This window comes from Triticum dicoccoides, chromosome 1A (assembly GCF_002162155.2).
Source record: "Triticum dicoccoides isolate Atlit2015 ecotype Zavitan chromosome 1A, WEW_v2.0, whole genome shotgun sequence".
Taxonomy (NCBI): domain Eukaryota; kingdom Viridiplantae; phylum Streptophyta; class Magnoliopsida; order Poales; family Poaceae; genus Triticum; species Triticum dicoccoides.
The window spans coordinates 533,808,190-533,880,278 of NC_041380.1; positions in this window are offsets into that span (position 1 = coordinate 533,808,190).

Here is a 72,089-nt window from a genome sequence, read left to right on the forward strand (position 1 = left end):
TGTCCCCTTCCCATACCACGGATGGTTTAAACAGTTTTTCCAGGAAGATGTTTGGTGGGACAGGGTCGCGTTTAGCCCAATACGGGCGAGGATGTCCGCCGCCTGGTTATTTTCCCGAGCCACATGGTGGAATTCAAGCCCCGCGAACCGAGCTGACATTTTGTGGACGGCGTTGCGATATGCCACCATTTTCGGATCCTTGGCATCGAAGTCTCCATTTATTTGGGATATTGCGAGGTTCGAGTCCCCACGCACCTCCAGGCGTTGAATGCCCATGGAGACTGCCATCTAGAGAACGTGTAATAGGGCCTCATATTCGGCTGCGTTATTGGAGTCTGTATATAGTATTTGGAGTATGTATTGCACTATATCTCCGGCGGGGGACGTCACGACGACGCCAGCCTCTAGACCCGCCAGCATTTTTGAGCCGTCGAAGTGCATGATCCAATTGGAGTATGCGCCGTACTCTTTAGGGAGTTCAACCTCTGTCCATTCGGCTACGAAATCAGCCAGTACTTGCGACTTAATGGCTCGTCGTGGTTTGTATGTTATGTCGAACGGGAGGAGCTCGATAGCCCATTTGGCAATCCGTCCCGTGGCATCACGATTGTTTATTATGTCATCGAGTGGTACTTCGGAGGCCACCATTATTGAACACTCTTGAAAGTAGTGTCGTAATTTCCGAGATGCCATGAATACCGCGTATGCTATCTTTTGATAATGTGGGTACCGTGATTTGCATGGAGTGAGGACGATGGATACATAATATACCAACTTTTGAAGTGGGAATTTATGTCCGTCCATCTCTCGTTCGACGATGAGCACTACGCTCACAACTTGATGAGTTGCCGCTATATATAATAGCATTAGTTCGCCAACAGTTGGCGCGGCCAAGATTGGGTTGGTGGCCAGGATGGCTTTTATTTCTTTCAGTCCGGTCATGGCTACGTCCGTCCACTCGAAGTGTTCGGTGCACCGAAGAAGTCGATAAAGGGGGAGTGCCTTTTATCCTAATCGGGAGATAAAGCGGCTTAAAGCTGCCACACATCCAGTTAATTTCTGGATTTTCTTGAGGTCAGTTGGGATAGCCAACTGCGACAGAGCTCGGATTTTAGCCGGATTTGCTTCAATTCCTCTACTGGAGACGATGAAGCCCAGGAGCTTTCCAGCGGGGACACCGAAAACGCATTTTTCCAGATTGAGCTTAATGTCGTAAGTTCGGAGGTTGGCGAACGTGAGCCTCAAGTCGTCTATTAAGGAGTCGATGTGTCTAGTTTTAATGAACACATCGTCTACATATGCCTCCACGGTCTTGCCGATCTGCTTTTCCAGACATGTCTGGATCATGCGCTGATATGTTGCGCCAACATTTTTGAGCCCAATGGGCATTGTGTTAAAACATAAAGGGCCGTATGGCGTGATAAATGCCGTTGCGGCTTGATCAGACTCCGCCATCTTAATCTGATGGTAACCGGAGTATGCATCGAGGAAGCACAATGATTCGTGTCCTGCGGTAGCGTCGATGATTTGATCGATGCGAGGGAGTGGGAAGGGATCCTTTGGGCAAGCCTTATTAAGGTCTTTGAAGTCGACGCATAGGCGCCAGGATTTGTCCTTCTTTGGTACCATCACCAGGTTTGCTAGCCAGTCTGGATGTTTTATTTCTCTAATAAATCCGGCTTCCGTTAACTTGGCTAGCTCCTCTCCCATGGCTTGTCGCTTAGGTTCGGAGAAACGCCGAAGGGTCTGCTTGACCGGCTTGAATCCTTTTAAAATATTAAGGCTATGCTGGGCCAATCTGCATGGGATTCCTGGCATGTCTAAAGGATGCCAGGCGAATATGTCCCAATTCTCGCGCAGAAACTCCCGTAGTGCGGCGTCTACAACGGGGTTTAACTGTGCCCCGATGGATGCTATTTTTCCGGGGTTCGTTGGATGGACCTGGAATTTGACTATTTCATCCGCTGGTTTAAAGGAGGTGGACTTGGATCTTTTGTCTAGTATCACGTCGTCCCTGTCTACCGTGGAGTGCAGCGCGGTTAACTCCTCCGCCACAAGGGCTTCGGATAATGCCTCGATGGCCAGTGCAGCTGTTTTGTTCTCGGCGCGGAGTGCTATGTCCGGATCACTAACTAGAGTGATGATTCCATTGGGTCTGAGCATTTTGAGCTTCATGTACCCGTAATGGGGTATGGCTTGGAATATCGTGAATGCCTCCCACCCTAGAAGGGCGTGGTATCCGCTACTGAACGGGGCCACTTGGAATGTAATTTCTTCGGACCTGTAATTCTCCGGAGTGCCGAATACCACATCAAGTGTGATTTTCCTAGCGCAACGTGCCTCCCGACTAGGGATGATTCCTCGGAAGGTCGTACTGCTTTGCTCAATGCGGTTGCTCTCTACTTCTATTTTTTGAAGAGTCTCCTCATAAATGAGGTTTAATCCGCTATCGCCGTCCATGAGCACTTTAGTGAGCCGAAAGCCGTCTACAATTGGACTAAGGACCAAAGCGGCTGGTGCTCGGGCTGTTCGGAATTTAGGTTCGTCATTGGCATTGAAGGTAATAGCCGTGTCGCTCCAAGGATTTATTGCTGCCACGTGGCAGACTTCGGCAAGGCTGCGGAGTGCTCGCTTACGCCTATTATTTGAGGAGAAGGTTTCAAAGACCGTCAATACTGTATTGTTATCCATGGGAAGGTGCTTTGAGGTATTTTGGATGAGGAGATCCTCACCGCTCTTGGCCACCTGCTGGAGTACCCAACATGCTCTAAGGCTGTGTGTTGATATGGTATCCGTTGTACTGTGGATTTTGCAGGGCCCGTTAAGCCATCCCTCCAATACGGTTCCATGCCCTGTAGTGGGCTTTTGCTTCTTTATAATTGAGTCGGGCGACTTGTGAGAGTACACCCTGTTAGTTCGGACTGGGGGTTTTGTCAGGGCTGGATTATCCCAGAATTGCATTTGGGTTTTCCAGGCGCTTTCCATCGCATAGTATTTCCATACTATGGCCTCCAAGTCAGCGAAGTGTGCTATGTCACGGAGACTTATGGCGTTGAGGATTCCCTTGTCCGTGCAATTGTTGCAAAAGAACGAAATTGTGTCTTCCTCGCGACAGTCCTTGACCTTGTTCATTACAAGGAGGAATCTGGCCCAATAGTGATGTACTGTCTCTTGGGGCTCTTGCCTAATGTGGGAAAGATCGTTTGTATCTGGGTGGGTGGGTGGATTTAAGTCCAGACCTTGTCCCAATCTATGATCCCGGGGCAGGGAGTTTCCGATCTTGAGAGTTCGGGCTCCGAGGTGTTGCCCCGCGGGCTCGGTATGTGACCTGATTCTGGGTTTAGGGCTAGGGCGGTGTCCTCCCGTGAGCGAGTATCCGGCTCGGAGAGCTCGGGAATCCGAACATAGTTCGTCCTCAGGATAGAGGGAGAATCGCCGCATTGCTCCTCCACCACCGCTATATGATGGGTGACCGACGGAGAATTAATCTTCCTTTGGTCGGGTTTAAGCCCGATCCGATCGTAGTCCGTAGTGACTCCCAGAGCGGCGATGCGATCCAAGAGCTCGTTCAAAGAGGAGAGCTCCATCGGGTCCATCTGTTCGGCAAATTCTGAGCCGATGTGGAGGCTATTTTCGATGACCCGAGAAGTCATCGTCGGCGCAGCGGCCGAGCGGGCAGTCATGACAAAGCCGCCTAGTCGGAGAGTTTGGCCTACAGCCAGGGCTCCCCCAGAGGTGATGTTGTCCTTGACAACAAGACGAGCCATCTTCCTTATGATGATGACATAGTGGAACTCTCAATGAAAGCACCAATGTCGGTGTCAAAACCGGCGGATCTCGGGTAGAGGGTCCCAAACTATGCGTCTAAGGCGGATGGTAACAGGAGGCAGGGGACACGATGTTTACCCAGGTTCGGGCCCTCTTGATGGAGGTAATACCCTACGTCCTGCTTGATTGTTCTTGATGATATGAGTATTATAAGAGTTGATCTACCACGAGATCAGAGATGCTAAACCCTAGAAGCTAGCCTATGGTATGATTGTATGTTGTCCTAGGGACTAAAACCCTCCGGTTTATATAGACACCGGAGGGGGCTAGGGTTACACAAGGTCGGTTACAAGGGAGGAGATCTACACATCCGTATTGCCTAGCTTGCCTTCCACGCCAAGTAGAGTCCCATCCGGACACGAGACGAAGTCTTCAATCTTGTATCTTCATAGTCCAACAGTCCGGCCAAAGGATATAGTCCGGCTGTCCGGAGACCCCCTAATCTAGAACTCCCTCACAACTCCTAAACCAACTCCGAAGAAAAGGGGTATTCTATTTCTCAGTCCTGAAGATATGCAAGAGGCAAAGAAATCTATGAGAGAAAAGGGTATTAAAGCTGAAGATGTTAAGAATTTACCACCTATTGAAGAAATATATGGTCTTGATAACCCGACACAGGTAGTAAATAGAAAGAAAATGATGAAAAGATTGTTGAGGGGCTCTTCGAGCCGAAGCTCGAAGGATAAGCAAAGTGAAGAGAATAAGAAGCCCAAATATAATCTCCCTCGCACTGTGGAGGTTCGGCCGTGCGAATGGCCTTGTGATGAGTTCTTGAGAGTAGCCGAGATTTATGAGGACTTTTATTATTTGGCTGAGAATGCAGTCCTCATCGACTTCCTGCACGACCAGCATGAACAGTATCTCCTCGTCACTAATATTTTCGTGCAAATTTTTTACTGTCATGCTAAGAAATCACCACCTTCAGTGGAATTTTACTTATATGATGAGGTTAAGGAGGTGTCACTATATGATTTTGTAGGGTCTGTAAGATACCCTTTGCGGGCAACATAGAGGAACCACATCGTAATGATGTGGAGGGGTTTATCGATACAATTGCTGTAGGGGAAACGAGGAAAGTTTCCGATGCAAGAATTACTAGCATACATTTTCTTGTTCTACGTTACTTTGCAATATTTGCTAGTAGATGCTTAATTGGTCGTGGGAACAGTGGAAATCTTAGTGCCCATGATATTGTTATTTTGCGCCATGCTTTGTTTCGTGATACAACTTTCAGTTTAGGCGCCATTGTTGCTAAACGATTAAATCTGAACCGTACAAAGGGCCCCATCTTCGGAGGCATCTTTGCTTCGCGCCTTGCTGCACACTTTGGGATACCTATTAGGCATTATGAGAAAGAGGAAAAGTTGCTGCCCCCTATTTTTCTAGATTATAAGAGTATGGTAGCACATGATTTTACTGTTAAAGATAAGAAGAAGATGCTTAAGTATAAATTGATATTTGATAAAAATTACTGTGAGATTATTACCTTGACTGCACCCTCTCTTTTTAACATACTTTCAGGCACGTACCTCATCCTACCTGAAGCCATTTATGCATACTGGAGCCTGACACAAGTTCCAGAGCCTGAGCCGGAGCCACCACTTGACCCTTATAGACAGTTTGTTTATCAGTGGGATCCGGAGGAGACCGCCAACCCGTGGCACCCAGAGGACACTCCTCCGTACGCCGGAGAGGGTAGCTTTGAGCCGTGGCCATAGACCAACTTAGGCCAAAAGCCTAAGCTTGGGGGAGTATGTATTCCTCACCGACATTACATTCATGTTCACACACTCATTCCAGTTGTCGGTGCTCATACTTTTTCATTGTACTATCCATGCTAGTTTATTTTCTTTTTCTAAGTCTTTTTCTTGTGTGTTTGAAAAACCTTAAGAAAAACCAAAAAAAATTTGTTGTACTATCCATGCCTGTAGTAGTAATTAAAAGAAAACTCAAAAAGATTTCTAGTTCTTCTTTTGCTTGTTGGGAGCTTTCCCGTGTAAATAGTTTTGTTTCTGTTCTTTTCTTTGGGGGTTGAGAGGAGAAGACCATGATGAAAATGTTGAGTGGCTCTCATATGCATTATTGTTGATCTAACAAATAGCCCATATTACCTTGTCTTCCCCCTTGTATTGAATGCTTGCAGATTCCAACTTAGTCCAATGCACGTGCACTTATTATTATCCACATCGTTCAGCCGTGCAAGTGAAAGGCAATGACGATATATGATGGACTGATTGAGATAAGAGAAGCTGGTATAAACTCAACCTATCTTGTTTTTGTAAATATGATTAGTTCATTGTTCCTGATTCAGCCTACTATGAATGAAACATGTTTGCAATGACAAGTAGAGATTATAGTTGCTCATGCCATGCTTAATTATCTAGGAGTTTATAATGGTTTACCTTGCGTGCCAACATGCTATTAAAATGGTTGTGATGTGGTATGATAGGATGTCATCCTCCTTTGAACGATTTGAGTGGCTTGACTTGACACAAGTTCACGCATGTAGTTGAAACAAAATCAACATAGCCTCCATGATATTTATGTTCATGGTGAATTATATCCTACTCATGCTTGCACTCTGTGTTGATTAATTATAATGCATGTTCATGACTGTTGTCGCTCTCTAGCTGGTCGCTTCCCAGTCTCTTTCTAGCCTTCACTTGTACTAAGCGGGAATACTGCTTGTGCATCCACTTTCGTAAACCCCAAAAGTTATTCCATATGAGTCCACCATACCTTCCTATATGCGGTATCTACTTGTCATTCCAAGTAAATTTGTATGTGCCAAACTCTAAACCTTCAAATGAAATTCCGCTTTGTATGCTCGAATAGCTCATGTATCAACTAGGGCCATCTATATCTTCCATGCTAGGTGGGTTATTCTCACGAGGAGTGGACTCCGCTCCTCATTCACGAGAAAATGGCTGGTAACCGGGATGCCCAGTCCCATGCTTAAATTAAAATAATTGCAAACAAAACTCCCCCAGGATTGTTGTTAGTTGGAGGTACCTGTTGTTTCCGACAAGCCATGGATTGATGTTTGTTGGTTGTGATAAGCCTGGCTTATTAGGGATGGTAGACTACTCATATCAATAAGGAATTCCTTCTTTTCCGGGAGCCCATTCGGAAAGAACTCCAAAGTTAAGCGTGCTCAGCTTGGAGTAGTTTCAGGATGGGTGACCGACCGGGAAGTTGCTCCTGGGTGCGCATGAGTGAGGACAAAGTGCGCAGAAAAGACTAGTATTGATCTATGGGGCCAGTCTAGATCCCGCCAGGAGTAACGACCACCGGCGCGTGTGTCCGGGGCGTTACAAGTTGGTATCAGAGCCGACCCTCGCGGTTACATGGATGTTTGCGGACAGGTGCGTGGTCATGTTGTACATGACGTTTGTGATCCATCGTGGCACATGGCATGGCACATGTGCCAGACTGGAAGCACAAACATTTGTGCCAAGAGGGAACGTTCTTGTGGCCCGACGAGGACGTCGGTTCCTCTGAGTGGGGGTGTATGTGATAAGCCTGTATTAGGGATGGTAGACTACTCATATCAATAAGGAATTCCTTCTTTTCCGGGAGCCCATTCAAAAAGAACTCCAAAGTTAAGCATGCTCAGCTTGGAGTAGTTTCAGGATGGGTGACCGACCGGAAAGTTGCTCTCGGGTGCGCACGAGTGAGGACAAAGTGCGCAGAAAAGACTAGTATTGATCTATGGGGCCAGTTTAGATCCCGCCAGGAGTAACGACCACCGGCGGGTGTGTCCGGGGCGTTACATTGGTGGTGGGGGAGTATAAACTTTACCATTCTGTTTGGGAACCACCTATAATGTTTGCAGCATGGAAGATATCGAGATCTCTCGGTTGTTATGTTGACAATGAAAGTATGCCACTCAAAATATTATTTATCTCTATTTCAAAAATCGAGCTCTGGCACCTCTACAAATCCCTACTTCCCTCCGCGAAGGGCCTATCTATTTACTTTTATGTTGAGTCATCATCCTCTTATTAAAAAGCACTAGTTGGAGAGCACCGCTGTCATGTGCATGCATTACTATTAGTTTACATTGAGTATGACTGTGACTGAATCTCTTTTACCATGAATTACAATGTTTAGTCAGTCCTTGAGCTTCAGAGGTGCTCTGCATTTATGTTTTACGGTCTCAGAAAGGGCTAGCGAGATACCATCTTGTTATATCATATTATGATTATTTTGAGAAAGTGTTGTCATCCGAGATTTACTATTATTGCTCGCTAGTTGATTATGCCATTGATATGAGTAAACATGAGACCTAAATGTTATTGTGAATATGGTTAGTTCATAATCTTTGCTGAAAACTTGAATGATGGCTTTACATATTTACAACAACAAGATCAAACAGAGTGTGTAAAAGTTTTTCTTTATCACTTTCAGTTTGTCAACTGAATTGCTTGAGGACAAGCAAAGGTTTAAGCTTGGGGGAGTTGATACGTCTCCATCGTATCTACTTTTCCAAACACTTTTGACCTTGTTTTGCACTCTAACTTGCATGATTTTAATGGAACTAACCCAAACTGACGCTGTTTTCAGCAGAATTGCCATTGTGTTATTTTTATGCAGAAATAAAAGTTCTCGGAATGACCTGGAACTTCATAGAGAATATTTTTGGAATTTGTAAAAAAATACTGCCGAAAGAATCAACACCAGGGGCCCCACACCCTGTCCACAAGGGTGGGGGCACGCCCCCTATCTCGTGCCCCCCTGAGGCTCCACCGACCTCAACTCCAACTCTATATATTCACGTTCAGGGAGAAAAATCAGAGAGAAGCATTCATTGCGTTTTACGATACGGAGCCGCCGCCAAGCCCTAATCTCTCGGGAGGGCTGATCTGGGGTCCGTTCGGGGCTCCGGAGAGGGGAATCCATCGCCATTGTCATCATCAACCTTCCTCTATCACCAATTTCATGATGCTCACCGCCGTGCGTGAGTAATCCCATCGTAGGCTTGCTGGACGGTGATGGGTTGGATGAGATTTATCATGTAATCAAGTTAGTTTTGTTAGGGTTTGATCCCTAGTATCCATTATGTTCTGAGATTGATGTTGCTATGACTTTGCTATGCTTAATGCTTGTCACTAGGGCCCGAGTGCCATGATTTCAGATCTGAACCTATTATGTTTTCATGAATATATGTGAGTTCTTGATCCTATCTTGCAAGTCAATAGTCACCTACTATGTGTTATGATCCGGTAACCCCGAAGTGACAATAATCGGGAGCACTCCCAGTGATGACCGTAGTTTGAGGAGTTCATGTATTCACTAAGTGTTAATGCTTTGGTCCGGTACTCTATTAAAAGGAGGCCTTAATATCCCTTAGTTTCCAATAGGACCCCGCTGCCACGGGAGGGTAGTACAAAAGATGTCATGCAAGTTCTTTTCCATAAGCACGTATGACTATATTCGGAATACATGCCTACATTACATTGATGAACTGGAGCTAGTTCTGTGTCACCCTATGTTATAACTGTTGCATGAGGAATCACATCCGACATAATTATCCATCACTGATCCATTACCTACGAGCTTTTCACATATTGATCTTTGCTTAGTTATTTTCCGTTGCCACTTTTACAATCACTACAAAAACTGCTACTGTTACTTTTGCCACCGTTATCGCTACTTCCATATTACTTTGCTACTAAAAACTTTGTTGTAGATATTAAGTCTTTCAGGTGCGGTTGAATTGACAACTCAACTGTTAATACTTGAGAATATTCTTTGGCTCCCCTTGTGTCGAATCAATAAATTTGGGTTGAATACTCTACCCTCGAAAACTATTGCGATCCCTTATACTTGTGGGTTATCAACGCCCTACCCCAATCCACCAAAGTCTGAGCATCAACACCACCGCGCACCGGGTCATGCCCACGAGGCTGGTTACGGCGTTGTTCACTGCTTGAAACTGCGGGCGACTCAATATGCCTGCTATAATTCCGGCTTGGACAAGGGGTTGAATGAATCTGTTCATGGCTATAAGAATAAGCCCCCCTGTTGAGCCACAACCGTCTGAAGAAGTTCTCTAGCCCTCCGCATTTCTATCGCAGCTGGAGACTCGCCTTCAACTGGAAGAGCCGCCAATCGTGACGCCGCAGCGATCATATTATCCAAAGGGTTAGAATAATGACCCGGTGGTGTCAGCACATGCTGAGGCGTCATATCCAAATGAGGCGGATCCATAGTGCACAACTAAACCGACGCTCCAATCACGGGCGCCGCAACCGCCCAGTTCACCATGGGCGGGTTACTGGTCCCTGCCCCTAGTGTGTTGAAAAGGTTTCTTGCATGGTACTCCATAGGTAAGCGACTTTGGTGTCTCCTTCTCATGACTTCGTTTGAAGCATTTTGATCCAAGGTGAGCCGGAAAGAATCTGCCTGAATCTGTTGTGCCTAGACATCCAAAGCAGCTTGCTCCGTGGCCATCCTAGCGTTCTCAGCCGCCAGCTGTTCCTTGGCTTGAGTTATCTCATGGCATAACTTCGCAACCTCCACCTTATGATGTTCCTGAGTCTCCGGGGTCACTTCTACCCCCATTGAAGTCGCCAAAGCCTCCAATAACTCTGTCAGAACCTGAGCCGGCGAGGTGCAGAGTCGCCAGCACTAGCCGTCACCACAACCTTTGACTGGAGGTCATAGCTGCGGCGGTCATTGAGGCGAGCGATGGTTGTCTACCGACCATGAAGATCGCAACCCTGTTCGGCGGCTCATAGGGTCTGAAATTCTATCGCCGTCGGAACAACCCCCAAGCTGGCCGTCTTGCACTTGATACATTGAATTGGTCTCGCCTGTGGACGATTCACCATCATAGTAGATGGCCGTCTCACCACCAGACATAGATCCTTCCTCAAATTCAACCCCATGGATGAAACCAACAAAGGCGTGCTTCACGGCGGGTTGAACCTGGGCGGGTCATGCACGCTGAGCCGTCTCGATGACGTCGATGTAGGTGTTCGGCTCAGGGCCCGGTTCGCCGATCTTGCCAATGAAGATGCGGATTCCACCGAAGGGGACCCAGTATCCGTACTCAATTGAGCCGGCCTCGGGGCCCCAGCCAACGTCGTTGATGTAGAGCTTGCCGCGATGACTCTTGGTTATCCGACCCACATCGTATCCCTTGATCCCTGGGAAGTTGCCCTCCAAGAACTCGGAACCACCGAGTCTCAGAAAACAGCAAACATCAAGTGGCACACTTTGCAAGCTTGTGCTAGTCACCACAAGGCACATAAAAATACATGGATTGCACCACTGTAAAGATGGCATGAAGATGCTCCTAAAAGATAAACACACAAAATTCTACGAAAAAGACAAATCAGCAAGTTATGACAGTTTTCAGCAGTTTACAACATTTAGCACTTTTGCAACGATGATTAAGGCATTAATATGAACAGTAACATGCATGCAATCTACACCAGCGTCTAGAGCACTCAGATGTGAACAATTTGATATATCATGCACGCAAAATGGAGAAATATGCATGAAGATACACCAGGTCAAAGATGCACACATGATATTAACAGATAAAGGACTTAGGCGATTTTCAGGGAAAAAGTAGAGCGAGCGCGGGATGCTATATTGCGCACAGGGCGAGGGATTGGGCTGGCGGGCGCTCACCTAGTGGGCCTTGGCCCAGATCATGGAGGACGAGGCGGGCCAGTGTGGAGGCTGGGCCTGGGGCAGGCGCCGGCCCACCCACGTCGATCAAGCGGAGGGGGCGGATCGAGCGTCCTCCTCATGCTGCTGCAAGAGCAGGAGGCCATGGCGGCGGCGGGCTTGGTGGAGAGGGTCGCCGGTGACGGAGCAGGCCCGGGGACGGGAAGATCCGTGCGGGACTGGATGGATCCGGCCGGTCGGCACCGGATCCGGCAGTGGCTGGCGGGGTTGGTGTGGCGGCGCAGGAGCTCGGGACGAGCGGGCGGTGGCGCTGTAGTCCAGTCAGCGAGGCGGCAGGACAAGGCGAGGCACGGCGGGGTAGTTTGGGGAGGCGCTGGCGCAAACGACGACGGGGTCTGGGACGGCGGCGCGGCGAAATCCGGCAAGGGGCGGTGACCAACGGGCGGCAAGGTCCAACGAGAGCTCGGGCGAGCGGCGCAGGCGGCTCGGGCCGGGAGGGCCGGCAATGGGCCCTAGCAGGCCCGCGCGGTGAGGCGCGGCGACGGGGTGACATGGCGAGCACTGATTGGCTGGAGGGCGGTGGTGGACATGTCCGGCGGCGGGGGCGGACGTGTCCGGCGCGCGAAGGAAGGGGAAGGCTAGGGTTTGCCCAAAAATTTCGGAGGGGGAGGTGTTTATATAGATTCTGGGAGCTAGGAGAGGGGTATAGAGGTGCGGTTTTCGCCCACACGATCGTGATCCAACGACGGAGAGCATGGAGGAGGTTTAGATGGGCTAGTGGGCTGTTGTGAAGGGGTGTTGGGCTGCAAAGAGAAAGGGGTCCGACGGTTAATGCGATTAACCGTTGGGGCATCAAACAACCTCCAAATGGAAAGAAATTTGACAGGCGGCCTACCGGTGATATACCAAGACTACTCGACAAATCTCGGCCCATTCTGAGAACGCGTTTTCTCCCGCTCATGAAACAAGGACTGAGAGGTGCAACGGGTGCGTGTGAGAGTGTCGGATGCCGAAACGGACAACAGAGAGAATGACCGGATGCAAGTTTTGAAAAACATGAGGATGCAATGCACATGATGACATGTCGAGATGCAGCATGCAAGAGAATGACATGGCAATGACAGCGAATAACTGGAAGACACTTGGTGCATCGGACTCGGGGCGTTACACACCATGACCCGCCGTGTTATGCTGCTGTCCCTTCACACTGCCTCTCTTCTTTCCCTTACCCGCCTTTTCTTCATCAGAGTCGGGGTCCTTGGTACTATCAGAATCGGCTTGTTTGATGAGAGCCGCCATGAGCTCCCCCATGTCATTGCAGTGGCGCTTAAGCTGCCCTAGTTTCTTCTTAAGGGGGAGAAAACGACAGTTCTTCTCCAACATCAGGACTGCAGAACCGGCATTGATACTATCTGATGAGTGTATAATAGCTGAGATCCGGTGTACCCAATTGGTTGTTGAGTCACCCTCACCTTGGACACAAGAATCCAAATCCAAGATCGACAGGGGCTACTTGCATGTATTTTTAAAATTTTGGATGGAACAGGCTTTCAACTCTGCCCATGACCTTATGGAGTTAGCGGGCAACCCTTTCAACCAAGTATGAGCCGGACCATCCAACATCATGGTGAAGTACTTAGCACATGTAGTATCACTAACATCCAACATCTCCATGGCCATCTCATAACTCTCAATCCAAGCTTCAGGGGGCTGATCTGCTGTGTAATTAGGTACCTTACGAGGACCCTTGAAATCCTTAGGCAAACGCTCGTTACACAGAGCCGGCGCTAAACACGGCACACCCAAGGTTCTGGAGGTCACCTTGCCTCCATAGATGTTGACGGATAAACCAAAGGTTGCTGTTGAGCTGTTAGCTGAGCCGCCAGCTCCACCTCCCGATGCGCCCTACCCTGATCCACCAAAGTCTGAGCATCAACACCACCGCACGCCGGGTCATGCCCACGAGGCTGGTTACGACGTTGTTCACTACTTGAAACTGCGGACGACTCAATATGCCTGCTATAACTCTGGCTTGGACTAGGGGTTGAATGAATCTGTTCATGGCTATACGAATAAGCCCCCTGTTGAGCCACGACCGTCTGAAGAAGTTCTCTGGCCCTCTGCATCTCTATCGCAGCTGGAAACTCGCCTTCAACTGGAAGAGCCTCCAATCATGACGCAACAGCGATCATATTATCCAAAGGGTTAGAATAATGACCTGGTGGTGTCGGCACATGCTGAGGTGGAGTCATATCCAAATGAGGCGGATCCATAGTGTGCATCTGAACCAGCGCTCCAGTCACGGGCGCCTCAACCGCCCGGTTCACCATGGGCGGGTTACCGGTCCCTGCCCCTGGTGTGTTGAAAAGGTTTCTTGCACCGTACTCCAGAGGTAAGCAACTTTGGTGTCTCCTTCTCATGACTTCGTTTGAAGCATTTTGATCCAAGGTGACCCGGAAAGAATCTGCCTGAATCCATTGTGCTTGGGCATCCAAAGCAGCTCACTCCGTGGCCATCTTAGAGTTCTCAGCTGCCAGCTGTTCCTTGGCTTGAGTTACACTACTACAGGATGCTGCTAACGCGACACTACGATCAGAGACCCTTCGACGAAACTGTGTGCGATGCCATAACACAAATGGTGGTGTAAAAAACCGTCAAAAAAGGTGGAAATCGTTTGCGATGGCGGAGCCATCAAACACGGTTCGGATTTTAGTTGCATGTGCGATGTAGGGCATACGGTTCATTTCAATTAACTGTTTGCGATGAGGAGGAACAAAATAAACGGGCAGCCAGATGGAGGTGTGTGCGATATACAACATACAGTTCACTCAGATGAACTGTTTGTGATTAGGCAACACAAAAGAAACGGTCAGCCAGATGAAGGTGTGTGCGAGATATGGCATGCGGTTCACTCGGATGAACTGTTTGAGTTGAGACATGAGAACAGAAATGGTTCAACTTAACAAGATGTGTGTGATACGCGGCAAACAGGTCTGTAATGAGAAATGTGTGTGAAGACCGATAATAACACAGACGGTTGCTGATAATAAGACATGTGTGTGTTGTGTGATGGGATTGCATATAGAACACCAACATATATCTATATACGCACTTATAAGGACATGCTTGCATAACCAAATTAAACATCCACTTATATAGGTGGCTACTACAACCATGGCATTTGCACACACCAAAGTAAACTATTACATGCATAATTACATAGGTGGATACTACACACATGAAATTTCCACACACCAATAAAGTAAACTATATATTACATGCATGATTAACTAGCATAAACGATCATCTGATCATCATCTACTTCTTGTGACGCTTGCTCTGCTTATGGCTCGATCCGGGCTCGTCGATTTTGGTAACGAGACACTTCCTCATGTCAATGATCCGCCTATGCATCTAGTAGCATGTGTACACGCTCTTGGCCATGAACCTGAGGTGAGGTTCATCTAGTTGTCGCATCCAGGCCCTGTGCCAGGATAGGGGACTTGTTCTTTGGGCACCCTGCTTCATCTTTTCATAGTAGGGGTCGATGATGGCTGAGGCGAGTTCGACCAGGGAGTCCTTCTTGATGATGCCCCAGACCCTGTAGTGGTCACGAATTTTGACAAGGTTCTTGCAGGCCAAACCCGTAACATGGAGCGTGTTTACATCGTCGGTGGTTTCAACCATGGCGAACTTTTAGTCGGTGCTGTTGACAAACCTATTGAACGGTCGCAAGGCTCTGTGGCCATGCAGTAGTGATAGATGAGGACATGATGGCCCACACACAACTGGGTGACAACAACCTTCTGATCTATGCCGGGATGACCGGTGGTGTACTGGAGGTCGATGCCGACCACCTTGTACTTGTCTTGAGCAAGAAACTGCTCAACGCTGTTGATGTAGTCGTCCACCACGTCCGGGTCGATGGTGTACACCACCGAGAGATCTGTCTCCCTCGCGTGGGTCTCCACTCTATGCTTGCCGAACTCCATTGGAGTGCTGCTGGACATCCCCTCTCTATGTGTCGTCGTGGGTGTGCTTGTTCTGTTGTGGGGCGTGATCGAAAGGTTGAAGAGACTAAGGTTATAATGGTCGCGGGAATTAAAGGGGAAGCCAGACGGCTAGGAATATCGGCAGGCCCTCATGGCAGTTCTAATTTGCAGCGCGTAACTCCATCGTGCCGCATGTAACTGCATCGTGTGGCAATGCGCGCGGCGCAACCGCATGCATATGGGGCCCCCGACGTGATCGTGCGCACGCCAACCGCTGGCAGAGCGCCCGCGGAGGGACGCGAGCAGAGTGCTCCGCGGCAGAGTTTTGGATTTCGTCCGAAAAAAACGAAAGTAGGACGAAATTCGCCCATCTCGTTTGGGCCCGGTACTAGTACAAACCGGTCCTGATGAAGCAACGACGAGCAACCATATATATATATGCATATAGCAGTTCAACGCGCAAGGAAAAGCTGTCCACAAGCCGAGCGCGCCGACGGACGCGAGCAGAGGCCGACACAGTGATATGTGGCAAATAAGATGAACTGTGCGAGCGATGTCGGAGACATCAAGCACGAATCAGATTAGAGTTGCGTGTGCGATACGTGACATACAGTTGATCCAGCCAAGCTGTTTGTGATGGAATAAGCCGTGTGCGTTGCAGGCAAACGCTTGCTGGTATATAACCTTAAATTTAACCAAAAAGTGCTAATGCATATTACAAAAATTGTATAGCTGGAAACTATGTTCAAATATGACTCCAACGATATAATCTTTGGCGACATGCATTCGTATTTTATTAGTTAAATCCTACTTATAAACCTCCTACTTATAAACCAAGACGGGGGTATAGTAGGTAATTACATTGCAAACGTTTTTTATTAACCATATGTGTACGTGTCCTTTCGTCCTCCTCTCGCACATCTTGTCACCCCGTTGCCGCAGACGGCTTACAACACAAGCTTGCGCAACGCGCTGATACGTGACCAACATATCTATAATTTTTGATTGTTCCATGCTATTATATTATCTGTTTTGGATGTTAATGGGCTTTATTTTACACTTTTATATTATTTTTGGGACTAACCTATTAACCGGAGGCCCAGCCCAAATTGTTTTTTTTGCCCATTTCAGTGTTTCGTAGAAAAGGAATATCAAACCGAGTCCAAACGGAATGAAACCTTTGGGAACGTGATTTTTGGAACAAACGTGATCCATGAGACTTGGAGTGGATGTCAAGCAATCAACGAGGCGGCCACGAGGCAGGGGGTGCGCCCTCCACCCTCGTGGCCCCCTCGTTGCTCCACTAACCTACTTCTTCCTCCTATATATATCCATATACCCCGCAAACATCCAGGAGCACCACGAAACCCTATTTCCACCGCCACAACCTTCTGTACCCAAGATATCCCATCTTGGGGCCTTTTTCGGAGCTCCACCAGAGGGGGCATTGATCACGGAGGGCCTCTACATGAACTCCATGGCCCCTCCGATGATGTGTGAGTAGTTTACCTCAGACCTACGGGTCCATAGCTAGTAACAAGATGGCTTCTTCTCTCTCTTTGGATCTCAATACAAAGTTCTCCTTGATTCTCTTGGAGATCTATTCGATGTAACTCTTTTTGTAGTGTGTTTGGCCTACTACATTGATCTTTCTTACAATGGGAGAAGTGCTTAGCTTTGGGTTCAATCTCGCGGTGCTCGATCCCAGTGACAAAAAGGGAAACAACACGTATTGTATTGTTGCCATCGAGGATAAAAAGATGGGGTTTATATCATATTGCATGAGTTTATCCCTCTACATCATGTCATCTTGCTTAAGGCGTTACTCTGTTCTTATGAACTTAATACGCTAGATGCATGCTAGATAGCGGTCGATGTGTGGAGTAATAGTAGTAGATGCAGAATCGTTTTGGTCTACTTGTCTCGGACGTGATGCGTATATACATGATCATGCTTAGATATTCTCATAATTATTCGCTTTTCTATCAATTGCTCGACAGTAATTTGTTCACCCGCCGTAATACTTATGCTATCTTAAGAGAAGCCACTAGTGAAACCTATGGCCCCTGGGTCTATTTTCCATCATACAAGTTTCCAATCTATTTTACTTTGCAATCTTTACTTTCAATCTATATTATAAAAATACCAAAAATATTTATCTTATTATTATCATCTCTATCAGATCTCACTCTTGCAAGTGGCCATGAAGGGATTGACAACCCCTTTATCGTGTTGGTTGCGTGGTTCCTATTTGTTTGTGTAGGTACGAGGTGACTCACGCGTGATCTCCTACTGGATTGATACCTTGGTTCTCAAAAACTGAGGGAAATACTTACGCTGCTTTACTGCACCACCCTTTCCTCTTCAAGGGAAAACCAACGCAGTGCTCAAGAGGTAGCAAGAAGGATTTCTGGCGCCGTTGCCGGGGAGATCTACGCCAAGTCAAGACATACCAAGTACCCATCACAACTCTTATCATCCGCATTACATTATTTGCCATTTGCCTCTCGTTTTCCTCTCCCCCACTTCACCCTTTCCGTTTTATTCGCCCTCTTTTCCATTCGCCCTCCTTGTCCGTTCGCCCTTTTTTGCTTGCCTCTTGTTGCTTGTTTCCCTTATGGCTTTACCAAAAGGTGTTGATCCTCACCTTAGAAGGTTGGAAGAAATTGAGTACAACGTTAGAAGTTTTATGTCCTTGCAGTTTGAGCATAATAATTTCTTTAGAAATGAGCTTAAAGAACAAAAATATTTTATCGGTTTCATGAATAAAGAGCTCGATGATATGTCTAAGGAATTTTACGGTTTGAAATCTCAGTTTGCTCATCTTAAAAAATTAGTTGCCCAAATTTCTGATAAGCAGGCCACTTTAGTTAATAAGATGGCCGCTAAACCAGAAGAGTTAGATAATAAGGATGAAGATCTAAAAGTGATTGATGTGTCCCCTATTAAATCTTTGTTTTGCAATATGAATCTTGATAATGATGGGACTGGAGATGAGTCAACTTTAGTTAGAAGGCGTCCCAATGATTCAGAGTTTTTATATCTTGATGCAAAAGTTGGTAAAAGTGGGATTGAAGAGGTCAAAACTTTAGATAGCAATGAACCCACTATCTTGGATTTCAAGGAATTTAGTTATGATAATTGCTCTTTGATAGATTGTATTTCCTTGTTGCAATCCGTGCTAAATTCTCCTCATGCTTATAGTCAAAATAAAGCTTTTACTAAACATATCGTTGATGCTTTGATGCAATCTTATGAAGAAAAACTTGAGTTGGAAGTTTCTATCCCTAGAAAACTTATGATGAATGGGAACCTACTATTAAAATTAAAATTAAAGACCATGAATGCTATGCTTTGTGTGATTTGGGTGCTAGTGTTTCCACGATTCCAAAAACTTTATGTGATTTGCTAGGTTTCCGTGAATTTGATGATTGTTCTCTAAATTTGCACCTTGCGGATTCCACTATCAAGAAACCTATGGGAAAGATTAATGATGTTCTTATTGTTGCAAATAGGAATTATGTGCCCATAAATTTCATTGTTCTTAATATAGATTGCAATCCATCATGTACTATTATTCTTGGTAGAACTTTCCTTAGAACGATTGGTGCAATTATTGATATGAAGGAAGGGAATATTAAATTCCAATTTCCATTAAGTAAAGGCATGGAACACTTCCCTAGAAATAAAGTTAAATTACCATATGGATCTATTATGAGAGCCACTTATGGATTGCCTACCAAAGATGGAAATACCTAGATCTATCCTTGCTTTTATGCCTAGCTAAGGGCGTTAAACGATAGCGCTTGTTGGGAGGCAAACCAATTTTATTTTTATTCCTTGCTTTTTGCTACTGTTTAGTAATAAATAATTTATCTATATTCTGTTTTGGTTGTGTTTTTTGTGTTTAATTAGTGTTTGTGCCAAGTAGAACCGTTGGGAAGACTTGGGGAAAGTCTTTTTGATCTTGCTGTAAAAAACAGAAACTTTAGCGCTCACGAGAATTGCTGCCATTGTTTATTGGAGAGTACTATTTAGTGAATTATTTTTGCAGATGACTAATAGGTAAATTCCTCACGTCGAGCAATTTATTTTAGAATTTTTGGGGTTCCATAAGTGGTCTAAACCTACATATTACTACAGACTATTCTGTTTTTGACAGATTCTGTTTTTCGTGTGTTGTTTGTTTATTTTGATGAAGCTATGGCTAGTAAAGGAGTTTATAAACCATAGAGAAGTTGGAATACAGAAGGTTTAACACCAATATAAATCAAGAATGAGTTCATTCCAGTACCTTGAAGTGGTGGTTTGTTTTCTTTTACTAACGGAGCTCACGAAGATTTTCTTTTAAGTTTTGTGTTGTGAAGTTTTCAAGTTTTGGGTAAAGATTTGATGGATTATGGAACAAGGAGTGGCAAGAGCCTAAGATTGGGGATGCCCATGGCACCCCAAGGTAAAATACAAGGACACCAAAAGGCCTAAGCTTGGGGATGCCCCGGAAGGCATCCCCTCTTTCATCTTCGTCTATCGGTAACTTTACTTGGAGCTATATTTTTATTCGCCACATGATATGTGTTTTGCTTGGAGCGTCTTGTATGATTTGAGTATTTGCTTTTTAGTTTACCACAATCATCCTTTCTGTACACACCTTTTGGTAGAGACACACATGAACTGGAATTTATTAGAATACTCTATGTGCTTCACTTATATCTTTTGAGCTATATAGTTTTTGCTCTAGTGCTTCACTTATATCTTTTAGAGCACGGCAGTGGTTTTATTTATAGAAATAATTGTTCTCTCATGCTTCACTTATATCATTTTTACATTCCTTTAGAACAGCATGATAATTCACTTTGTCTATAAATTTTAAATGCTAAGAGAAGTTGGATGCTTGATAGATGGTTTTGAGATATAAAGGTGGTAATATTAGAAGTGAGCTAGTTGAGTAATTGTGAAATTTATGAATACTTGTGTTGAAGTTGGCAAGTCCCGTAGCATGCACGTATGGTGAACATTATGTGCCAAATTTTAAGCATGGGGTGTTCTTTGATTGCTTTCCTTATGAGTGGCGGTGGGGGACGAGCGATGGTCTTTTCCTACCAATCTATCCCCCTAGGAGCATGCATGTAGTGCTTGGTTTTGATGAGTTGTAGATTTTTGCAATAAGTATGTGAGTTCTTTATGACTAATGACGAGTCCATGGATTATACGCACTCTCACCCTTCCATCATTGCTAGCCTCTTCGGTACCATGCATTGCGCTTTCTCACCTTGAGAGTTGGTGCAAACTTCACCGGTGCATCCAAACCCCGTGATATGATACGCTCTATCACACATAAGCCTCCTTATATCTTCCTCAAAACAGCCAACATACCTACATATTATGGCATTTCCATAGCCATTCCGAGATATATTGCCATGCAACTTTCCACCGTTCCATTTATTATGACACGCATCATCATTTGTCATATTGCTTTGCATGATCATGAAGTTGACATCGTATTTGTGGCAAAGCCACCATTCATAATTTTTTTCATACATGTCACTCTTGATTCATCGCAATCCCGGTACACTGCCGAAGGCATTCACATAGAGTCATATTTTCTTCTAAGTATCGAGTTGTAATTCTTGAGTTGTAAGAAAATAAAAGTGTGATGATCATCATTAGAGCATTGTCCCATGTGAGGAAAGGATGATGGAGACTATGATTCCCCCACAAGTCGGGATGAGACTTCAGACGAAAAATAAAAAAGAGAAAGAAAAGAGGCCAAAAAAAGAAGGCCCAAACAAATAAAAATATATATAAATGATAGAAAAAGAGAGAAGGGACAATGTTACTATCCTTCTTCCACACTTGTGCTTCAAAGTAGCACCATGATCTTCATGATAGAGAGTCTCTTATTTTGTCACTTTCATATACTAGTGGGAATTTTTCATTATAGAACTTGGCTTGTATATTCCAATGATGGGCTTCCTCAAATGCCCTAGGTCTTCGTGAGCAAGTGAGTTGGATGCACACCCACTTTGTTTCATTGATGAGCTTTCATATATTTATAGCTCTAGTGCATCCGTTGCATGGCAATCCCTACTCCTTGCATTGACATCAACCGGTGGGCATCTCCATATCCCATTGATTATCCGCGTCAATGTGTGGCTTTCTCCCTTTTTGTCTTCTCACACAACCTCAATCATCATATTCTATTCCACCCATAGTGCTATGTCCATGGCTCGCGCTCATATATCGCGTGGAAGTTGAAAGAGTTTGAAAAGGCTAAATACGGAACAATTGCTTGGCTTGTCATCGGGGTTGTGCATGATGAGAGCATTTTGTGTGATGAAAATGAAGCATGGCCAAACTATATGACTTTGTAGGGATAAGTTTTCTTTGGCTATGGTATTTTGATAAGACATAATTGCTTGATTAGCATACTTGGAGTATTACTATTTTTATGTCAACAATAAACTTTTATATTGAATCTTTCGGATCTGAACATTCATGCCACAATAGAGAAAAATACATTGAAGAATATTCCAAGAAGCATTCCACATCAAAAATTCTATTTTTATCATTTACCTACTCGAGGACGAGCAGGAATTAAGCTTGGGGATGCTGATATGTCTCCAACGTATCTATAATTTTTGATTGTTCCATGCTATTATATTATCAAAAGGATCGAACTAAGAAAAGCGGTAAAGATAAAAGTGATGGTGATACGATACCGGGGCACTCCCCCAAGCTTGGCAGTTGCCAAGGGGAGTTCCAATACCCATGTGATTATGTCTCCTTTGTTGGTGAAGAAGATGGTGGTTTTGTTGATGGCGTAGGCTTGTCGTCCTTCTTCCAAGGCATAGGCTCACCATCATAGAAGGATGATCGAGTCTCCTGAAACCTCAAATCTGCAGCCAAACTCATCCTCTTGAATCTATATTCATACTCACAGTTTTGATTTTGTAGGTCATAGATCTGGACTTGGAGGTGCTCGATTTTCTCATGAAGCTTGAAGATGGCCTCCCCAATGTCCTTGACGTCCAGCTTGTGGTTATTGGTGAACTCCGTGATCATAATGTGATTGGAATCGAGTCCACGCTACACCATCTCCTGACACTTGAAAACTTCTTGCTCCAATGCCTCGAGCCTTGCCTCCGTGCTTCCGGTCTTCCTTGGTCCCTCAACATCGCGGATGTGCAACAACCCCTCATGCATCTCAATGGTTTGAGGGTGTTGCAGCACTTCCGCGAGGTAGGGGTTGATCACCTTCTCGAAAAACTGGTCCTTGGGGGCACTTGAAGACGACATGATGACCTAGATCTATTAGAAAAACAGCTCAAAACAAAGACAGGAGATTTTGGCGTGATACGGTGGTCAAAACCTTCGGGAGGTTATATAATGAATTTTTACCGACCAAAATACGTGCCGTGTAAGAAAACGGAGTCCGGAGAGCACACGAGGTGCCCACGAGGTAAGGGGGCGCGCCCAGGGGGGTAGGGCGCGCCCTCCACCCTCGTGGAGCCCTCTTGTCCTTCCCGAACTGCTTCTTATTTTTCTATTTTTCTAAATATTCCAAAACAGAAGAAAATTGCCATTAGAAGTGTTTTGGAGTCGTTTTACTTACCATACCACATACCTATTCCTTTTCGGAGTCTGAAACGTTCCGAAAAGTGTCCCTTATGTATTCCTCCGGGGTTACGATTTCAATAACATTGGTTTCAACATTTATAGGATTACCTGAGATATAGTGTTTAATTCTTTAACCGTTCACCACCTTCGGATTTGTGCCTTTGAAATTGTTGATTTTTATGGCACCGGAACGATAGACCTCCTCGATAACGTAAGGACCTTCCCATTTAGAGAGAAGTTTTCCTGCAAAAAATCTTAAACGAGAGTTGTATAGCAATACATAATCACCTACATTAAACTCACGCTTTTGTACCCTTTTGTCATGCCATCTTTTAACTTTTTCTTTAAACAACTTGGCATTCTCATAGGCTTGGGTTCTCCATTCATCAAGTGAGCTAATGTCAAATAACCTCTTCTCACCGGCAAGTTTGAAATCATAATTGAGTTCTTTAATAGCCCAATAAGCCTTATGTTCTAGTTCGAGAGGTAAGTGACATGCTTTTCCATAAACCATTTTATACAGAGACATACCCATAGGATTTGTATATGCAGTTCTATAGGCCCATAATGCATCATCAAGTTTCTTGGACCAATTTTTTCTAGATCTATTAACAGTCTTTTGCAAAATTAATTTGAATTCTCTATTACTCAATTCTACTTGACCACTAGACTGTGGGTGATAAGGAGATGCAATTCTATGATTACCATCATATTTAGCAAGCATTTTACGGAAAGCACCATGAATAAAATGTGAACCACCATCAGTCATTAAATATCTAGGGACTCCAAACCTCGGAAAAATAACTTCTTTAAGCATCTTAATAGAGGTGTTATGATCAACACTACTAGTTGGAATAGCTTCTACCCACTTAGTAACGTAATCAACAACAACAAAAATATGTTTATATCCATTGGAGGCAGGAAAAGGTCCCATATAATCAAAGCCCCAAACATCAAATGGTTCAATAACAAGTGAATAATTCATAGGCATTTCTTGACATCTACTAATATTACCAATTCTTTGACATTCATCACAAGACAAGACAAACTTACGGGCATCCTTGAAGAGAGAAGGCCAATAAAAACGGATTGCAATACCTTGTGTGCAGTTCTATCTCCAGCATGGTGTCATCCATAAGCCTCGGAGTGACACTTGCGTAGGATCTGTTCCTGTTCATGCTTAGGTACACAACGTCTAATAACACCATCTACTCCTTATTTATAAAGATGTGGGTCATCCCAAAAGTAATGCCTCAAATCATAGAAGAACCTTTTCTTTTGCTGGTATGTGAAACTAGGTGGTATAAATTTAGCAACAATGTAATTAGCATAATCAGCATAACATGGAGCAGTGTGAGAAGCATTTATGACATTTAATTGTTCATCAGGAAAGCTATCATCAATAGGTAGTGGGTCATCAATCATATTTTCTAACCTAGACAAGTTGTCTGCAACAGGGTTCTCAGCTCCCTTCCTATCAATAATATGCTAATCAAATTCTTGTAGCAAGAGAACCCATCTAATAAGTCTAGGTTTAGCATCTTTCTTTTCCATAAGATATTTAATAGCAACACGATCCGTGTGAATAGTTACTTTAGAATCAACAATATAAGGTCTGAACTTATCACAAGAAAATACAACTGCTAAGAATTCTTTTTCAGTAGTAGCATAATTTCTTTGAGCATTGTCTAGAGTTTTACTAGAATATTGAATAACATTTAATTTCTTATCAACTCTTTTCCCTAGAACAACAGCTACAGCATAATCACTAGCATCACACATAATTTCAAAAGGTAAATTCCAATCAGGTGGCTGAACAATAGGTGCAGAGATCAATGCTTTCTTAAGTATTTAAAATGCTTCTACACAATCATCATCAAAAACAAATGGTATATCATTTTGTAATAAATTAGTCAGAGGTCGAGAAATTTTTGAGAAGTCCTTAATGAACTTCCTATAGAATCCGGCATGACCAAGGAAACTTCGTATACCTTTGATGTCCTTGGGACATGGCATCTTTTCAATAGCATCAACCTTGGCTTTATCAACCTCAATACCTCTTTCGGAAACTTTATGCCCCAAGACAGTACCTTCATTAACCATAAAGTGGCACTTTTCCCAATTCTAGACAAGATTAGTTTCTTCACATCTCTGCAAAACTCAATCAAGGTTGCTCAAGCAATCATCAAAAGAGGATCCATAGACGGAAAAATCTTCCATGAAAACCTCACAAATCTTTTCACAAAATTCAGAGAATATATCCATCATGCATCTTTGAAAGGTAGCAGGTGCATTACATAAACCAAAAGGCATATAAGCAAAAGTACCAAAAGGGCAAGTAAAAGTAGTCTTTGATTGATCATTGGCTGACACATGTATTTGAGAGAAACCAGAATAACCATCTAGAAAGCAAAAATGTGTATGTTTGGACAATCTTTCTAGCATTTGATCGATAAAAGGTAAGGGGTAATGATCCTTTTTAGTAGCTTTATTTAATTTGCGGAAATCAATTACCATCCTATAACCTGTAATAATTCTTTGCATGATCAACTCATCTTTGTCATTAGGAACGACAATAATACCTCCCTTCTTAGGGACACAATGGACATGACTTACCCACTGACTATCAGCAACGGGATAAATTATATCCGCCTCAAGAAGCTTTAGTATTTCCTTTCTTACCACTTCCTTCATCTTAGGATTCAGCCGTCGTTGATGATCACGAACTGGTTTGGCATCTTCCTCCAAATTTATTTTGTGTTGACACAGAGTGGGACTAATGCCCTTAAGATCATCAAGATTATATCCAATAGCAGCACGGTGCTTCTTCAGAATTTTCAATAATCTCTCTTCTTCATGCTCTGAAAGGTTAGCACTAATAATAACAGGATATATCTTTTTCTCATCAAGATAAGCATATTTAAGAGTATCAGGTAACGGTTTAAGCTCAAACACGGGATCACCCTTGGGTGGAGGAGGATCCCCTAGGATTTCGATAGGCAAATTGTGTTTCAGGATGGGTTCCTGTTTAAAGAATACTTCATCTATTTCCCTTCTTTCATTCATAAACATATCATTTTCATGATCTAGCAAATACTGTTCTAAAGTATCACTAGGAGGCACGACAATAGAAGCAAGACCAATAATTTCATCTTTACTAGGCAATTCCTCTTCATGGTGTTGTCTATGAAATTTAGAGAAATTAAATTCATGAAACATATCACCTAAACCAATAGTAACAACATCCTTTTGTAATCTATCTTAGCATTAACTATGTTCAAGAAGGGTCTACCAAATATAATGGGACAAAAGCTATCTTGTGGGGAGCCAAGAACAAGAAAATCAGCAGGATATTTAGTTTTCCCACACACGACTTCAACATCCCTAACAATTCCCATTGGTGAAATAGTATCTCTATTGGCAAGTTTAATTGTGACATCAATGTCTTCTAACTCAGCGGGTGCAATGTCATGCATAATTTCTTTGTATAAGTCAAAAGGTATTGCACTAGCACTAGCACCCATATCACATAAGCCATGATAACAATGATCTCCTATTTTAACAGAAATAACAGGCATGCCTACCAAAGGTCTAGGTTTATCTTTAGCACAAGGTTTAGCAATTCTAGCAGTCTCATCACATAAATGAATGACATGCGCATCAATATTATCAGACAAGAGATCTTTAACAATAGCAATATTAGGTTCAACTTTAATTTGCTCAGGAGGTGTATAGGTTCTAATATTGCTTTTACGAACCACAGTTGAAGCTTTAGCATGATCTTTTATCCCAACAGGAGAAGGTGGTTTCTCAACATAAGAAGTAGGAACAATAGGATCATTATAAGTGATAGTATTTTCTTCAACTTTAATAGGTGCAACTACTTTTACTTCTATGGGAGGATGATATCTAAACCACTTATCCCTAGGGAGATCAACATGAGTAGCAAAAGATTAATAGAAAGAAGCTACCATCTCAGAGTCAAGTCCATATTTAGTGCTAAATTTACGGAAAACATCGGTATCCATAAAAGATTTAACACAATCAAACTTAGGTGTCATACCTGACCCCTTACCTTCGTCGAGGTCCCAATCTTCAGAGTTGCTTTTAATTCTTTCCAATAAATCCCATTTGAATTCAATAGTCTTCGTCATAAAAGAGCCAACACAAGAAGTATCGAGCATGGTGCGATTGTTATCAGAAAGCCGAGCATATAAATTTTGAATAGTCATTTCTCTTGAGAGCTCATGATTGGGGCATGAATATAACATTGATTTAAGCCTCCCCCAAGCTTGAGCGATGCTTTCTCCTTCGCGAGGCCAAAAATTATATATATAATTGCGATCACGATGAACAAGATGCATAGGATAAAACTTCTGATGAAATTCCAATTTCAATCGTTTGTAGTTCCATGACCCCGTATCATCACATAGCCTATACCATGTTAATGCATCTTCCTTCAAAGATAAAGGGAAGACCTTCTTCTTAATAACATCTTCGGGTACACCTGCAAGCTTAAATAATCCACAAACTTCATCCACATATATTAGGTGCTCATCAGGATGCGTTGTTCCGTCTCCTGCAAAAGGATTAGCTAGCAGTTTTTCTATCATACCCGAAGGAATTTCAAAGCAAACATTTTCATTTTCAGTAGGTTTAGTGGGTTGAGGAGCAACTCTTTGCTCTACTGGTCGGGGTGAAGATACCCCGATTAAGCCCCTCAGAGGATTACTTTCCATAGTAACAAGTGACAGTAAATTTCAGCACACTATATAAATTTTTCCTTACCAAATTCCACCTACCAAAGGTGCTTCACTCCCCGGCAACGGCGCCAGAAAAGAGTCTTGATGACCCACAAGTATAGGGGATCTATTGTAGTCCTTTCGATAAGTAAGAGCGTTGAACCCAACGAGGAGCAGAAGGAAATGATAAGCGGTTTTCAGCAAGGTATTCTCCGCAAGCACTGAAATAATAGGTAACAGGTAGTTTTGTGATAAGATAATTGGTAACGAGCAACAAGTAACAAAAGTAAATAAAGTGCAGCAAGGTGGCCCAATCCTTTTTGTAGCAAAGGACAAGCCTGGACAAATTCTTATATGATGTAAAGCGCTCCCGAGGACACATGGGAATATCGTCAAGCTAGTTTCGCGTTCGGTACTTTGATAATTTGGTATGTGGGTGGACCGGTGCTTGGGTGTTGTCCTTACTTGGACAAGCATCCCACTTATGATTAACCTCTATTGCAAGCATCCGCAACTACAACAAAAGTACTAAGGTAAACCTAACCATAGCATGAAACATATGGATCCAAAATAGCCCCTTACGAAGCAACACATAAACTAGGGTTTAAGCTTCTGTCACTCTAGCAACCCATCATCTACTTATTACTTCCCAATGCCTTCCTCTAGGCCCAAATAATGGTGAAGTGTCATGTAGTCGACGTTCACATAACACCACTAGAGGAGAGACAACATACATCTCACCAAAATATCGAATGAATACCAAATTCACATGACTACTGATAGCAAGACTTCTCCCATGTCCTCAGGAACAAACATAACTACTCACAAAGCATATTCATGTTCATAATTAGAGGGGTATTAATATGCATATTGGATCTGAACATATGATCTTCTATCAAATAAACCAACTAGCATCAACTACAAGGAGTAATTAACACTACTAGCAACCCACAGGTACCAATCCCGGACTTGGAAACAAGAATTGGATACAAGAGATAAACTAGGGTGTTGAGAGGAGATGGTGCTGGTGAAGATGCTGATGGAGATTGCCCTCTCCTGATGAGAGGAGCGTTGGTGATGACGATGGCGATGATTTCCCCCTCCCGGAGGGAAGTTTCCTCGGCAGAACAGCTCCGCCAGAGCCCTAGATTGGTTCCGCCGCATGGCGGCGGAATCTCGTTTGGAAATATGGCTTATGATTTTTTCCTCATCGAAAGATTTCATATAGCAGAAGATGGACATCGGAGGGCCACCAGGGGGCCCACGAGGTAGGGGGGCGCGCCCAGGGGGGTAGGGCGCGCCCCCACCCTCGTGGGCAGGGTGTGCCCCCTGGTGCACTTCTTGCGCTTAGTATTTTTTATATATTCTGAAAGTGACTTCCGTGAAGTTTTGGAGCTGTGCAGAATAGGTCTCTAATATTTGCTCCTTTTCCAGCCCAGAATCCCAGCTGCCAGCATTCTCCCTCTTTATGTAAACCTTGTAAAATAAAAGAGAATAGGCATAAGTATTGTGACATAATGTGTAATAAGAGCCCATAATGCAATAAATATCGATATAAAAGCATGATGCAAAATGGACGTATCAATGAACAATATTTGAATCTTCTCTGAATTCTTTTATGCATGATTGGTTTATCTTTGCAAGTCTCTTCGACTTATCAGTTTGGTTTGGCCTACTAGATTGATCTTTCTTGCAATGGGAGAAGTGCTTAGCTTTGGGTTCAATCTTGCGGTGCTCGATCCCAGTGATAGAAAGGGAAACGACATGTATTGTATTGTTGCCATCGAGGATAAAAAGATGGGGTTTATATCGTATTGCTTGAGTTTATCCCTCTACATCATGTCATCTTGCCTAATGCGTTACTCTGTTCTTATGAACTTAATACTCTAGATGCATGATGGATAGCGGTCGATGTGTGGAGTAATAGTAGTAGATGCAGAATCGTTTTGGTCTACTTGACACGGACATGATGCCTATGTTCATGATCTTGCCTAGATATTCTCATAACTATGCGCTTTTCTATCAATTGCTCGGCAGTAATTTGTTCACCCGCCGTAATATATGCTATCTTGAGAGAAGCCACTAGTGAAACCTATGGACCTCGGGTCTACTTTATATCATATAAGTTTCCGATCTATAATTCTAGTTTACTATTTATTTTGCAATCTTTACATTCCAATCTATACAACAAAAATACCAAAAATATTTATCTTATTATCTTTATCAGATCTCACTTTTGCAAGTGGCCGTGAAGGGATTGAAAACCCCTTTATCGCGTTGGTTGCAAGGTTCTTGATTGTTTGTGCAGGTACTAGGTGATTTGCATGTAGTCTCCTACTAGATTGATACCTTGGTTCTCAAAAACCGAGGGAAATACTTATGCTACTTTGCTGCATGACCCTTTCCTCTTCAAGGGAAAACCAACACATGCTCAAGAGGTACCATGCATGTAGTTCAAATTTGAATTATGCACATAAAATGCCTGGAAAACCCAGTTAATGTATAAAAATGTCCAAACGAACCCCAAAAAATTCCAAAATTGAACACAACACTCCTGTTGTTCTATGTTGACACTCGAAATGTTTTGAAAGCAATAAGAGGCAACAGATATCGATTCATCCCCAAAGGTGGCACATTCCCTGCCGAAACCATCATGCTTGTTGTGATAAGCTTATACCCAAACCTGCCCCAAATGGGCCAAAAATTTTACCATGACATGTTGATGCCGCTCCATGATAGCATGCCAAGTTTCATGAATTTTAGACGAGTTTTGGATTTACTAGAATTTAAAAACCAGGTATCTCAATGTTTGCGACCGAGTGATGGTGGAAGGATGTTTGAAATTCATTCCCATTTCTTGCATGGGACCTAAGCATGCAACCAGGGACACAGATTTGTTTTTTCAACCAGTTTATATGCACTTGAGAATGTGCATGTAGTTCAAATTTTAATTATGCATATAAAATGCCTGGGAAACCTAGTTAATGTATAAAAAGTGTCCAAATGAACCCCGAAAAATTCCAAAATTAAACACAACACTCCTGTTGTTCTATGTTGACACTCGAAAGTTTTTGAAAGCAATAAGAGGCAACAGATATCGTTTCGTCCCCAAAGGTGGCACATTCCCTACCGGAACCATCACGATTGTTTTGAGAAGCTCTGGTTTGTGAGAATCTTATACCCAAACCTGCCCGAAATGGGAATTTTTTTTTACCACGACATGTTGATGCTGCTCCATGATAGCATGCCAAGTTTCATGAATTTCAGATGAGTTTTGGATTTACTAGAATTTAAAAACCAGGTGAGGGAGTCCTGGATTAGGGGGTGTTCGGATAGCCGGACTATACCTTCAGCCGGACTCCTGGACTATGAAGATACAAGATTGAAGACTCCGTCCCGTGTCTGGAAGGGACTTTCCTTGGCGTGGAAGGCAAGCTTGGCGATACGGATATGAAGATCTCCTACCATTGTAACCGACTTTGTGTAACCCTAACCCTCTCCGGTGTCTATATAAACCGGAGGGTTTTGGTCCGTAGGACAACATACACATCAACATCATACCATAGGCTAGCTTCTAGGGTTTAGCCTCCTCGATCTCGTGGTAGATCTACTCTTGTACTACCCATATCATCAATATTAATCAAGTAGGACGTAGGGTTTTACCTCCATCGGGAGGGCCTGAACCTGGGTAAAACTTCGTGTCCCTTGTCTCCTGTTACCATCCGGCCTAGACGCACAGTTCGGGACCCCCTACCCGAGATCCGCCGGTTTTGACACCGACATTAGTGCTTTCATTGAGAGTTCCTCTGTGTCGTCGCCGTCAGGCTCGATGGCTCCTACGATCATCGATAGCGATGCAGTCCAGGGTGAGACCTTCCTCCCCGGACAGATCTTCGTCTTCGGCGGCTTCGCACTGCGGGCCGATTCGCTTGGCCGTCTGGAGCAGATCGAAAGCTACGCCCCTGGCCGTCAGGTCAGATTTGGAAGTTTTAACTACATGGCTGACATCCGTGGGGACTTGATCTTCGACGGATTCGAGCCACTTCCAAGTGCGCGGCACTGTCAGGACGAGCATGATCTAGCTCTGCCGCCGAACAGTGCCCTGGAGGCCGCACCCGCATCAGCTCCGACTCTTAATTCAGAGCCAACTGCGCCGATCGAGGATGGGCGGTTGGACGCCACCTCGGGGGCTGCGACCCCAACGACGATTGAGCCAAGCACTAGCCCCGTACTCTGCGAGACTCGTGACTCCAAGGAGCCGGACTCCTCTCCGGGCTCCGAACCCTCCGCGCCCCTACCGATCGAATCCGATTGGGCGCCGATCATGGAGTTCACTGCCACGGACATCTTTCAGCACTCGCCTTTCGGCGATATCCTGAAGTCACTGAAGTCTCTCTCTTTATCAGGAGAGCCCTGGCCGGACTATGGCCAGCAAGGTTGGGGTACGGACGATGAAGAAATTCAAAGCCCACCCACCACCCACTTTGTAGCCACTGTCGACGACTTAACCGACATGCTCGACTTCGACTCCGAGGACATCGACGGTATGGACACCGATGAAGGAGATGATGAAGAACCAGCGCCTACTAGGCCCTGGAAAGCCACCTCATCGTATGACATATACATGGTGGACACCCCAAAAGAGGGAGATGGCGATGGAACAGCGGAGGATGACCCCTCCAAGAAACAGCCTAAGCGCCGGCGTCAGCGGCGACGCTCAAAGTCCCGCCAAAACAAACAATGTGATTCCAGCACGGGAGATAATAATACTCCAGAAAGCACCGAAGAAAACCCCCTGCAGCAAAATTTAGCACAGGAGGATGGAGAAACCAGCCCTCATGAGAGAGCGGCAGACAGAGAGGTCAAGGACGATAATTATATGCCTCCCTCCGAAGACGAGGCAAGCCTCGACGATGACGAATTCGTCGTGCCAGAGGATCCCGTCGAGCAAAAGCGTTTTCAACGCAGGCTTATGGCCATGGCAAGAAGCCTCAAGAAAAAACAGCAACAGCTTAGAGCTGATCAAGATTTGCTAGTCGACAGATGGACTGAAGTCCTTGCGGCCGAAGAGCATATACTCGAATGCCCCTCCAAGAGCTACCCAAAGCGCAGGTTGCTACCCCGATTAGAGGAGGAAGCACTTGATGTGGCCGACTGGCCACCTCGTGGCCGCGACAGAGAGGCATCTCGGCCCCCACTCAAGCCGCACCCCGTACCAAGGCACGAGAATATGCACCGGACTTACGAGACATGTTGGAGGACAAGGCAAGGCAAACAAGATCGATCTACGGATCGCGTGGGTGCCCCACGGCTCGAGACGGTAACCGTCACGCCGGCCACAAATTCGGCGGGGCCGAACACAGTAGACAAGGCTCATTGGAGCTACGTCACGATATAGCCCAGTACAGAGGCGCCGCACACCCACTCTGCTTTACAGACGAAATAATGGATCATCAAATCCCTGAGGGTTTCAAACCCGTAAACATCGAATCATATGACGGCACAACAGATCTCGCGGTATGGATCAAGGATTATCTCCTCCATATCCACATAGCCCGCGGCGATGATTTCCACGCCATCAAATACCTCCCACTCAAGCTTAAAGGACCAACTCGGCATTGGCTTAACAGCTTGCCAACAGGATCAATCAGTTGTTGGGAGGACCTGGAAGCCGCATTCCTCGACAATTTCCAGGGCACTTATGTGCGACCCCCAGATGCCGATGACCTAAGTCACATAATTCAGCAGCCAGAGGAATCGGCCACGCAATTCTGGACATGGTTCCTAACAAAGAAAAATCAAATAGTCGACTGTCCGAACGCTGAGGCCCTAGCAGCCTTCAAACACAATATCCGTGACGAGTGGCTGGCCCGGCACCTTGGACAGGAAAAGCCGAAATCTATGGCAGCTCTCACGACACTCATGACCCGCTTTTGCGCGGGAGAAGACAGCTGGCTTGCTCGTAGCAACAATATGACCAAGAACCCTGGTAATTCGGACACCAGGGACAGTAGTGGCAGGTCGCGTCGCAACAAGCAGAAGCGCCGCATTAACGGCGACAATGCTGAGGATATGGCAGTTAATGCCGGATTCAGAGGCTCTAAATCCGGTCAGCTGAAAAAGCCATTCCAAAGGAATCCTAGGGGCCCGTCCAGTTTGGACCGAATACTCGACCGCTCGTGCCAGATACATGGCACCCCCGAAAAGCCAGCCAATCACACCAACAGGGATTGTTGGGTGTTCAAGCAGGCAGGCAAGTTAAACACCGAAAATGAAGACAAGGGGCTGCATAGCGATGACGACGAGGAGCCCCGGCTGCCGAACAACAGTGGACAGAAGGGTTTTCCCCCACAAGTGCGGACAGTGAACATGATATACGCAACCCACGTCCCCAAAAGGGAGCGGAAGCGTGCGTTAAGGGACGTATACGCGGTAGAGCCAGTCGCCCCAAAGTTCAACACATGGTCCTCCTGCTCGATCACCTTTGATCGAAGGGACCATCCCACTAGCATCCGTCATGGCGGATTTGCCGCATTGGTTCTAGACCCAATTATTGACGGATTTCATCTCACTAGAGTCCTTATGGACGGCGGCAGCAGCCTGAACCTGCTTTACCAGGATACAGTGCGAAAAATGGGCATAGATCCCTCGAGGATTAATCTCACCAAAACGACCTTTAAAGGCGTAATACCAGGTGTAGAGGCCAACCGTACAGGCTCAGTCACACTTGAAGTGGTCTTCGGATCTTCGGATAATTTCCGAAGCGAGGAGTTAATCTTCGACATAGTCCCGTTTCGCAGTGGTTATCACGCACTTCTCGGGCAAACCACATTCGCTAAGTTCAATGCGGTACCGCATTACGCATACCTTAAGCTCAAGATGCCAGGCCCTCGAGGAGTAATTACGGTCAATGAAAACACCGAACGCTCCCTCCGAACGGAGGACCACACGGCGGCCCTTGCAGCGGAAGTACAAAGCAGCCTCTCTAGGCAGTTCTCCAGTCCGGCCACTAAACGACCGGACACCATCAAGCGCGCCCGGAGTAACCTACAACAAGACCGCCTGGCACGATCCGAGCAGGCGTAGCAATGCGGCCCCAACCCCAACCCTCGCAAAAAGGCGACGACAGTACTTCGCGTACATAACTACGCTCTAGAGATACCTGGGCACAGGGGGAGGGGCACCATCACGGCACGCCCAAAACACGGCTTAAACTGTACTAGGGGCTGCCGATTTTTTAATTTTTTCTTACTTTCAGGACTTCATCCTTCGGAAGGCCTGTTCGGTAGTTCAATTGCCGCACAAACAATGCAAGAACCAGGGAAGCAGACAAGCCACGCCGCACTACGGAACTCCCAGGTGGTCTCTATCACGAGCAGTATACCCGTTCCGCATAATATTCCGCAGCTTGCCCCTGGAACGGACATGTTAACTAGTCCAACCTTCCACTTATCGCATTATTTGTATCGTTCTGCCTTGATCGCACACCTTCTTAATAAACAATGCATAGCTTTCATCTATTTTTGCATTACCTTTTTTCTTTATATATGTTCCTTAATGACATGTTGCACCCGTACACGTTGGTACGGCCAAAACACGCTAGGGGCTTTAGTACCCCTCAATATGGTGTGAGATGTCCGAACACTTTAACAAGTGCGGCACCCCGAACTTATAGCATTATATGCATCGGCTCTGAATCATGTCTTGGGTCAATAGTTGGGTTTGCCCGACTCCTATATTTTGGTGCCTTATGTTCCGCTATATCGTCTAAGGTAGCACTAGGAGAACCACTGCGATTATGCCCCAGTTGAGCTGGGTCGAGCACCTCAGTGGAGAAAGCTAAAACTGACTGTCATGATGAAGCGAGAGCTGGTCGCTGTTCGAGAGGTTTTTTCGAGTCCCTAAAGACTTATGCCGCTTAGGGCGAGGAGCCGGCTCTGTCCGGCCAAGGCGTGGATAGCACCCCGAACTCGGTCTTCCGAATATCAGGGGCTTCGCCGAAATTTAAAATTATAGAATTCTATGGGTGAGAGTGTTCACGCATTATAGTCCGATTGCCTTGTTCGTTGGGCTGAGCGCCTCCCTCGAAGGACGCAAACATGGGAAAAAGAGCGCTCAGGTTTATCCCCGAACACCCCAGCACTAGCGGCACGGGGGCAGAAGCCGACGACTCGCCATCTCTCAGAATTGATAAACAGCCGCACAGAAGGTAATATTTTAAATTCCAACAGCATTGCTTAGCGCATATAAACAAGTTTTCAGCGCACAGGACAAAACGAGCAAGTTTCACTCAAAAATTACATCCCTAGAACATTCATCCGCCACAAGGCAGGCACCCTTCAGAACATCCTTATAGTAATTCTCGGGCTTGTGATGCTCTTTCCCCGGCGGTAGCCCGTCCTTCACAAGCTTCTCAGCATCCAGCTTGCCCCAATGCACCTTAGCACGGGCAAGGGCCCTACGGGCACCCTCAATGTAGACGGAGCGCTTGATGACTTTGAGCCTTGGACAAGCCTCCACCAGCCGCCGCACCAGCCTGAAATAGCTCCCAGGCAGAGCCCCTCTAGGCCACAGCCGAACAATGAGGCCCTTCATGGCCTGTTCGACCGCCTTGTGGAGCTCGACCAGTTGCTTCAGCTGGTCGCTCAGGGGCACGGGGTGTCCGGCCTCAGCGTACCGAGACCAGAACACCTTCTCCGTCGAGCTGCCCTCCTCGGCTCGATAGAATGCGGCGGCATCAGACACACTCCGAGGAAGATCTGCGAACGCTCCTGGAGAGCTCCGGATTCGGGTAAGTAACAAGTAACTCATGTTTATGTGTTTGCTTTGCATAAATAATGCCTTACCCGCCGGTATCTTCTTCACCTCATCCAACTCCCGGAGGGTCTTCAGGGATTCGGCCTTGGCAGACTTGGCATTTTCAATAGCCACCGCGAGCTCGGACGCTCGCGTCTTTGAGTCAAGCTCCAAACTCTCATGTTTTTCCATGAGAGCCCGAAGCTCTTGCCGCACCTTGCCAACCTCGGCCTCACACTTCTCCCGCTCGGTGCGCTCCGTGGCCGCCCTCTTCTCAGCCTCGTCCAACGCTTGCTTAAGGGTCGCCACCTCAGACGTGGCCCCTACAATAGCCACAATAATCCTGTCATTTTTTGTAATTGCACATTTTTTATATATATTTAAACAAGGTATTTCTTACCTTCATTGTCCTCGAGCTGCTTCTTGGCACGACCGAGCTCTTGCTTGGACCGCTCGAGGTTCTGCTTTAGCATGTCCACTTCCGCAGTCAGTGCGGCGGACGCAAGCAGAGAAGCCTGCATACGCATATTGACTCCTTTTTGTTAGACTCCTGCGAATTTTATTTGATCCTCTATTCGGCTTTTCTTCCTGAATGCCAAACAGAGCATCAGGGGCTATTGTCTATGTGGTAATATTATCTACACATTCTTTACTTACCTCAAAGCCTGTCAAAAGGCTAGTACAAGCTTCAGTCAGTCCACTCTTGGCGGACTGAACCTTCTGGACCACTGCACTCATAATGGCACGGTGCTCCTCATCGATGGAGGCACCTTGGAGCGCCTCCAACATATTGTCCGGCGCCTCCGGTTAGACGGGGGCCACCGGCACAGTGGGCTAGCTCCTCTTGGAAGGAGGTCGCCCGCCGGACTCTGGAACCTTTGAAGGTTCCGGAGCAGTGTCCAGCCTAGAGCCGGACTTGGAGCCTTGGGGGGTTTCATCCCCTTTGCTCCTGGAGTCCGGGAGGTCGCCTTGCAGCGCCTCGAAGACCACCTCCTCCCTGAAGGAAATATGCCCTAGAGGCAATAATAATGTTATTATTTTATTTCCTTATATCATGATAAATGTTTATTATTCATGCTAGAATTGTATTATCCGGAAACATAATACTTGTGTGAATACATAGACAAACCAAACGTCACTAGTATGCCTCTACTTGACTAGCTCGTTAATCGAAGATGGTTATGTTTCCTAACCATAGACATATGTTGTCATTTGATTAATGGGATCACATCATTAGGAGAATGATGTGATTGACATGACCCATTCCATTAGCTTAGCACCCGATCGTTTAATATGTTGCTATTGCTTTCTTCATGACTTATACATGTTCCTATGACTATGAGATTATGCAACTCCCGTTTGCTGGAGGAACACTTTGTGTGCTACCAAACGTCACAACGTAACTGGGTGATTATAAAGGAGCTCTACAGGTGTCTCCAAAGGTACATGTTGGGTTGGCGTATTTCGAGATTAGGATTTGTCACTCCGATTGTCGGAGAGGTATCTCTGGGCCCTCTCGATAATGCACATCACATAAGCCTTGCAAGCATTACAACTAATGAGTTAGTTGCAAGATGATGTATTACGAAATGAGTAAAGAGACTTGCCGGTAACGAGACTGAACTAGGTATTGAGATACCGACGATCAAATCTCGGGCAAGTAACATACCGATGACAAAGGGAACAACGTATGTTGTTATGCGGTCTGACCGATAAAGATCTTCGTACAATATGTGGGAGCCAATATGAGCATCCAGGTTCCGCTGTTGGTTATTGACCGGAGACGTGTCTCGGTCATGTCTACATTGTTCTCGAACCCGTAGGGTCCGCACGCTTAAGGTTTTCATGACAGTTATATTATGAGTTTATGCATTTTGATGTACCGAAGTTTGTTCGGAGTCCCGGATGTGATCACGGACATGACGAGGAGTCTCAAAATGGTCGAGACATAAAGATTGATATATTGGAAGCCTATATTTGGATATCGGAAGTGTTCCTGGTGAAATCAGGATTTTACCGGAGTACCGGGAGGTTACCGGAACCCCCCGGGAGGTATATGGGCCTTTGTGGGCTTTAGTGGAAGAGAGGAGAGGTGGCTAGGGCTGGGCCGCGCGCCCCTCCCCCCTAGTCCGAATAGGACAAGGAGAGGGGGGCGGCGCCCCCCTTCCTTCTCTCTCTCCTCTTTCCCCCTCCCGAATCCTATTCCAACTAGGAAGGGGGGGGGGGGAATCCTACTCCCGGTGGGAGTAGGACTCCTCCTGGCGCACCCTCCTCCTGGCCGGCCACACCTTCCCCTGCTCCTTTATATACGGGGGCAGGGGGCACCCCTAGACTCACAAGTTGATCCACGTGATCATATTCTTAGCCGTGTGCGGTGCCCCCTTCCACCATAATCCTCGATAATATTGTAGCGGTGCTTAGGTGAAGCCCTGCGACGGTAGTACATCAAGATCGTCACCACACCGTCGTGCTGACGGAACTCTTCCCCGACACTTTGCTAGATCGGAGTTCGGGGATCATCATCGAGCTGAACGTGTGCTAGAACTCGGAGGTGCCGTAGTTTCGGTGCTTGATCGGTCGGGCCGTGAAGACGTACGACTACATCAACCGCGTTGTGCTAACGCTTCAGCTGTTGGTCTACAAGGGTACGTAGATCACACTCTCCCCTCTCGTTGCTATGCATCACCATGATCTTGCGTGTGTGTAGGAATTTTTTTTGAAATTACTACGTTCCCCAACAGTGGTATCAGAGCCTAGGTTTTATGTGTTGATGTTATATGCACGAGTAGAACACAAGTGAGTTGTGGGCGATATAAGTCATACTGCTTACCAGCATGTCATACTTTGGTTCGGCGGTATTGTTGGACGAAGCGGCCCGGACCGACATTACGCGTAGGCTTACGCGAGACCGGTTCTCCCGACGTGCTTTGCACAAAGATGGCTAGCGGGTGATAGTTTCTCCAACTTTAGTTGAACCGAGTGTGGCTACGCCTGGTCCTTGCGAAGGTTAAAACAGCACCAACTTGACAAACTATCGTTGTGGTTTTGATGCGTAGGTAAGATTGGTTCTTGCTTAAGCCCGTAGCAGCCACGTAAAACTTGCAACAACAAAGTAGAGGATGTCTAACTTGTTTTTGCAGGGCATGTTGTGATGTGATATGGTCAAGACATGATGCTAAATTTTATTGTATGAGATGATCATGTTTTGTAACCGAGTTATCGGGAACTGACATGAGCCATATGGTTGTCGCTTTATTGTATGCAATGCAATCGCGCTGTAATGCTTTACTTTATCACTAAGCGGTAGCAATAGTCGTGGAAGCATAAGATTGGCAAGACGACAACGATGCTACGATGGAGATCAAGGTGTCGCGCCGGTGATGATGGTGATCACGACGGTGCTTCGAAGATGGAGATCACAAGCACAAGATGATGATGGCCATATCATATCACTTATATTGATTGCATGTGATGTTTATCTTTTATGCATCTTATCTTGCTTTGATTGACGGTAGCATTATAAGATGATCTCTCACTAATTATCAAGAAGTGTTCTCCCTGAGTATGCACCATTGCGAAAGTTCTTCGTGCTGAGACACCACGTGATGATCGGGTGTGATAGGCTCTACGTTCAAATACAACGGGTGCAAAACAGTTGCACACGTGGAATACTCAGGTTATACTTGACGAGCCAAGCATATACAGATATGGCCTCGGAACACGGAGACCGAAAGGTCGAGCGTGAATCATATAGTAGATATGATCAACATAGTGATGTTCACCAATGAAACTACTCCATCTCACGTGATGATCGGACATGGTTTAGTTGATTTGGATCACGTAATCACTTAGAGGATTAGAGGGATGTCTATCTAAGTGGGAGTTCTTTAAGTAATATGATTAATTGAACCTAAATTTATCATGAAACTTAGTACCTGATAGTATCTTGCTTGTTTATGTTTGATTGTAGATAGATGGCCCGTGCTATTGTTTCGTTGAATTTTAATACGTTCCTTGAGAAAGCAAAGTTGAAAGATGATGGTAGCAATTACACGGACTGGGTCCGTAACTTGAGGATTATCCTCATTGCTGCATAGAAGAATTACGTCCTGGAAGCACCGCTGGGTGCCAGGCCTGCTGCTGGAGCAACACCAGATGTTATGAATGTCTGGCAGAGCAAAGCTGATGACTACTCGATAGTTCAGTGTGCCATGCTTTACGGCTTAGAATCGGGACTTCAACGACATTTTGAACGTCATGGAGCATATGAGATGTTCCAGGAGTTGAAGTTAATATTTCAAGCAAATGCCCGGATTGAGAGATATGAAGTCTCCAATAAGTTCTATAGCTGCAAGATGGAGGAGAACAGTTCTGTCAGTGAGCATATACTCAAAATGTCTGGGTATAATAATCACTTGATTCAATTGGGAGTTAATCTTCTAGATGATTGCGTCATTGACAGAATTCTCCAATCATTGCCACCAAGCTACAAGAGCTTCGTGATGAACTATAATATGCAAGGGATGAATAAGACTATTCCCGAGCTCTTCGCAATGCTGAAAGCTACAGAGGTAGAAATCAAGAAGGAGCATCAAGTGTTGATGGTCAACAAGACCACTAGTTTCAAGAAAAAGGGCAAAGGGAAGAAGAAGGGGAACTTCAAAAAGAACAGCAAGCAAGTTGCTACTCAAGAGAAGAAACCCAAACCTGGACCTAAGCCTGAAACTGAGTGCTTCTACTGCAAGCAGACTGGTCACTAGAAGCGGAACTGCCCCAAGTATTTGGCGAATAAGAAGGATGGCAAGGTGAACAAAGGTATATGTGATATACATGTTATTGATGTGTACCTTACTAATGCTCGCAGTAGCACCTGGGTATTTGATACTGGTTCTGTTGCTAATATTTGCAACTCAAAACAGGGACTACGGATTAAGCGAAGATTGGCTAAGGATGAGGTGATGATGCGCGTGGGAAATGGTTCCAAAGTCGATGTGATCGCAGTCGGCACGCTACCTCTACATCTACCTTCGGGATTAGTATTAGACCTAAATAATTGTTATTTGGTGCTAGTGTTAAGCATGAACATTATATCTGGATCTTGTTTGATGCGAGACGGTTATTCATTTAAATCAGAGAATAATGGTTGTTCTCTTTACATGAGTAATATCTTTTATGGTCATGCACCCTTAAAGAGTGGTCTATTCTTATTAAATCTCGATAGTAGTAACACACATATTCATAGTGTTGAAACCAAAAGATACAGAGTTGATAATGATAGTGCAACTTATTTGTGGCACTGCCGTTTGGGTCATATCGGTATAAAGCGCATGAAGAAACTCCATACTGATGGGCTTTTGGAACCACTTGATTATGAATCACTTGGTACTTGTGAACCGTGCCTTATGGGTAAGATGACAAAAACACCGTTCTCCGGTACTATGGAGAGAGCAAAAGATTTATTGGAAATCATACATGCAGATGTATGTGGTCCGATGAATGTTGAGGCTCGTGGCGGATATCGTTATTTTCTCACCTTCACAGATGACTTAAGCAGATATGGGTATATCTACTTAATGAAACATAAGTCTGAAACATTTGAAAAGTTCAAAGAATTTCAGAGTGAAGCTGAAAATCATCGTAACAAGAAAATAAAATTCCTACGATCTGATCGTGGAGGAGAATATTTGAGTTACGAGTTTGGTGTACATTTAAAACAATGTGGAATAGTTTTGCAACTCACGCCACTCGGAACACCACAGCGTAATGGTGTGTCTGAACGTTGTAATCGTACTTTACTAGATATGGTGCGATCTATGATGTCTCTTACTGATTTACCGCTATCGTTTTGGGGATATGCTCTAGAGACGGCCACATTCACGTTAAATAGGGCACCATCAAAATCCGTTGAGACGACGCCATATGAACTATGGTTTGGCAAGAAACCAAAGTTGTCGTTTCTGAAAGTTTGGGGCTGCGATGCTTATGTGAAAAAACTTCAACCTGATAAGCTCGAACCCAAATCGGAGAAATGTGTCTTCATAGGATATCCAAAGGAAACTATTGGATACACCTTCTATCACAGATCCGAAGGCGATACTTTTGTTGCTAAATTTGGAAACTTTCTAGAGAAGGAGTTTCTCTCGAAAGAAGTGAGTGGGAGGAAAGTAGAACTTGACGAGGTAACTGTACCTGCTCCCTTATTGGAAAGTAGTACATCACAGAAACCAGTTTCTGTGACACCTACACTAATTAGTGAGGAAGCTAATGATAATGATCATGAAACTTCAGAACAAGATACTACTGAACCTCGTAGATCAACCAGAGTAAGATCCGCGCCAGAGTTGTACGGTAATCCTGTTCTGGAAGTCATGCTACTAGATCATGATGAACCTACGAACTATGAAGAAGCGATGGTGAGCCCAGATTCCGCAAAATGGCTTGAAGCCATGAAATCTAAGATGGGATCCATGTATGAGAACAAAGTATGGACTTTGGTTGACTTGCCCAATGATCGGCAAGCAATTGAGAATAAATGGATCTTCAAGAAGAAGACTGACGCTGACGGTAATATTACTATCTACAAAGCTCGACTTGTCGCAAAAGGTTTTCAGCAAGTTCAAGGGATTGACTACGATGAGACATCCTCACCCGTAGTGATGCTTAAGTCTGTCCGAATCATGTTAGCAATTGCCGCATTTTATGATTATGAAATTTGGCAAATGGATGTCAAAACTGCATTCCTGAATGGATTTCTGCAAGAAGAGTTGTATATGATGCAGCCGGAAGGTTTTGTCGATCCAAACGGAGCTAACAAAGTGTGCAAACTCCAGCGATCCATTTATTGACTGGTGCAAGCCTCTCGGAGTTGGAATAAACGCTTTGATAGTGTGATCAAAGCATTTGGTTTTGTACAGACTTTTGGAGAAGCCTGTATTTACAAGAAAGTGAGTGGGAGCTCTGTAGCATTTCTGATATTATATGTAGATGACATATTGCTAATCGGAAATGATATAGAATTTCTGGATAGCATAAAAGAATACTTGAATAAGAGTTTTTCAATGAAAGACCTCGGTGAAGCTGCTTACATATTGGGCATTAAGATCTATAGAGATAGATCAAGACACTTAATTGGACTTTCACAAAGCACATACCTTGACAAAGTTTTGAAGAAGTTCAAAATGGATCAAGCAAAGAAAGGATTCTTGCCTGTGTTACAAGGTGTGAAATTGAGTAAGACTCAATCCCTGACTAATGCAGAAGATAGAGAGAAAATGAAAGATGTTCCCTATGCTTCAGCCATAGGCTCTATCATGTATGCAATGCTGTGTACCAGACCTGATGTGTGTCTTACTATAAGTCTAGCAGGGAGGTACCAAAGTAATCCAGGAGTGGATCACTGGACAGCGGTCAAGAACATCCTGAAATACCTGAAAAGGACTAAGGATATGTTTCTCATATATGGAGGTGACAAAGAGCTCATCGTAAATGGTTACGTTGATGCAAGCTTTGACACTGATCCGGACGATTCTAAATCGCAAACCGGATACGTGTTTACATTAAACGGTGGAGCTGTCAGTTGGTGCAGTTCTAAACAAAGCGTTGTGGCGGGATCTACATGTGAAGTGGAGTACATAGCTGCTTCGGAAGCAGCAAACGAAGGAGTCTGGATGAAGGAGTTCATATCCGATCTAGGTGTCATACCTAGTGCATCGGGTCCAATGAAAATCTTTTGTGACAATAATGGTGCAATTGCCTTGGCAAAGGAATCCAGATTTCACAAGAGAACCAAGCACATCAAGAGACGCTTCAATTCCAACCGGGATCTAGTCCAGGTGGGAGACATAGAGATTTGCAAGATACATACGGATCTGAATATAGCAGACCCGTTGACTAAGCCTCTTCCATGAGCAAAACATGATCAGCACCAAAGCTCCATAGGTGTTAGAATCATTACTGTGTAATCTAGATTATTGACTCTAGTGCAAGTGAAAGACTGAAGGAAATATGCCCTAGAGGCAATAATAATGTTATTATTTTATTTCCTTATATCATGATAAATGTTCATTATTCATGCTAGTATTGTATTATCCGGAAACATAATACTTGTGTGAATACATAGACAAACCAAACGTCACTAGTATGCCTCTACTTGACTAGCTCGTTAATCGAAGATGGTTATGTTTCCTAACCATAGACATATGTTGTCATTTTATTAATGGGATCACATCATTAGGAGAATGATGTGATTGACATGACCCATTCCATTAGCTTAGCACCCGATCATTTAATATGTTGCTATTGCTTTCTTCATGACTTATACATGTTCCTATGACTATGAGATTATGCAACTCCCGTTTGCCGGAGGAACACTTTGTGTGCTACCAAACGTCACAACGTAATTGGGTGATTATAAAGGAGCTCTACAGGTGTCTCCAAAGGTGCATGTTGGGTTGGCGTATTTCGAGATTAGGATTTGTCACTCCGATTGTCGGAGAGGTATCTCTGGGCCCTCTCGGTAATGCACATCACATAAGCCTTGCAAGCATTACAACTAATGAGTTAGTTGCAAGATGATGTATTACGAAACGAGTAAAGAGACTTGCCGGTAACGAGATTGAACTAGGTATTGAGATACCGACGATCGAATCTCGGGCAAGTAACATACCGATGACAAAGGGAACAACGTATGTTGTTATGCGGTCCGACCGATAAAGATCTTCGTAGAATATGTGGGAGCCAATATGAGCATCCAGGTTCCGCTATTGGTTATTGACCGGAGACGTGTATCTGTCATGTCTACATTGTTCTCGAACCCGTAGGGTCCGCATGCTTAAGGTTTTGATGACAGTTATATTATGAGTTTATGCATTTTGATGTACCGAAGTTTGTTCGGAGTCCCGGATGTGATCACGGACATGACGAGGAGTCTCGAAATGGTCGAGACATAAAGATTGATATATTGGAAGCCTATATTTGGATATCAGAAGTGTTCCGGGTGAAATCGGGATTTTACCGGAGTACCAGGAGGTTACTGGAACCCCCCGGGAGGTATATGGGCCTTAGTGGGCTTTAGTGGAAGAGAGGAGAGGTGGCCAGGGCTGGGCCGCGCACCCCTCCCCCCTAGTCCGAATAGGACAAGGAGAGGGGGGCGGCGCCCCCCCTTCCTTCTCTCTCTCCTCTTTCCCCCTCCCGAATCCTATTCCAACTAGGAAAGGGGGGAATCCTACTCCCGCTGGGAGTAGGACTCCTCCTGGCGCGCACTCCTCCTAGCCGGCCGCACCTTCCCCTGCTCCTTTATATACGGGGGCAGGGGGCACCCCTAGACACACAAGTTGATCCACGTGATCATATTCTTAGCCGTGTGCGGTGCCCCCTTCCACCATAATCCTCGATAATATTGTAACGGTGCTTAGGCGAAGCCCTGCGACGGTAGTACATCAAGATCGTCACCACACCATCGTGCTGACGGAACTCTTCCCCGACACTTTGCTAGATCGGAGTCCGGGGATCGTCATCGAGCTGAACGTGTGCTAGAACTCGGAGGTGCCGTAGTTTCGGTGCTTGATCGGTCGAGCCGTGAAGACGTACGACTACATCAACCGCGTTGTGCTAACGCTTCCGCTGTCGGTCTACAAGGGTACGTAGATCACACTCTCCCCTCTCGTTGCTATGCATCACCATGATCTTGCGTGTGCGTAGGAATTTTTTTGAAATTACTATGTTCCCCAACACTCTCGGCTTGGAACCTGTTGGGACAACACTTCGGTGTCGTCCGTAGGGTAGGGGGAGGAAGCCGTCGGAAGCGAATTCACATCCGACGAGTCTAGTGAGCCGCTCGACGATGCGTCGAGCCGGTCTTTGGGTGGGCTGCATAAACATATTCGACGTTAGGGAAAGCTGTGCAATAAACGAATACTATGAATTACTCTGGTATCGGGATACTTACGATTTGGCCAGGGGCTTGGCCCTAGGCGCCCACTCCTCTCCGCCGCCGTCAGCGTCGGTGGAGCAGTCCGGAGGAAGGGTTTTCCCCTTCTTGGACCCTTCGGCCTCCCCAGTTGGGGCGGCCTTCCTTTTCTTCCCTTCCCCCGCTGGAGGGGGCGGGGTCTCTTCTTCCTCCTCCTCGTCTTCGTGGGAGGAGTGCGTCTTGGATTCATCGGATGATGAATCCGACACCTCCGGGCGTCGGGCACTCTTTCGAGTCCCCGTGGCCTTCTTCTTAACCTTCTTCTCTGGCACCACATAGGGTGCCAGAACCAGCAGCCTCGCCAAGCGAGCATCCGCTGGGCCTTCGGGCAATGGAGCCAGACAGTTGATCTGTCCGAACATCCCCTGCCAATCCTGTCAAAGGAAAGGGAGCCTAGATCCCGCATGGAGTCAAACTATGAAAAACTGATACCCTGTAAAAGGAAAAAACAGCTTACCGCGAGAGCGTGACGCTGCGTACTGAATCTGCGATCCTCAGTAGCGGATGCGGGAGCCTCGGCACCCTTGACAAGCACCTTCCAGGCATCTTGTAGGATCTAGAAGTAGATGTGTCTAGAGGGGGGTGATTAGACACTTAGTGGTAAAGTTGCAATTTTTAAGCTTTTTCGGTTTAAGTGGAGTTTAGGCACAATTTCAACACACTCAATACATATCAAGCAAGCATGCAAAGAGTATATGAGCAGCGGAATGTAAAGCATGCAACTTGCAAGAATGTAAAGGGAAGGGTTTGGAGAGATCAAACGCAATTGGAGACACGGATGTTTTTCCCGTGGTTCGGATAGGTGGTGCTATCCTACATCCACGTTGATGGAGACTTCAACCCACGAAGGGTAACGGTTGCGCGAGTCCACACAGGGCTCCACCCAAGGGTAACGGTTGCGCGAGTCCACACAGGGCTCCACCCACGAAGGGTCCACGAAGAAGCAACCACCCACAAAGGGTCCACAAAGAAGCAACCTTGTCTATCCCACCATGGCCATCGCCCACACAGGACTTGCCTCACTAGCGGTAGATCTTCACGAAGTAGGCGATCTCCTTGCCCTTACAAACTCATTGGTTCAACTCCACAATCTTGTTGGAGGCTCCCAAGTGACACCTAGCCAATCTAGGAGACACCACTCTCCAAGAAGTAACAAATGGTGTGTAGGTCATGAACTCCTTGCTCTTGTGCTTCAAATGATAGTCTCCCCAACACTCAACTCTCTCTCATAGGATTTGGATTTTGTGGAAAGAAGGTTTGAGTGGAAAGCAACTTGGGAAGGCTAGAGATCAAGATTCATATGGTAGGAATGGAATACCTTGGTCTCAACACATGAGTAGGTGGTTCTCTCTCAGAACATGTGAGTTGGAATGGTGTATGTGTTCTGATGGCTCTCTCCTCGAATGAGGATGTGGAGGGGTATATATAGCCTCCACACAAAATCCAACCGTTACACACAGTTTTCCAATCTCGGTGGGACCGAATCAATAAACTCGGTCGGACCGAAAATGTAAACCTAGTGACCGTTAGAGATTTCGATGGGACCGAATGGATCAACTCGGTGGACCGATGTGCCAGGGTTAGGGTAAATCCAAAACTCGGTTTGACCGATTACTCAAACTCGGTGGGACCGATTTGGGTAATAAGTGAAACTGAGATTTGATCAAGCAAACTCGGTGGCACCGATTGCATATCTCGGTGGGACCGAGAATATTGCAATGGGTAACAGAGAGTTTGCAAGCCCATCTCGGTGAGACCAAGATCCCATCGGTGAGACCGAACTGATTAGGGTTTGGCAGTGGCTTATGACAAGTGAAAGTCGGTGGCGCCGGATAGGAAGAATCGGTAGGACCGAGTTTGGCTTAGGGTTTAGGTCAAATGTGGATATGGGAAAGTAGTTGAGGGTTTTGGAGCATATCACTAAGCACATGAAGCAAGAGGCTCATTAAGCAACACCTCATCCCTCCTTGATAGTATTGGCTTTTCCTATGGACTCAATGTGATCTTGGATCACTAAAATGTAAAATGAAGAATCTTGAGCTTGAAGCTTTAGCCAATCCTTTGTCCTTAGCATCTTGAAGGAGTTCCCACAACCTTTAGTCCATGCCACTCCATTGTTGAACTTATCTGAAACATGCTAGATAGAAATGTTAGTCCAACAAGAGATATGTTGTCATCAATTATCAAAACCACCTATAGAGCACTTGTGCTTTCAATCTCCCCCTTTTTGGTAATTGATGGCAACATACATCAAAGCTTTAGATAAAGATATAAAGAACAACAAGTAAAGCTTTGGAAGGACATGTAACAAGCATAGGCTCCCCCTACATGTATGCACTCATGTAAATATGAAATATAGAGGCATGTGAGAGCATAACCATGACAGAGTAGGCAATGTGTTACATGTATCTTGGCCATATGCATCAGAGCAAAAGATTATCAAGGAAAATACCCTCATGCTCATGAGTCCTTCTTGCAAACAGTATGTACATAAGCAAGAACTCCTCATACTCATGATTTTGATGCATATACTTACCTTATGGTCTTGAGTTGGCTTAGGATGGAATGAACCGCACAAACAAAGTTAGATAACACAGGTACATCCACTAGCCAGAGCAAACAAAAGAAACCACAAGAATACCAAGATTGGGATGACATGTAGAGAGTGAGTACAAGGTACCATATAGAATTCAACGTGTCCCCAAGAATAAAGATATGCAATGAATTTGACTGATTTCTTTCCCTTAGGTGTCTTGCTCCCCCTGAATCTTACATGGGATATTGGGAGAAGATATGAAACAGAAAATCAGAGCTGAAGGATATGAATAGAACTAAATTCAATTGAGTTCATATGAACATGTCTTTCCCCCAAAAAGACATGTGGCATCTCTCCTCTTGAACATCAAGCATCTAGGATCCTTGAGTATTCTCTCCCCCTTGGAGATTTCTTTCTCCCCCTTAATATATGGGATCCTTGAGTATTCTCTCCCCCTTAGATGATAAGCTTTTGATGTGATCTCTCTCTCCCTGATGATAAGCTTTGATGTGATCTCTCTCTTCCCCTTTGACATCAATTTCCAAGAAGGTTGTTCCTGGAATCCGTCGAATAGGTTTGGTCCTTGAGATTCAGTACAAAGCAGGGAATAAAACTGTGATGCTTGTAGAGGACAAGATTCATTGAGTGGAGCTGGATCAGAAGAAATATAGAATATGTGGCAAACTATTTTTCCTGTTGCGAAATCGGTGGCACCGAGTGGCATGTTTCAGTAGTACCGAAGGGATTCGGTTGGACCGAAAATGGCTATTCGGTGAAACCGAGTTCATCACAGAGAAAAACACTTGTCACCTCAGCTCACTAGTCAAGTAAGATCTCACAAAGATTTGCAATGAATTAGCTGAAAGATTTGCAAGGAATTTGATGCAGAAATATGCAGAACAAAAATCAAAAAGAGAAGGGTAAAAGGTTTCTAGATGAAAGAAACAAATATGCAAATATGCAAAAGAACACAAATATGCAAGGGACAAATGCAATAACTCAGAAAAGAACACAAGAGAACTTCATCTAGAATTGGGCGGTGACATAGTCACCTATGTTAGAGTATATTGACTTAGGAGTCAAGTGAGAACACTTGATCATAGGTCATACTCATCGTTTAAGCTCAAAATGGGGTTACCATTTTTCGTTTAAGCATCTTGATGTATTCACATCTTATTGAGTTGCTTTGCCTCATGTCTTGGAGTAAGGCTTCTCTAAGATGGAATAACATACCTTGGGTGGTGATGTGGTTCTTGCTCATGTAGTTGAACTTGTGTGGGTGCTCAAGGTTGATGTAGTTCATCAAGAGTTGGGAGCACCACTTGGAGTTTGTGTTCATCTACCTACATGGGTTAGTTCTTGCATGGAAGAGCACTTGTGTATCCAAAAATGACAATCATGAAGCTCAATCATAGAGTTTGTCAAAGGATATGTTTCATGGTTTTGTGCTTCCTTGTCTTCAACCACTATTGTGTAGAGTCTTGGTGATGTAGAGATCGCTCAGGATATGAGTGAGTCGCAATTCATGGAATTAGATTCAACCAAGCACCTACATGGGTTAGACAACATGCAAGGTGCAAATATATCCAAGACATAAGATAGTTATCATAAGAGATATATCATGGATTAGTCATAAGCTCATGTCTTGCATGTATCCAATGGAGTTTCTACTCCAAGTTCGAAGCATCAATGATGTTCAATTCTCCTCTCAACCTGCAAAACACTTTCTCATAAAGTGGTTTAGTAAATATATCCGCTAATTGCTTGTCGATGCGAACATGCTTAAGATTGATGTCACCCTTAGCAACATGATCTTGAATGAAATGATGACGAACTTCAATATGCTTAGTTCGAGAATGTTGTACAGGATTATGACCAATTTTGATAGCACTTTCATTGTCACAAAGCAGTGGAACATGTTTCACATAAATCCCATAATCTTTAAGAGTTTGAGTCATCCAAAGTAATTGAGCGCAACATGAACCAGCGGCAATGTATTCAGCTTCGGCGGTGGATAAGGATACCGAGTTTTGTTTCTTGGAAGACCAAGACACAAGAGATCTACCAAGAAATTGGCAAGTACCCGAAGTGGACTTTCTATCAACCTTGTCTCCGGCATAATCCGAGTCGGAATAGCCAACAAGATCAAAAGAAGACCTCTTAGGATACCAAATGCCAAAATTTGGTGTATGGATTAAACATCTCACTATTCTTTTCACAGCCTTAAGATGACAATCTTTAGGAGCAGCTTGATATCGTGCACACATGCATACACTTAGCATAATATCGGGACGTGAAGCACATAGGTATAACAATGAACCAATCATAGAGCGATAAACCTTTTGATCAACCGGTTCACCATCTTTGGTTAAATCATTATGTCCACTAGTAGGCATGGGTGTAGACATACCTTTGCATTCTTGCATATTGAACTTCTTGAATAAGTCCTTGGTGTACTTTGTTTGAGAGACAAATGTACCTTCCTTAGTTTGCTTGATTTGCAACCTGAGAAAGAATTTGAGTTCACTCATCATAGACATCTCAAAATTCTCTGACATTAGCTTTCCAAACTTTTCACTAAAGAGAGGGTTAGTTGAACCAAATATGATATCATCAACATAAATTTGGCATAAAAATAGTTCTCCATTAACCCTTTTAGTAAAAAGAGTAGAATCAATTTTACCAATTTCAAAACCACTTGTAGTAAGGAACTTGGTCAAGCATTTATACCATGCTCTAGGAGCTTGTTTAAGACCATAAAGAGCTTTGTGAAGTTTGTAACATGATTTGGTTTCTTAGGATTGATAAAGCCGGGAGGTTGTTTGACATAAACTTCCTCCTCTATTTCACCATTTAGAAAAGCACTCTTAATGTCCATTTGGTACAAGGTGATATTATGGCGATTAGCATAGGCAAGTAAGATGCGAATGGACTCAAGTCTAGCAACGGGAGCATATGTCTCACCATAGTCCATACCTTCGACTTGTGTGTAACCTTGGGCGACGAGACGTGCTTTGTTGCGAACCACTTGTCCATCTTCATCTTGCTTGTTACGAAACACCCATTTGGTACCAATGATGTTGTGGTTGTTGTCGGGCTTCTCGACCAATGTCCAAACTTGGTTTCTCTCAAAATTATGTAGCTCTTCATGCATAGCTTTATCCAATCTGGATCTTCCAATGCTTCTTCAACCTTCATAGGTTCAATGCTAGAGATGAATGAATAGTTTTCACAAAAGTTAGCTAAACGAGTTTTTGAGCGAGTGATTCTCCCGGTTTGTATATCATTGAGGATTTGCTCGACGGGATGATCTTTGGCAATTCTTGCTCGAACTCGTGAGAGATTTTGCTTGGGTCTTAGTTGAGCATCTTCTTCATCTTGTTCTTCTTCTTGGCCTTCTTCATTGTTGACGTCGACGTTCTCTTGTCGTGGTGGAGAAGGAGGTTGTTGATGTTCGTCTTGACGTATTTCCTCGTTTTCTTCATCTTGATGTGTCCCACTTGTGGATGCTTCCGTGTCGATTCTTGGTTCACCTTGTCGTGAAGTAGAAGCTTCCACTTGGACGGATGAAGTACTCTCCTTCACCTCCGTTGGACGAATTTTGCCAATGGACAAGTCTTGAATTGCTTCTGAAGGGTCTTTGTCTCCTACATCAATTGGCAATTGCTCTACTTGCGAGCCATTAGATTCATCAAACTTCACATCTACCGTCTCTTCAACGTTTCGGGTGAAATTGTTGTAGACACGGTAAGTGTGAGAGTTTGAGCCATAACCAAGTAGAAAACCTTCATGAGATTTAGGAGCAAACTTTGAACGACGATGCTTATCAAGAATGTAGCACTTTGAGCCGAATACTCGAAAGTATCCAACTTGAGGCTTGTTACTGGTGAGGAGCTCATATGCCGTCTTGCCGAGTAGCTTGTGAAGATATAAGCGATTTGTTGCGTGACAAGCTGTCTCAACTGCTTCTGCCCAAAAGTGCTTTGGCGTCTTGTATTCATCAAACATCGTTCTTGCCATTTCGATGAGCGTCTGGTTCTTCCTCTCAACAACTCCATTTTGTTGAGGTGTGTACATAGCCGAGAACTCGTGTGAAATCCCTTCTTCGTCAAGAAAGGTGTCCACATTTGTGTTCTTGAATTCCGTTCCGTTGTCACTCCGAACCTTCTTGATCTTCACATCAAACTGATTTTGGGCTTTCCTAGCGAAGTTTCTGAAGATCTTCTGGACCTGCGACTTCTCATTAAGAAAGAACGCCCACGTAAATCTTGAAAAGTCATCAACTATAACTAGACCAAAAGAATTTCCACCGAGACTCTTGTAGGCGTTGGGACCAAAAAGATCCATGTGAAGTAGCTCGAGTGGCCTCCTTGTGGTCATGATGTTCTTCACGGGATGTCTTCCTCCAACCTGTTTACCTGCTTGACAAGCACTGCAAAGTCTATGCTTATCAAATATGACATCGTTGACTCCAAGGATATGATTTCCTTTAATAAGCTTGTCAAGGTTTCTCATGCCAACGTGACCTAGTCGTCTATGCCACAACCAACCTTTTGAGGATTTAGCAACAAAGCAAGTTTTAGGTTGTGCCTTTTTAGAGAAATCGACAATGTAAAGATCACCTCTACGCATACCCGTAAAGACCATTTTATGATTGTCTCGACGAAATAATTGGCAATCTACCTCAGTAAATAGGACATTCAAACCGAAATCAGCAAGTCTAGATACTGAAAGTAAGTTGTAGCCAAGAGATTCAATGAGCATGACATTTTGAATGGAACTATCATGTGAGATGGCCACCTTACCAAGGCCAACCACTTTACCCTTTGAATTATCACCAAAGGTGACATATTTTCGAGGGCCGTCATTTTCAGCAAGCTCACGAAACATCTCTTCATCTCCGGTCATATGATCAGTACATCCACTATCAAGAACCCATTCCTTTCCTCCTGATTCATATCCCCGAAGATTTGCCATAAGACCAAAATGTCTCATTGCATCATCAAGATCGAAGTCACTATCATCATCATCGTAATATTCATGTTCATCATGATCTTGTGATTCATCATTTCCTAGAGAGGGTAATTCATCAGATAAATGATCATCAAAGTGGTCACTTTTATGAATTCTTATAGCTTTGAGTATGATAGCATTAATGATTCCAACATCTCCTTTAGCATGCTTAAGATTGGCAAGTTCAAAAAGACATTTACCAAAACTAGGATCACTAGAGTTCATCTTACTCAAGGCAATAGATTTATGGAGAATTTCATCCAAAGTTTTCAAGGAATAATCGGGAAATCGTTCCTCAAGAAATTTCCATATGGTATAGGCACAATTGTGAGTAGGCAAACTAGCAATCAAATTTTTGGGCAATCCTCTAATGATGAGCTCAATAGTTCCAAGATTGCGAATCATGTCAATATCTTCATCTAGGGTAGGATGCAAGGGATCAATATGGGGTGCACAAGGGCTAGCAATGTACTTGTTCAAATGATATTGATTGAAGATTACAAGCATCTCATTTTTCCACTCATGAAAGTACTCTCCATCAAGAATAGGCACTCTATGCCTAAGACTCCCTAATGTAGACACATCCATCTTCCTCCAATCATGATTAAACCAAGGCAATGGAGACCAAACCTCTGATACCACTTGTAGGATCTAGAAGTAGATGTGTCTAGAGGGGGTGATTAGACACTTAGTGCTAAAGTTGCAATTTTTAAGCTTTTTCGGTTTAAGTGGAGTTTAGGCACAATTTCAACACACTCAATACATATCAAGCAAGCATGCAAAGAGTATATGAGCAGCGGAATGTAAAGCATGCAACTTGCAAGAATGTAAAGGGAAGGGTTTGGAGAGATCAAACGCAATTGGAGACACGGATGTTTTTCCCGTGGTTCGGATAGGTGGTGCTATCCTACATCCACGTTGATGGAGACTTCAACCCACGAAGGGTAACAGTTGCGCGAGTCCACACAGGGCTCCACCCAAGGGTAACGGTTGCGCGAGTCCACACAGGGCTCCACCCATGAAGGGTCCACGAAGAAGCAACCACCCACAAAGGGTCCACAAAGAAGCAACCTTGTCTATCCCACCATGGCCATCGCCCACACAGGACTTGCCTCACTAGCGGTAGATCTTCATGAAGTAGGCAATCTCCTTGCCCTTACAAACTCATTGGTTCAACTCCACAATCTTGTCGGAGGCTCCCAAGTGACACCTAGCCAGTCTAGGAGACACCACTCTCCAAGAAGTAACAAATGGTGTGTAGGTAATGAACTCCTTGCTCTTGTGCTTCAAATGATAGTCTCCCCAACACTCAACTCTCTCTCATAGGATTTGGATTTTGTGGAAAGAAGGTTTGAGTGGAAAGCAACTTGGGAAGGCTAGAGATCAAGATTCATATGGTAGGAATGGAATACCTTGGTCTCAACACATGAGTAGGTGGTTCTCTCTCAGAACATGTGAGTTGGAATGGTGTATGTGTTCTGATGGCTCTCTCCTCGAATGAGGAGGAGGTGGAGGGGTATATATAGCCTCCACACAAAATCCAACCGTTACACACAGTTTTCCAATCTCGGTGGGACCGAATCAATAAACTCGGTCGGACCGAAAATGTAAACCTAGTGACCGTTAGAGATTTCGGTGGGACCAACTGGATCAACTCGGTGGGACCGATGTGCTAGGGTTAGGGTAAATCCAAAACTCGGTTTGACCGATTACTCAAACTCGGTGGGACCGATTTGGGTAATAAGTGAAACTGAGTTTTGATCAAGCAAACTTGGTGGCACCGATTGCATATCTCGGTGGGACCGAGAATATTGAAATGGGTAACAGAGAGTGCAAGCCCATCTCGGTGAGACCGAGATCCCATCGGTGAGACCGAACTGATTAGGGTTTGGCAGTGGCTTATGACAAGTGAAACTCGGTGGCGTCGGATAGGAAGAATCGGTAGGACCGAGTTTGGCTTAGGGTTTAGGTCAAATGTGGATATGGGAAAGTAGTTGAGGGTTTTGGAGCATATCACTAAGCACATGAAGTAGGAGGCTCATTAAGCAACACCTCATCCCTCCTTGCTAGTATTGGCTTTTCCTATGGACTCAATGTGATCTTGGATCACTAAAATGTAAAATGAAGAATCTTGAGCTTGAAGCTTTAGCCAATCCTTTGTCCTTAGAATCTTGAACGAGTTCGCACAACCTTTAGTCCATGCCACTCCATTGTTGAACTTATCTGAAACATGCTAGATAGAAATGTTAGTCCAACAAGAGATATGTTGTCATCAATTATCCAAACCACCTAGAGAGCACTTGTGCTTTCACATCTTCGTACGTCGTGTCGAAGAGCCTGCTTAGAGTTTGGTGCCGCGCCGGGTCGAACTCCCACAGGTTGAAAGCCCGTTGTTGGCACGAGGGGATCAAGCGGATGAGCATAACCTGGACTACGTTGACAAGTTTGAGCTTCTTGTCCACCACGGTTTTGGCGCATGTTTGGAGTCCGATCAGCTCTCCTTTTTTACCCCACGACAGGCCCGTCTCTTTCCAGGACGTGAGCCACGTTGGGGGTCTGGACCGGAACTCAGGGGGTGCGACCCATTCGGTGTCGCGCGGCTCGGTGATGTAAAACCACCCCGATTGCCACCCCTTCAGGGTCTCCACAAAGGAGCCCTCGAGCCAGAGGACGTTGGCCATCTTGCCCACCATGGCGCCTCCGCACTCCGCCTGGTTGCCACGCACCACCTTCGGCTTGACGTTGAAAGTCTTGAGCCATAGGCCGAAATGGGGGCAGATGCGGAGGAAGGCCTCGCACACGACGATAAACGCCGAGATGTTGAGGACGAAGTTCGGGGCCAGATCGTGGAAATCCAGGCCGTAGTAGAACATGAGCCCCTGGACAAATGGGTGAAGAGGGAAGCCCAGTCCGCGGAGGAAATGGGGGAGGAATACCACCCTCTCATGGGGCCTAGGGGTGGGGATGAGCTGCCCCCTTTCAGGAAGCCGGTACGCGATGTCGTTAGACAGGTATCCGGCCTTCCTCAGCTTTTTGCTATGTCCCTCCGTGACGGAGGGTTACTAAGGGAGTCCTGGATTAGGGGGTGTTCGGATAGCCGGACTATACCTTCAGCCGGACTCCTGGACTATGAAGATACAAGATTGAAGACTCCGTCCCGTGTCCGGAAGGGACTTTCCTTGGCGTGGAAGGCAAGCTTGGCGATACGGATATGAAGATCTCCTACCATTGTAACCAACTTTGTGTAACCCGAACCCTCTCCGGTGTCTATATAAACCGGAGGGATTTAGTCCGTAGGACAACATACACATCAACAATCATACCATAGGCTAGCTTCTAGGGTTTAGCCTCCTCGATCGCGTGGTAGATCTACTCTTGTACTACCCATATCATCAATATTAATCAAGCAGGACATAGGGTTTTACCTCCATCGAGAGGGCCCAAACTTGGGTAAAACTTCGTGTCCCTCGTCTCCTGTTACCATCTGGCCTAGACGCACAGTTCGGGACCCCCTACCCGAGATCCGCCGGTTTTGACACCCACACCAGGTATCTCAATGTTTGCGGCCGAGTGAAGGTGGCAGGATGTTTGAAATTCATTCCCATTTCTTGCATGGGACCTAAGCATGCAACCAAGGACACTGATTTGATTTTTCAACCAGTTTATATGCACTGGAGAATGTGCATGTAGTTCAAATTTGAATGATGCACATAAAATGCCTGGGAAACCCAATTAATGTATAAAAATGTCCAAACGAACCCCGAAAAATTGCAAAATTAAACACAACACTCCTGTTGTTTTGTGTTGACACTCGAATTTTTTTTAAAGCAATAAGAGGCAACGGATATTGTTTCGTTCCCAAAGGTGGCATGTTCCCTACCGAAACCATCACGCTTGTTGTGAGAAGCTCTGGTTTGTGAGAAGCTTATACCCAGACCTGCCCCAAATGTGACAAAATTTTTACCAGGGCATGTTGATGCCGCTCGATGATAGCATGCCAAGTTTTATGAATTTCAAACGAGTTTTGGATTTACTAGACTTAAAAAACTCAGTGTTTGCGGCCGAGTGATGGTGGCAGGGTGTGTGGCATTCATTCCCATTTCTTGCATTGGACCTAAGCATACAACCAAGGACACATATTTGATTTTTCAACCCGTTTATATGCACTGGAGAATGTGCATGTAGTTGAAATTAGAATTATGCACCTGAAATGCCTACAAAACCAAGTTAATATATAAAAACATCCAAACGAACCCTGAATAATTCTAATTTTTTTGACGACACACCTATATTTGCATGTTCACGATAGATAAAAGTTCTAGCAATTCAAACACCATCCTTTGTAGCTGTGACCTCATTACGTAATTCAAATCAAGACGATAAATCAAGTAGATCGCACACAGTTTATTATCACCAACCGTGTGAGATGCATCACAAAATATCTTGGAGCATCGTCGGTGTATAGTACGCCTATGGCTTACGCGAGAAGGTGCGTCGGCTACAGTCCACAGCCAGCGTGTCAAGCACACTAGCGCACTCCCCAAATATCATTTCACTGTTCATTCATCGCCGATGAAAGATGGGGACGTGGACCCACATCGTGAGGGCAACTTCGGCGGCGCACTCCAGTGAGAGCGCGGCCACAGCTGCCAGGCGCGTGCTAACAAGCTTCGTGAGGGCGGCCGCAGTCTGCGTCTGGGCGGCCAAGGCAGCTCAAACGGCCGTTGTTGCTTCTCAAGCGGCATCAGCAGCATCTGCCTCGGGGATAGCAACTGGAGAGAGCGGCACAACAGCTGTCCATTTCACAGCAGCGGCCTTAGCCCTGATGGAGGCCGCCAACTACCATGTCGAGGCCGTCCACGCCCAGCTCGTGGCGATCACCACACAAATCGAACGAAGTTTCTCTGACAACGGTCAGCAACCCACGGCCGAAGAGTTGGCAATAGCCGAGAGAGTTCGAGCAGCCATCTGTTCCTGCGTCGCTTACCTTGCCACGTGGAGCCCGCCAGAGCCCAGACTGCGGCAGCCCACGCCCAGCTCATGGTGGCCTATTCCAAAGATATGGCGGACGCGGATGACGAGATGCTTGCCGAGTATGGTGCAATTGATGCCATGGATCCCCTTCCACAGGAGACCATTGGGTGTGAGCTGGACATGGGGGCAGCTGCAGAGATCGATGAGCACCAGCCGTAGTAGTACTCTTTGTTTTTTTAATTAAGAGCGCCGATCTTGTAACACCCATGATGCGGCTATATCTCCCACGTGTTGGAGCACGATTTATAGGCATAACCGCATTGTAGGCATGTCGCAAGAGGGGTAATCTTTACACATCCCATGTACTGAATAAGAAAGGGATAAAGAGTTGGCTTACAATCGCCACTTCACACAAAACATAAACACCCAGAATACAAACAAGGTCCGACTACAGAACCAAATAAAGAAAGATAACCCCTAATGCGAAAGATCCCCGATCGCCCCAACTAGGCTCCACTACTGATCAACTGGAAATGAAACAATACAACGAACACGATCTTCATCGAGCTCCTCCTTGAACTCGGTTGCGTCACCTGCACGGTTATCATCGGCACCTGCAACTAGTTTTGGAAGTAATCTGTGAGTCACGGGGACTCAGCAATCTCACACCCTCACGATCAAGACTATTTAAGCTTATGGGTAGGAAAAGGTTGTGAGATGGAGCTGCAGCAAGCACTAGCATATATGGTGGCTAACTTACGCAAATGAGAGCGAGAAGAGAAGCAAAGCACAGTCGTGAACTAGAAGTGATCAAGAAGTGATCTTGAAACTACTTACGTTCAAGCATAACACAAGAACCGTGTTCACTTCCCGGACTCCACTGGAAAGAGACCATCACGGCTACACACGCGGTTGATACATTTTAATTAAGTTAAGTGTCAAGTTCTCTACAACCGGATATTAACAAATTCCCATCTTCCCATAACTGCGGGCACGGCTTTCGAAGGTTCAAAACCCTGCAGGGGTGTCCCAACTTAGCCCATCACAAGCTCTCACGGTCAACGAAGGATATTCCTTCTCCCAGGAAGACCCGACTAGACTCGGAATCCCGGTTACAAGACATTTCGACAATGGTAAAACAAGACCAGCAAAGCCGCCCGGATGTGCCGACAAATCCCGATAGGAGCTGCACATATCTCGTTCTTAGGGCACACCGGATGAGCCAGACGTCGGGTTGGCATAGACCCTGGTTCCCCAGGGGGCGCCAGACATCGCTCAGGTTGGACCAACACTTAGAGAAGCACTGGCCCGGGGGTTTAAAATAAAGATGACCCTTGAGTCTGCAGAACCCAAGGGAAAAAGGCTTAGGTGGAAAATGGTAAAACCAAGGTTGGGCCTTGCTGGAGGAGTTTTATTCAAGGCGAACTGTCAAGGGGTTCCCATTATAATCCAACCGCGTAAGGAACGCAAAATCAAGGAACATAACACCAGTATGACGGAAAACTAGGGCGGCAAGAGTGGAACAAAACACCAGGCATAAGGCCGAGCCTTCCACCCTTTACCAAGTATATAGGTGCATTAAGTAAATAAGATATATTGTGATCTCCCAACAATAATCATGTTCCAACAAGGAACAAACTTCATCTTCACCTGCAACTAGCAACGCTATAAGAGGGGCTGAGCAAAGCGGTAACATAGCCAAACAACGGTTTGCTGGGAAAGGTGGGTTAGAGGCTTGACATGGCAATATGGGAGGCATGATATAGCAAGTGGTAGGTATCGCAACATAGCAATAGAGCGAGCAACTAGCAAGCAAAGATAGAAGTGATTTTGAGGGTATGGTCATCTTGCCTGAGATCCCGCAAGGAAGAAGAACGAGTCCATGAAGAAGACAAACGGACGAAGTCGAACGGATCCTCACAACTCCGGAACGAAACGGAAGCTAACGAGAGAAGCAACCCGGAAAGAAGCAAGCAACAAAGTAAAAAACCATCACATAAACATGGCATGATGCACAATCAAGTATGATGTATGTCCGGTTTAAATATGCATGGCATGGCAAAGTGCACAAACAAAACTACAAGTTAAGTGGGGCTCAATATGCAACGGGTTGCATATTGACGGAACACCACATCAATTATTTAGTTCTCTCCCATTTAGGTACCCAACAATATTAAATGTTGTTAATCATGGCAAGAGGAGAAGAAAAAGTAAAACCTCTATCTAAACAAGTTTAAATGAGGCCGGAACAAACAACAATTCCGGTAAATCCCCATATGCATTTAGCACTTTAATGCAAACAACGATTTTAAACATTTTAATTGTTGTTATCATGATGCGGATGACATGTGCGAGTTTATGCAATTTTTATGAAAATGTTAACAGGAGCATATATGAAGCATTGTCATCGTGGCGGAAACAAAAGGGGTGCCACGGCAACGATAACGGGAATGGTGCCACGACGGCGAAACGGAAATGATGCCACGGTAACATTCCGATGATCCGGTAGCTCACGGGGATACCGGTGCAAAAGGAAAAGTGGCGGGAGCGACCAAAAGAAGGTGGGGCACTCCCGGATACCGGGTGTCCCATGTGTCGGTGGCATGGCAACCGAGGGTCAAGCACGAAACAAACGGGCACGGTGCAAACATGGGGTTCATCTCGTATCACACAACATTCGTCCATGGTGGTCATCTCGACGTTATACCTTCGAAGCGTGTCTCTTCGGGGTGGATCGAGTTCAAAGCTGTGAAGATGGAAGTAGATGTTCTCGTGACGGTTGTGGTATATGTCATCGGTAGTCAAACTTGGCGATCCAGAGAGGGTACTTGTCGGATCCACAACACTGTAACCATTGGTGGCAGAGAACATGATGTTCACGGGTCTTCCAAAGACGGCGTACGTGTTACTCGGCGAAGTGCACGCCGACGGTAGTCGAACTTGACATTTGCGTTACACGAGTCTTTGGCGGCAGTAGTCGTACATGGTTCGGAGTGGTTCTTGGCATTCTGGTCTGTAGTCGCTCGGGCGTAGTGGTACACATTCCATAGATGAACTTGGCAGGACATGGGTGTCATGGTACTTGCGTCCATGTAGTCGATCTTGCCGGTGTGGTACTTGTGTACCGGAGGAGAAGGTCTTGGCGCTCTTGATGAATCCGAGTGGCTCTAGGAACACATCCACAGTGGTCTTCCATCTCCTTGTTTCCTGTACAAGTCTTAACCGATCCAGGGTTTGAGGGTGGCCACGGTCACGTGACACAGAGGATGTGGCCGTGGACGAGGGCGTAGGTGAAGCTGCTCCGGTGGTTGGGTTAAGGATGGTGCCGATGATGCGGATCTGCGGCCATGGACGGGGCGTCAGAAGCTGCTCCGGTAGGTTGGATAAGGGTGTGAGGAAGCGGATCTGAGGCCGTGGACTTGTGAGTTGGCAAAGCGGCCCCGGTAGGGTTGAAAATGGTATAGGCGAAGCTACTCCCGTGGGGTTGACGATGGTGTCGGTGAAGCGGCTCCGGTAGGGTTGAGGAAGGTGTCGGCGAAGAGGATCAGAGGCCGTCGACGGGGGCATCGGTGGGGCAGCTCCGTGGGGGGGTGTGGACGAAGCGTCTCCGGTGGGGAGTATGAATGAGCCGCTGCAGATGCGTTGCGGTTGACGAGAGTACCGGCGAAGCAGATTCGGCGCCGTGGACAAGGCCGACACTGAATGGGCTGTGGTATAGTGGTGGATGAGCACTCTACTTGTTTCTAGGAGAGGTGGGAGGGTTAGATGCGACCGCAGAAGCAGATCCGGTGAGGTGGACGCCGCTGGCAGTGGATGGGCTCTCGTACGCCGGTGGATGAGCAGTCTAGGGTTTCGAGAGGGGAGGGGAGAAAGGCGGATGAAGTACGGACGGCGTGATGTGAGATGCTGTGGTGCTGTGGAGTTAGTCGTTTTTGCGGGAGGGGGAGAGGAAATGGGGTGCCGTGTAGTGGGGGGTACCAGAAGTTACCAAAGCATCCCCGACCTATTATGTAGATGAGGGCGGTATTGTAACTGTTGGTTTCCGTGCACCAAGGACAAAAGGGGAATTTCGCATGCTAAAGACTAAGGCGGCGGAAATTTTAGAAGGAGGCGGGAGATACTGTTTGGATCAGATGATGACTCGGGAGTCTAATCAGAATATGTCTATGTGTATGTGCAGGCTTCACTGCTGGCCGCTGCCGCACGTACTGCGGAGGTCTCTGCACTTAAGCAGGACCTGGAGCGGTCCGAGAACGAGCCCGGCCTTACCAAGAGGCAGCTCGAGGAGAGCAAAGGTAAGCAATACCTTGTCTACGCTTTAAAAAGAAGTTCGGTTATAAAGTAATAGGATCATCATGAATTTGCCAGGGGCCACGACCGAGGTGGCGACCCTGAAGAAGGCACTGTCCCAGGACAAAAACAAAGCGGCCAAGGAGCGCCTTGAGCGGGAAAAGCAAGAAGCCCGAGTAGGCGAGGTGCAGCAATAGCTTGAGGCTCTCGCCAAGAAACACGAGTCCTTGGAGCTTGACTCTAAGACGCGAGAGTCTAAGCTTGCGAAGGTGCTCGAAAGTGCCCGGAGCGCCAAGGCTGAAGCCCACAAGGCCCTCCAGGAGATTGATGCGGTGAAGAAGATAGCAGCGGGTAAGGCATTCATTATGCAAAGCAAGCATGTGAAGGAATCTTTCCTTTTACTTACCCGAGTTCGGAGCTCTCCAGGAGCGTTCGCAGATCTTCCCCGCAGTGTACTGGATGCCGCGGAGTTTTACCGAGCTGAGGAGGGGAGCTCGACGGAAAAGTTGTTCTGGTCTCAGTATACTAGGACCGAACACCCAATGCCCTTGAGCGTCTAAGGGCAAGGGGGTAGGGGGTCAATGGGGTAATACCCTACGTCCTTCTTGATTGTTCTTGATGATATGAGTATTACAAGAGTTGATCTACCACGAGATTCTAGGGTATTACCTCCATGAAGAGGGCGAAGAAACACCTCATATCATCAGTAACTGTTGGTTTGTTGTCAAAACCGGCGGATCTCGCGTAGGGGGTCCTGAACTATGCGTCTAAGGCGGATGGTAACAGGAGGCATGGGACACGATGTTTACTCAGGTTCGGACCCTCTTGATGGAGGTAATACCCTACATCCTGCTTGATTGTTCTTGATGATATGAGTATTACAAGAGTTGATCTACCACGGATAGTTGATCTACCACGAGATTGTCCATCAAGAGGGCACCGGAACCTTCGATGGTTCCAGACTCTGGCAGGTGGTCCCCCGTTAAGGGGGGCCAACCATCCGTGCTGGTGACCTCTGTCCAACCAGAGTCACCGGACAACTTACTGGAAGCGCTTCGCAGCGCTTCCATCGATGAAGAGCACCGCACTATCATAAGTGCGGTGGTCGAGAAGGTTCAGTCCGCCAAAAATGGACTGACCAAAGCTTGCGCCAGCCTCCTAACAGGCTTTGAGGTAAGCAATCAAAAAATATAAGAAAATATTACCGCATAGATAGTAGCCCCTGATGCTCTGTTTGGCGTTCAAGAAGAAAAGCCAAATAGAGGATCAAATGATGACTCAGGAGTCTAATCAAAATGTATCTATGTGTATGTGCAGGCTTCGCTGCTCGCCGCTGCCACACGTACTGCGGAGGTCTCTGCACTGAAGCAGGACCTAGAGCGGTCAAGACCGAGCTCGTCCTTACCAAGAGGCAGCTCGAGGAGAACAAAGGTAAGCAATACCTTTGTCTATATATTAAATAGGAGTCCGGGTGTAAGGTAATAGGATCATCATGGATTTGTCAGGGGCCACGACCGAAGTGGCGACCCTGAGGGAGGCGTTGGCCAAGGCCAAAGACAAAGCGGCCAAGGAGCGCATTGAACGGGAGAACAAAGAAGCCCAAGTAGGCGAGGTGCAGCAAGAGCTCGAGGCTCTTGCCAAAAAGCATGAGTCCTTGGAGCTGGACTCTAAGACGCGAGAGTCTGAGCTTGCGCAGGCACTTGAAAGCGTCCAGAGCGCCAAGGCCGAAGCCCACAATGCCCTTCAGGAGATTGGCGGGGTGAAGATGATAGCAGCAGGTAAGGCATTCATTATGCAAAGCAAGCATGTGAAGGAGACTTTCCTTTTTCTTACCCGGGTTCGGAGCTCTCCAGGAGCGTTTGTAGATCTTCCCCGTGGTGTAGTGGATGCCGCGGAGTTTTACCGAGCTGAGGATGGGAGTTCGGCGGAGAAGTTGTTCTGGTCTCAGTATACTGGGACCGAACACCCCGTGCTCTTGAGCGACCAGCTGAAGCAGTTGGTCGAGCTTCACAAGGCGGCCGAACAGGCCATGAGGAGCCTTATAGTCCAGATGTGGCCTGGCGAGCCCCTGTCTGGCAGCTACTTCGGTCTGGTGAGGCGGCTTGTGGAAGCCTGCCCATGGCTTGAAGTCATAAAGTGGTCCATCTGCATCGAAGATGCACGCAGGGCTTTTGCCCGGGCAAAGGTGCACTGGGCGAAGTTGGATGCCGTGAAGCTGGTGAAGGAGGGGCCACCGAAGGGCAAGGAGCATCGCTGCCCCGAGAACTATTATGAGAGTGTCCTGAAGGGCTCCCGCCTAGTGGCGGATGAGTGTGCCAAGGATGTAATTTTTGAATGAACATGCTCATGTGATCCTGTAATGTGAAATGAGTTTATTTGCGGCATGGGACGCTTTCTTAATTTAAAATATTACCTTCTGTGCGGCCGTGTATAAAATCTGAGAGTAGGCCAGTCGTCGGCTTCTGCCCCCATGTAACTAGTACTGGGGTGTTCGGGATAAAAATGAGCACTCTTTACCCCAATTTTGGGTCCTTCGAGGGAGGTGTTCAGCACAACAAACTAGGTAATCGGACTATAATGCTTTATCACTCTCACTTAGCCATAGAAGTCTACAATTTTAAATCTTGGCGAAGCCCCTGGTATTCGGAGGGCCGAATTTGGGGCGCTATATACGCCTAAGCCGGACAAGTCCGACTCCTCACCCAAAGCGGAAAAAGTCCTTAAGGACTTGAGACCTCTCGGACAGCGACCAGTCTCTCGCCTGATCATGACAGTCAGTTTTCGGCTTTCTCTACTGAGGTGCTCGCCCGGAAGAACCGAGACACAATCGCAGTAGTTCTCCCACCGCTACCTTAGCCGATATAACGGAACATAAGGTACCAAAGCATGGGAGCCGGGCAAACCCAACATTTGACCAAAGACATGATTCGGAGCTGATGCATATAATGCTATAAGTTTGGGGTGCCGCACTGTCGAAAGTGTTCGGACTTTTGGCGCTGTATTATGGGGTAAACGAGAGCCCCTGGCGTACTTACGTACCCTAACGTACGGGTGTGGATTGTCGTAAATGGACATATAAGGGAGAAAAGAAGAAAAACTTAAATAATGCAATGATAGACTATCGCCAAAGGGCGAGTGCTGAAAGATATCCGCGGAGGTGAACTCCATGATCGGCACCCAGTCGGATTCGACGGGTATGGATGTAAGCGGCTCGGAGTCCGTGGCCGGAGATGAATCTTGTGGTTCGGCGACACGGCTCTCGTGAGGGGTGAAGTCAGTATCCGGCTCTATCGCCACTAAGAGTGCGGACTCCATGGCAGGGTCCATCCCTCCGCTCTTGGATGGCGCGACTTGCTCCGGATTAATGGCGAGAGTAGTTGCAGACGTGATCTCCCGAACATTGTCCGACGGGAGAGTTATGTCATGCTCGTCGCGACTGTGAGGCGTATCCGACATGGGCTCGAATCCGTCGAAGATCAAGTCTTCGCGGATGTCAGCGGTGTAGTTTAAGTTTCCGAACCTGACCTGATGGCCAGGGGCGTAGCTCTCGATCTGCTCCAGATGGCCAAGTGAATTGGACCGCAGTGCGAAGCCGCCAAATACGAAGATCTGTCCAGGGAGGAAAGCCTCACCCTGGACCGCATCACTAGCGATGATCGAAGGAGCCATCAAGCCTTATGGTGACGACACAGTGGAACTCTCAATGAAAGCACCAATGTCGGTGTCAAAACCGGCAGATCTCGGGTAGGGGGTCCCGAACTGTGCGTCTAAGGCGGATGGTAACAGGAGGCAGGGGACACGATGTTTACCCAGGCTCGGGCCCTCTTGATGGAGGTAATACCCTACGTCCTACTCGATTGTTCTTGATGATATGAGTATTACAAGAGTTGATCTACCATGAGACCTTAGAGGCTAAACCCTAGAAGCTAGCCTATGGTATGATTGTCTGTTGTCCTACGGACTAAAACCCTCCCGTTTATATAGACACCGGAGGAGGCTAGGGTTACACAAGGTCGGTTACAAGGGAGGAGATATCCATATCCGTATTGCCTAGCTTGCCTTCCACGCCAAGTAGAGTCCCATCCAGACACGGGACGAAGTCTTCAATCTTGTATCTTCATAGTCCAACAATCTGGCCAAAGGATATAGTCCGGCTGTCCGGAGACCCCCTAATCCAGGACTCCCTCACATGGTTAGTAAGAAACATCTTCCAGGGAGAATAGTTCCGTTAAGGGTTCCTTTCCCTGGGTACGCATGCCCTAATGTGCATGTCCGAACTGCGAAAAGAGACGCGGGCTATAAACATCTGGGGGTATGTGTTAAATTAAGTAGAAGTCATCTTTTGTTCACCGACCGAATATTCCCTTAAGAACGCTAGCTTTCGGCTTCACCCAGTCTGAGGTACACATCCGACTGACCCGGCAGTAACAATCACAGAGGTGCTCCCCTTATGCCCTAGCCGAATTAACGGGAGCATAGGGCATAAATACAAGAGCCACGCAACCCAGCTTGGCCAAAACTTAAGTCATATCGATGCATATAATGGCGAAAAAAGGTAGTACATGTGGAAGAATAACACATGTGTGGGGCATAAAGCCCAGAAAAATATTTATATTAAGCTTCTGTATAAGAAGCACCCAGGTATAATGAGCGCGGTTAGCGCGTCAAGATTGTGTAATGAAGACACAAGGTTAGCCTTTGAAGGCCTTGAGGAGAATAAAAAGAGAGAAAGAGAGAAAAGACAAATAATTGATATGCAAAAAATTGACAGAGGTTAGGAGACGAACATAGAGTCCGGCACTAGGCGTAGAATCTTCGGAGTCTAGCTGCGTTCCATGGGTTTGGCTCGAGTCGATTGTCCAATGCATCCCATAGACAGTACGCTCCACCAGTCAGAACCTGGTCAATAATGAAGGGACCTTCCCATTTGGGCTTGAGCTTGTTCTTTTTCTTCTCCGGCGGGCGTAGAACTAGTTCGCCAACGTTATAGGTTTTGGCCCGTACTTCTCTACTTTGATACCTTCGAGCCTTTTGCTGATAGAAAGCGGAACGGGCTTTTGCCACATCGCGCTCCTCCTCCAGGCCGTCCAAACTGTCCTGCCGATCGATCTTGGCCTCTTTTTCTTCGTACATGCGCACTCGAGGTGAGTCATGAATTATGTCGCAAGGCAGAACCGCCTCTGCGCCGTAGACCATAAAAAACAGTGTGTATTCGGTAGTGCGATTCGGCATGGTCCGCAACCCCCATACTACGGAGTCGAGCTCCTCTACCCAGTGCTTCTTTGATTCCATTAAAGATCACACTAATCTGGGTTTGATGCCGCTCATGATAAGACCATTTGCTCGCTCGACTTGACCGTTAGTTTGCAGGTGATAGACAGAAGCATAATCGAGCTTGATGCCCATGTTGCTGCACCAAAGTTTTACCTCGTCGGCTGTAAAGTTTGTGCCGTTGTCAGTGAAGATGCAACTAATAGGGAGAGAGACCTTAATGAATTTAGCACATCGCCGAAGGGCGAGTGCTGAAAGATATCCGCGGAGGTGAACTCCATGATCGCACCCAGTCGGATTCGACGGGTATGGATGTAAGCGGCTCGGAGTCCGTGGCCGGAGATGAATCTAGTGGTTCGGCGACACGGCTCTCATGAGGGGTGAAGTCAGTATCCGGCTCTATCGCCACTAAGGGTGCGGACTCCGTGGCAGGGTCCATCCCTCCGCTCTTGGATGGCGCGACTTGCTCCGGATTAATGGCGAGAGTAGTTGCAGACGCGATCTCCCGAACATTGTCCGACGGGAGAGTTACGTCATGCTCGTCGCGACTGTGAGGCGTATCCGACATGGGCTCGAATCCGTCGAATATCAAGTCTTCGCGGATGTCAGCGGTGTAGTTTAAGTTTCCGAACCTGACCTGATGGCCAGGGGCGTAGCTCTCGATCTGCTCCAGATGGCCAAGTGAATTGGACCGCAGTGCGAAGCCGCCAAATACGAAGATCTGTCCGGGGAGGAAAGCCTCACCCTGGACCGCATCACTAGCGATGATCGAAGGAGCCATCAAGCCTTATGGTGACGACACAGTGGAACTCTCAATGAAAGCACCAATGTCGGTGTCAAAACCGGCGGATCTCGGGTAGGGGGTCCCGAACTGTGCGTCTAAGGCGGATGGTAACAGGAGGCAGGGGACACGATGTTTACCTAGGCTCGGGCCCTCTTGATGGAGGTAATACCCTACGTCCTACTCGATTGTTCTTGATGATATGAGTATTACAAGAGTTGATCTACCATGAGACCTTAGAGGCTAAACCCTAGAATCTAGCCTATGGTATGATTGTCTGTTGTCCTACGGACTAAAACCCTCCCGTTTATATAGACACCGAAGGGGGCTAGGGTTACACAAGGTCGGTTACAAGGGAGGAGATATCCATATCCGTATTGCCTAGCTTGCCTTCCACGCCAAGTAGAGTCCCATCCAGACACGGGACGAAGTCTTCAATCTTGTATCTTCATAGTCCAACAATCTGGCCAAAGGATATAGTCCGGCTGTCCGGAGACCCCCTAATCCAGGACTCCCTCACATGGTTAGTAAGAAACATCTTCCAGGGAGAATAGTTCCGTTAAGGGTTCCTTTCCCTGGGTACGCATGCCCTAATGTGCATGTCCGAACTGCGAAAAGAGACGCGGGCTATAAACATCTGGGGGTATGTGTTAAATTAAGTAGAAGTCATCTTTTGTTCACCGACCGAATATTCCCTTAAGAACGCTAGCTTTCGGCTTCACCCAGTCTGAGGTACACATCCGACTGACCCGGCAGTAACAATCACAGAGGTGCTCCCCTTATGCCCTAGCCGAATTAACGGGAGCATAGGGCATAAATACAAGAGCCACGCAACCCAGCTTGGCCAAAACTTAAGTCATATCGATGCATATAATGGCGAAAAAAGGTAGTACATGTGGAAGAATAACACATGTGTGGGGCATAAAGCCCAGAAAAATATTTATATTAAGCTTCTGTATAAGAAGCACCCAGGTATAATGAGCGCGGTTAGCGCATCAAGATTGTGTAATGAAGACACAAGGTTAGCCTTTGAAGGCCTTGAGGAGAATAAAAAGAGAGAAAGAGAGAAAAGACAAATAATTGATATGCAAAAAATTGACAGAGGTAAGGACACGAACATAGAGTCCGGCACTAGGCGTAGAATCTTCGGAGTCTAGCTGCGTTCCATGGGTTTGGCTCGAGTCGATTGTCCGATGCATCCCATAGACGGTACACTCCACCAGTCAGAACCTGGTCAATAATGAAGGGACCTTCCCATTTGGGCTTGAGCTTGTTCTTTTTCTTCTCCGGCGGGCGTAGAACTAGTTCGCCAACGTTATAGGTTTTGGCCCGTACTTCTCTACTTTGATACCTTCGAGCCTTTTGCTGATAGAAAGCGGAACGGGCTTTTGCCACATCGCGCTCCTCCTCCAGGCCGTCCAAACTATCCTGCCGATCGAGCTTGGCCTCTTTTTCTTCGTACATGCGCACTCGAGGTGAGTCATGAATTATGTCGCAAGGCAGAACTGCCTCTGCGCCGTAGACCATAAAAAACAGCGTGTATCCGGTAGTGCGATTCGGCATGGTCCGTAGCCCCCATAGTACGGAGTCGAGCTCCTCTACCCAGTGCTTCTTTGATTCCATTAAAGATCACACTAATCTGGGTTTGATGCCGCTCATGATAAGACCATTTGCTCGCTCGACTTGACCGTTAGTTTGCAGGTGATAGACAGAAGCATAATCGAGCTTGATGCCCATGTTGCTGCACCAAACTTTTACCTCGTCGGCTGTAAAGTTTGTGTCGTTGTCAGTGAAGATGCTGTGGGTGATGCCATAACGGTGTACAACCCCAGATATGAAGTCTATCACCAGTCCGGATTCAGCCGTTTTGACAGGTTTGGCTTCTATCCATTTGGTGAATTTATCCACCATGACCAGTAAGTATTTTTTCTTATGGGTTCCCCCTTTAAGGGGTCCAACCATATCAAGCCCCCAGACCGCAAAGGGCCAAGTAATGGGGATGGTTTGGAGAGCGGTAGGCGGCATATGGCTTTGGTTTGCAAAAACCTGGCAACCGACGCAATGTTGGACCAGATGTTGTGCATCTGCTCGGGCTGTCGACCAATAGAAACCTCTACGAAAGGCCTTGCTTACAAGGGCCCGGGCTACGGCGTGATGGACGCCGAGTCCAGCATGGATTTCTGCCAAAAGCTTCCGCCCTTCCTCTTCGGAGATGCACCTTTGAAGGACTCCGGTAGTGCTTTTCTTATAAAGCTCTCCCTCGTGGACCTTGTAGGCTTTAGATCGCCGCACTATGCAGCGTGCCTCGTTTTGGTTCTCGGGTAGTTCCTACCTGGTTAGGTAGGCTAGGAATGGTTCTATACACGGGGCGATGACGGCCATTATCACGTGGGCTGAAGGTGTTATTTCGATGGCAGAGCCTCCGATTGTGTCAGAGTGTTCGGTGCCTGATGATGTCGCCAGGTCCGGACTATTGCTACCGGTGTCCCCTTCCCATACCACAGATGGCTTAAACAGTTTTTCCAAGAAGATGTTAGGTGGGACAGGATCGCGCTTAGCACCGATACGAGCGAGGATATCCGCCGCTTGGTTGTTTTCCTGAGCCACATGGTGGAATTCAAGCCCCTCGAACCGAGCT